At 36.5% G+C, this 72,089-nt stretch overlaps 2 protein-coding genes across 4 annotated transcripts; one reads left to right on the top strand and one right to left on the bottom strand.

Moving 5' to 3' along the window:
• Positions 1 to 35,891: 35,891 nt before the first annotated feature.
• CEP44 (centrosomal protein 44) lies at positions 35,892 to 44,105 on the bottom strand. Of its 2 annotated transcripts, XM_065736579.1 has the most exons (11): positions 44,055 to 44,105; positions 42,700 to 42,833; positions 41,944 to 42,091; positions 41,681 to 41,827; positions 40,713 to 40,820; positions 40,243 to 40,413; positions 39,661 to 39,870; positions 38,034 to 38,103; positions 37,143 to 37,270; positions 36,866 to 36,903; positions 35,892 to 36,055 (listed from the first exon to the last, which is right to left on the bottom strand). In XM_065736579.1, the coding sequence occupies exons 2-11, from the start codon at positions 42,786 to 42,788 to the stop codon at positions 35,998 to 36,000; spliced, it is 1,167 nt and encodes a 388-aa protein (XP_065592651.1). In that variant the 5' UTR covers positions 42,789 to 42,833; positions 44,055 to 44,105; the 3' UTR covers positions 35,892 to 35,997. The 2 variants fall into 2 exon arrangements, with proteins under 2 accessions (XP_065592651.1, XP_065592652.1); XM_065736580.1 differs by lacking the exon at positions 44,055 to 44,105 and having other exon boundaries at positions 41,944 to 42,017; positions 42,700 to 42,829.
• Positions 44,022 to 60,622, top strand: FBXO8 (F-box protein 8). Of its 2 annotated transcripts, none has more exons than XM_065736581.1 (6): positions 44,022 to 44,100; positions 47,551 to 47,887; positions 49,971 to 50,097; positions 56,293 to 56,411; positions 57,582 to 57,778; positions 58,520 to 60,622. In XM_065736581.1, exons 2-6 carry the CDS (start codon positions 47,559 to 47,561, stop codon positions 58,705 to 58,707), a joined length of 960 nt encoding a protein of 319 aa, XP_065592653.1. In that variant the 5' UTR covers positions 44,022 to 44,100; positions 47,551 to 47,558; the 3' UTR covers positions 58,708 to 60,622. The 2 variants fall into 2 exon arrangements, with proteins under 2 accessions (XP_065592653.1, XP_065592654.1); XM_065736582.1 differs by having other exon boundaries at positions 44,024 to 44,100; positions 47,548 to 47,887.
• The last annotated feature ends 11,467 nt before the right edge of the window (positions 60,623 to 72,089 follow it).

Below are 72,089 nucleotides of genomic sequence, written 5' to 3'. Positions count from 1 at the left end.
ACAAACAGTAAGCTCAGTATGATACCAGGAGGTACACAGCAATAGAAAAGTAAAATCAAAAATCTTAAATATATTTGCTGAAGGACTAGCAACTGCGTAAGGTTCTGGGTAGCTGTCAGCAATACACTGCTGCTTAGAAGTGGTTTAGATTGAATAAATAGGTACAGAACCCTACAGGCTTCTACGGCAACAGAGAAAGAGACCATACAGGAAGGGCATCATTGACAGGGAACTTTCTCACTTGTGCTCATCTCAAAAACAGAATTGGGGCAGGGCAGGAAATGCATACTGACCTCCAGAGACCATTTCCATCATTTCTCCAGAATTTTGAAGAATCTACCCATAGATGTGTGCATACCTGGTAATTTTCTACAGAAGGATGTTGCTATGAGCCTATCACTACCACACATGATAGGAACTTGTATCTGGATCCAAAATAAATTGGGCATCCACTGAAAATCTTGTCAATCCCAGAAACACCTTCCTGGAAACAAGGAAAATAAAAGGTGCAGTCTCTTAAACCTATTAGTTAAATATGCAGCTGCTAATAAATTTAGTGTCAGTCAAAGTAAAATGTAGTAGCATAACTTCTTAATAGATTGTTTTGCTTTAAGTTACAAATATCCTGCTGTGACTTCCATCAGTAAGAATTTGATATCCAGGTTAGAGGTAATACAGCCACAATCCCTCATCTTCCAACCAGCTCTATAGCAGATCAATTATGGTCTACTACTTCTAATCTAAATCAGCTTCAAGCCCTGTGGAGCTTGTTTTTTCCTTCAAGTGATATCTCCCTTCCTTGTTCCTCCCAGCTTTTATCTCTAGGAAACTGACTGAATAGAAGAATAAGCCACAGGTCTACCAAAATGCAAGTAGAAGATACTATATATACCTGAGCTTGCTTAGTCTAGAATGCAGCAACTTTGGAAGTATAATTCTAATGAATGTATTAAAAAAAAAAAAGGAAAAAAAATCCCTCATTCTATTTGTATTGAATATGGAGGTGGGAAGTCTAAGAGAAGAGAAAATTCTCATTCTGCAGATGAGTAAAAAGATACTTCTCTGCTTCTCATACATCCCCTTTGTAAATAAAATGTCAAAAATTTGCTGATCAATGTAAAAGAGGGTGATTATTAGGCAGGATGTTTCACCTCCCACATTGAACTCAATAGTCACAAACAATTTTCTTAGATAATACATATAATTACTAGTAATCAACCCTATTACCTCTCAACATCAAAACCAAGCCTTATTTTATTTTAAGAAAGAATCTTCATTGAGTTCAATGTCCTGTCCTACTCAAAGGCCGTATGGATTCCCTCTCATGCTTTGGATCACTCAGTGATCATAGAAAAAGAATCATAGAATAATTAAGGTTTGAAAAGATCTCCAAGATCATCTAGTTCAACCATCCACCTAACACAGTTTCCCCACTAAACCATGTCCTTTAGTACCACAGTTAAACATTTCTTTAACACCTCCAGGGATGGTGACTCAATCACCTCCCTGAGCAGCCAGATCCAGTGCCTGACCAGTAATCATTTATGTTCAGTTTTCTTTATATGTTGCTACAGGCTAAGTCAGATAACTGTTTATTGAGAGTTTCTACATAGAAAAATTAACATAAGAAAGCATATTAGAAAGAATACTGAACATTTTGCTACCTTTTGAATTAGAATCTATACAGAAATTAACTCGGGCATAATCTTTTTCAAAGCAGAGAACATATTCATCCTCAGAAGGAGTAAAATCTCAACATCTTGACTTACTATTATTTTTAAAGCTTTGATGCTTAACATTCATCCACTAATGCATCTGTTTTTTGGGATTTTTTTTAAGTTTTACCTTGCCTCTTATCTTGCCTTTTTAATAATAACTGTGCACAATAACTAAGCACAATAACTGCTTTTTCTCAGAAATAGCTCTCTAAGCCTTCCTTATTTTCCTTTTAGTATGACTCCTATTTTCATTAACTATCCTGTTCACGCCTCCTTCTACTTGCAAGTTTTTTAGGGTTTTTTTTTGGTGTTTTTTGTTGTTGTTGTTGTTGTTGTTTTGTTTTGGGTTTTTTTGGTGTGTGGTTGTTTTTTTTTTGTTTGTTTGTTTTTGGTGCTTTTAAGTTCACATCTTCAAAGCTCCAAATAACACCAGCTTGATGGTGTCCTTAATCCAAAGTTACTTTCTACACGGTTTGGGGACTAAAGATGATTTCTTATCTCCTTACCCAGTGCACAGCTTCCCCTCTCAAACTCTGGTGCTGTTGAATAAAAATCAAAAGGGTTAAATGCAACAGCAAAAAACAGTAAACTCAGTCAAGTATTGCAGTATTGTAGAATGCTACTATTAATGTGAATACTAATTCAGAAAATAATTAGAATAATAAACTCACAATTAATACAAAAAAGTTGTGAGAATTCAAATTAAACGGAGTGAAAAAAGCAAATTAGGACATGACCAATCCATCTACCTTACCCATCTTCAAACTTGAAATTAAAGAAACAGTATCTCATTTTGTTTATCCTTTCCATCTAAATGTTTGAAGCCATGATAAAGCTGTTCAGTAACACAAAGTAAGAATACAGTGACCTTGAGAATGGATCTGTAACAACTGTATTATTTATAACTATGGTGTCACTGACAAGACATCAGATTTCTGTACAGCACTATTCTTATAAGTAATAGAAAATGTCACTATCACATTTAGACGAGATAAGAAAGGACAGCTGATTGAAATTCAGTGGCTTATTTTAGCACATAACTACGCAAATTTGCACTTGAATGCTCTATAATGTACTGTCACTGACGTGATGAAGTAAAATGTTTTGAAATTGAGCAAACTGAGTATGGAACAGGCTGATGTGGGTTGGCCAAGTTATTGACACACTTAGTGATTCAGCTTTGAGACCAGGCTGTCACTGAACCAGTGAACAAACACAGACATCTCTAATTCCCATTTAATTCCTCTTATATTATTACTTCAAACATTGCTTGAATATTTCCGTTTTTCATTGGCTCATTAATACTGGAATGAGAGGTATATGCTATCTGTCACGCCTCATGTGTCATCTTTGGCTTGGATAACCAATTTCAGCCAAGTAAACTCAATGTGAGTTTGTTATCTCTAGGTATCTTTGATTGTAAATGCCTCGGGGCAGTGACTGAGACCTCAACAAGGTACTGAAATCTACTAAACAAACATCAGTAGTTAACCTGTACAGTAAGTTTCCATGACTTCAATGATTGCAAAACACTTTTCATGACAACAATTACCAGCCAGCCACGGAAGTTCTTGAACATGCTACTGAGTTCAAAAGCCAGTTTAAATTTAGGCAGCATACTGAAGCTATTCAAAAGCCAATGCATTATAACAAAAATCCTACTAGCACCAAAATAAGAAGTATACTTGCAGCAGATCTTTTTGACTGGTTATTTTAATTAGCCAAACAGATATCTTTGGTTTGCTACCTTCCATATACTGCAAGTTTTGCATTCCACCATCAGTATACTCACTGAGACACAAAAAACTTCTGTATCACTAATAAGCAACGTACCTGTGTCAAGCACTAAAAGCCTCAACACTTCTCTGAAACACACACAGATTTGGCTGTGCCAACAAGATAAGAAGAGGCCAAAAGGAGGAAGATAAACAAGCTTGTTATGCCTCCAAGATTGTAACATAGTTTTTGTGCACTGCTACAACGCAGTAGGGTAGTAGATACAGCTAAACACAATTAAATTTTATAAGGTGTTGACAGGTGGCTCTTTCTCACTCAAACACTACTCCAATTTTTCAACTTTCCCATGGCTGATGTTAAATCAAATTGTAGGAAGCCAAAGTTTTCACATTCTTGCTTTCCATTACCATAACACTCAGTAAGAAACAATACAGCTTACAGATGACTTAATTACATTTTTAAGAGCGCATTTAAATGTCTGTTAGCAATCCTTAGGCTCCATTGCACAGTAATCACCTGGCTCCCATCCATTCCTTGAAACGAATAAACAAACAAACTCTTCTACTTCATAGATTATTAACTGATAATTCTAGTAACTGAAATTTACAGAAATGGCATATTCTGGATTCAATATACTCTCAGTACCTTTCTTAGGCAAGGAACACTGATGATGGCTTGACCTTCATTCTTCTCCAGCTGTGTCTTCATGTTTTCAGGTACTGGGGAATATTTTTGAGATGGGATAAAGATTTTAATCTTTAAGAGAATGAAGAGCATGATAATCATCAAGAGAATGAATTAGCCAACACCCTGAAAATAAAAAATCTTAGTTGAAAAGTCTCAAGAATTGTATGGAAAAGCCCTCTAGAGTACATATCAATAGAATGGTAATTCAGATTATAGTGAAGTATCACTGGAGGCATTATATAGAAATTGTCAGATACACCATTACTGTGAGATAATGGTTTGTTTTCTCCCACCTTTCCACCTGTAGTTAGTGTAAGTTCTTTCATCATTTTTCTAAAGAGCTATGATCAGGCAGCCACACGCAATTTGCAGCCTTATATTCTCATGAATGGACTGGAAGAATAATTTATCTTTTCTGCTCTAAGACACATAATGTGAATATTCACACCAATTACTCACTGCATTAAAATAATTTATTGGTTTATGATATAGACAGCTAGAAAATGTTGTTTGAATGCTTAAAGATTATATATAATCTAGTTGTCTTGTTTTTTTCACATTTTTCAAAATATTATACATACAATTTTTTTCAAAACCCTTAATTTTCTCTTAAATCTTTACATCAGTTTAGCATGAATGAAAACTCCCAGATCTCAGTAACTAGCAAGTAGATGAATCTACATTATTTTGGTCAAAAAAGAAAAAGCAACACCAAAAAAAAAAAAAGACAAAACGAAAACCAAATCAAACCACACAAACAAAAAAAACCCAATTACTTAAAGGATAAGATATTCATAGGAAAGTTATTACTTAATCTAAAGATGTAGTACTTTATTGAAAAATACATAAAAGCAGTAGCCATTCCATCATATAAAAGGCAGCATCTTACTGGTTTTGATTGCTTTAACAATATGATACACATATAAAACATTAATGAAATAGGTCACTCACAGACTCACCTCCAATAAACAGAGGAAACATGGAAATTAGCAGATCTTATTTGCTCCTCCCCCAACTTCTCATTCTACCTCCCCACGCACATAGGATAAATCCCTTTGTGTTTGGAACAGCTTATATCAAACTTGAAACTTAAAATAGGAGAGCATTTCTCTTAAAATGGAATATTTCCAATTTTTTCTCCTAAGACAGAAACTGAAAAGTCAGCATAGGCTAGACTCAATATTGATAAAGCCAAAACTACTATTTTCCTACATATTTTTCTCCTTTAAATAATAGGTCTGTAGTTTTCTCTGGTATCTGAACTTGCTCGCTTGCTCAGCGTGGTTCCATGTTCCTTGTCTTTTCCTAATAGCTTCAGACAGACTTCTCATTTCATGAATTTGCATGGTTGTATTTTAAATCCACATTCCATTTCAGATAGTTACAGCTCTTCTACAATCAAAGGTACAAACAGTAACTATTTAAATGTTTTTTTGACTCTGAAGAGGAAGAATAATATGCAGTATTACATCAGAAATGAAGGTAGAATTTTACATTGAAACGAACACTCCTAGTATTTCCTAAACAGTCTAACCTTTCTCTGCCACGTGAATTAGAAATAGCCTTAAGACTCTGTATAGACTTAGGTATTTTGAACACAGTTGAGATGTATCTAATCTGCACTGCAAAAGCCCTTACTGGGTACTCCTGGATCACAGAATCTCTTAGATATTCTGCCCAGCCCTTCCTGGGAAGCAGCACTAAGAGTTGTCTTCAGAAAGCCACTCAGATGCACTATCCAATCCTTTAGAGAAAAGAAGCACTTGCTGTTTAGCAAAATGTGGCGTTCTCAAGAGAAATCCACTGGGCAACTTCCAAAATAACACATGAGAAAAAGAAGGAAAAGAGAAAAAGAAGAAGGAAAAGAGAAAAAGAAGAAGGAAAAGAGAAAAAGAAGAAGGAAAAGAGAAAAAGAAGAAGGAAAAGAGAAAAAGAAGAAGGAAAAGAGAAAAAGAAGAAGGAAAAGAGAAAAAGAAGAAGGAAAAGAGAAAAAGAAGAAGGAAAAGAGAAAAAGAAGAAGGAAAAGAGAAAAAGAAGAAGGAAAAGAGAAAAAGAAGAAGGAAAAGAGAAAAAGAAGAAGGAAAAGAGAAAAAGAAGAAGGAAAAGAGAAAAAGAAGAAGGAAAAGAGAAAAAGAAGAAGGAAAAGAGAAAAAGAAGAAGGAAAAGAGAAAAAGAAGAAGGAAAAGAGAAAAAGAAGAAGGAAAAGAGAAAAAGAAGAAGGAAAAGAGAAAAAGAAGAAGGAAAAGAGAAAAAGAAGAAGGAAAAGAGAAAAAGAAGAAGGAAAAGAGAAAAAGAAGAAGGAAAAGAGAAAAAGAAGAAGGAAAAGAGAAAAAGAAGAAGGAAAAGAGAAAAAGAAGAAGGAAAAGAGAAAAAGAAGAAGGAAAAGAGAAAGAAAAAACAAAAAAGAAAAAAATATGAGCTTTTATCAAAATGCGCTTTTATGAATTCAGAGTTCTCCAAGAGATTTTTACATGCAGTACAGTCTTCCTAAAGATTCCTTATAAGATCTGCACTGTGATTCTACGATCAAATAGTTTTAAATATCAGAAATTATATTTGTGACTGCACATTAATTCCAAAGGGTCTAAGAGGCTGATGTGCTGAATGAAGTACACAGCATCAAATTTCATACTGGTACAAACAATTGTAATCAGCATCTTGCCTATTACTGAACAGAAACAGTTAATTTACATTCAAGGACCAAAAATATGGAACAACTATAAAACAATCATACTATGAGTAGGGCTTTTTTCATTTTTTAACATTACAGTCTCTTCTCCAGAAAACCAAAATCTTTGTTTTTTCCTTACTCATAATGAAACTTTGAAAAAGAAACTCAAACTGTGTATGTTTTGATGACAAGCCTTAGCATCAATTTTGCTCTTGGGCTAAAAGGTGTAAAAGTTTCTCATAATCTTTGGTGTTTCTTCATTCTACAGTATATAAACAGCCACCTCATTGCTCAGCGTGCTTACAGCTTCCAACCATTATACAAACAAGGGAAGAAAGTAGTTACATATTTAAATAAATAATGCTAAAACCCAGCTACTAAAGATCTATACTTATAAGTTATAAAAAAAATCTATATCTCCTAATATTTAACTAACTGCAATAATAAAGCACCTACATTCTTATTGTCGTAGTTATAAATGTAGAAGTTACCACACTTTCAGTTTCTGCATTTAGAAGTATAAAATGCAGCTACGCTGCCATCTTGTGGAAGGTATGAATTTGGCATTGATTGGACATAATCAAACAGCTTATCAGAAGAAAATTGCCTTTTGTTTCAGTACAGAGCTGTTTCTTATTGAAAATATGTGAGAGTTGGTGGGATTTTTTCTTTTTTCATTTTGTAGAAGTGGGAGTGATTTTTTGATTGTTTATATGGAAGTTCATTAATTTTCAATATAGCAGCACGTTTTATTTTGAACTAACTTTCCTCTCTGACACAGAGGACAAGATAGATCCTTACTGAATTTGCAGCTTTAAGTGTAGCTTGTCTAAAATCAGTATCTGAGAGATGAAAAAAAGAATAATGCAGCATTCATCTCAGTGATCAACTCATTCCATATTCTCATTTTCCAGAACCTTTTTGAACTACATCTACACCCCTACAACTTAATCTCTAGATGGCTCCAGTTAAAGCCCCAGTAATACCTGATGTTTCTTGTCCTCAGAGGTCTTGTCACTGAATAGAATTCATGGCCAAACTGGAATCAGCTCTTTAGTGCACATGAAGGAAGCATCTGTGTAAGAAGTTTTCCACCACCCTTTACGGGTTAAAAATGTGGAGTTTCACCACTGTGGAATTTGAGAGCTGCAGGGTAATATTTTTCACTAAGAGCTAATATGTAACCATTTAGGATTATATCAGGTACACTCAGTAAAAGCATGAGAACTTGTATAATTTCCTATGTACCTAAATTTCATTCTATTGAGTTTGATAATGCTGAAGAAAGTTTACAAAGTTTACAAAAGTTTAAAAACCAAAATATTGCAACACAAGATACAGACTTTTACAGTGTGAATCAAGACTGCAACCAAGCAAGAGCTGGGTCTGAAGTTACATATATGTTCCCCGATGACCCTTTTGTAATGGCCTGTCCATTTGGTATATTTAACAAATATGTCATTAATCCTTCTGCACAATCAGAACCTATTATATTTTCATTTCAGTCCCCGTAAGTCCTTCTTCCCATTTTAGCACAGGCCACTAAGTATGACTATATCTTACCCATACATATCCAAAAATACCTTAGCAGTCTCTGGGTGCTGAAGATTATATATTTTCTTTAGATGGTATTTATTATTTGTAGTAGGAAGACTACTAAGTTCTACGATCCTGAAAGACAGAAAAGAGGTAATTTTTGAATTCCCCTAAAATACAGACAAACAAACCCAGCATGTTTGTGACAGATTCCTAGGCAAAGATGAGGTGCATTGACACTAACCATAAGCTTCAGCTGAGAAAAATCTGCAATAGATCTGCAACTTCCTCAGTTACGATGAACTACCTAGAATGAATTACAACCATAGATTGTTTCTACTCCAGACAATATATAATGGTTACCACTGGAAGAACAAGGAAAATCCAAATGGTAATTTGAGAATGTGAGAGCATATAGCATAAAAATTGTTATGATGAATTTTTTTAAATATATGTGTAGTGATATTGTCACAACCTAAAAGACTCTGAAATCTTAAAAAAAAAAAAAGAGAGAAAAAGAAATTTTGCTTCAAGGTGGCAGATTTCAGCATTATACAAAAAATTCTGATAAAGTTGAGGCGCAAGCTGTTAAGGCACTAAGTTGAATATAAAGTTACACTCATCTTTATGACATATCAGACAATATACCTGGAGAGGGAGGTTAAATTCCAGTCACAAAAAGGATTATTATTATTATTTACTACAGACGTACATTTAATATAAAAATTAAAATAATAATTATAAAACAGGTAAAAATACAGTCACAGGTAATATCTTCCATCTGCTACCTGGATAGAACTGTGCTGGATATTGCACTAGCAAGAAGCACAGTTCTATCAAAAATACACCCTATACTGTGTTTTTATCCTGGAAATTTATCATCTTTTAAGTAGCTTATAAATCTGTACAGCCTTGCATGTCTGTTAAGATGGGAACGTCAAGGTGATTTAAAACAGAATAATTCCAGAGAGACATGCTATATCAATGTTTTTAAAAACACTAAGTACAAAGATGCTTACTTAGTAAGGATTAGAGAAGAAAATTCTAATGTTCTACTTATCTAAGGACCAGTCCTGGTCTTCTCCCTTCCTGCTTCCACCATGACTCAAAGCATTCTGAGAAGATGCAGCTCCTCTTCAAGGAAGGCACTCTGCACTGCCACATTCCTGGTGCAGTTCAGAAACCTCTACCTCATCCACTGCAGTTCCAGCTATGGGAGACTAGAACAAAATTCATAAGGTTACACATGTCAAGTTTACATTTTATAAATAAATATAATGAATATGTCTGATAGTTTTTGGCATCTAAATAGCATGAAGTTGTTTTCTCAGAGACCTATCTGGAGAATGTATTGTTCTCTGGGATAGTTTCATACTCTGAAGTACAGGGCTTTTTGGAACAAGACAGAAAGGAAAACTAATACTTGGTGAGTTTCAAACAAGGATAGAATAAAGCCAGGCAAAAGTGTGCAAGACTATGTTAACATCTGTTTATTAAATTTCATTAAATGATAACAAATACTGAAACAATTGTTTTCAAACATGTATACACAAGAATGTACATTAACTGTAGCAAGTCTAATATCAAATATACAATTTGCACCAAAATATGCCAGCTATCACTGTATTACCTCTGAATCTTTCCTGACTAACATACTAAGTGTTCTAGAAGTGCACATAAATAAATACTCAGTAAATCATTTCCATTTCAGTAATGAAAACTTGGCAAAACATTGGTAAGTTTGGCAAAGAGCTAGACTGCTGTTTCCTAGACATGATATATTGATTAGTCTGTCAAATAAGTCTAGTGAGCACATCGTGGAAAGACTGGAATACCTCAGGCATCTGCAGAACTCTGTGTTAAGCTAATTTTATTTCTATAGTATTGATTAAAAAGATATGAATCATCAGAATTTAAAGTTTAAATCTGTAAAGTTTTGTAGCCTATGACCAACATCAAGCTAACTACCCTTATTCATGTTGTCAGATGTGATATTTTCTCATTGGGTTATCACAGAATAAATGACACTACAATGATGAAATAATGGAACAGATGTGCTCAGTCAGTTTGTCACTTTCAGTGTCTTGGTTTTTTTTTTCAGATATATATATGCAATTGGAAGACGGATTGAATTAGAGTGCTTAGAAAAAAAGAAACAAAACAACAACAATCTTCAGAGCAAAATCTAAGGAGAAATAATCAAATAAATCCGGAGTAGAATCAATACATTACTCAAAATTAAACCAGTAACAAAGACATCTACATTTATCTATTTCTACCTGGTAGCTTATTCTCTGAATTATTTCCATAAAACATTATTATTTCAGCAGAGCCACTGATATATACATATGTCAGTGCACACACAGACATATATATAACTGTAGGGATATATCATGCATCTGTTCTACACATGGTAATCAATATTCTCATCAAAATATATATTACATATTAAGATGAGTATCTATCTCAACTGTTAAATTACTCAGCCCATCTAACTACAGGTAAAAATTTCTATTTTGTACAATCCAGCATTTTCCTCACTTAACTGAGAGTAGATTTTTTATTCCAGATACTTTGTTTTGGAGATCCTGGTACTACAAGATACTCTGCACCCTGGAAAACTAGAACAGGACAAATTCACCAATACTGACTTCACTAACAATTCTTGACATTCTCTAGTGTTCAAAGTATTACTGCTAACTTAATATTTGTAAAGCAAAACTATGTTTTTCTGCTTCAACTTAAAATGGTTGACCCTATGTCTGTCTGTAGAGAATTAGAATTAGTCAAAGGAATATTTTGGGATGATACTTGAGAACTTTTTTGTTACAGTACTTCTTGATCTCTAATGTAACATGGTTACTAGAATAAACAAATAAACTGGAATGCACAGACTGTCACTCGGGCCACAAATTATGAGTCTTCTATAGTACATCTGTCAGGGCTCTGTTCTCTGCAAGACTCCCTCAACTTTATCAAATAGACTGCTTAGCTTCAGAGAACAGCAAATATTTTCTTTCCAGGGTTTGCATTTCCCTGTAGCTGTCTGCAAAAATGGTTATTTAATTTTAAAAAAATGGCAAGAGTCTTCATGTTCCTATTGTCATTTTCTAATATCTTTATCAGAGTATAACCTAGAATGATGATATTTTGCAACGAACACAAGCTGAAGACTAAATACCTTTCAAAATCTTGTTGCTTGCCTAGTTCAGGAAGAACCAATCAACCAATTGAAAAAACACTGTATAAAAAATAGGAGAACCACTCAAGATTTTTACAAAAACACTTTCAATTCAAATAAAGCTTTTCTACTGTCATGCTATTATTTTGCTATTCTCCATTCTTTTAGTCACAGACAAGAAGACGAATTTGTTATGGAAAAAAATCTGCTCTTAGAAACATATAAGAAAATAGACTGTCTCTATTTAGATTACTTCCACAACGCCCTTATTACAAATACAAATATCCTAGTGGAAATGAGATTATCTGCTGTTAGAGGTCTTTCTTTTTTCCTAATTTGAAAACTCCCTTAAATTTTTAATGCTTTCCTTCTCTAATTCAGAACAGAACACAATTTACTTGCTGTACCATGAAGAGCAAAGAGTGACAGCAGATTGCAAAGCCATCCTGCAAGTCGAGTCCTGCCTGCCCTGCTTACTCTTGGTACTGAGGCAGGCTGCTCAGAGGTTGGATGAGTAAGAGCTTTGGGTACGCAGTCTCATTGGCCTCAAAGTTACAGACATAGACATATGGGCCACACATCAGCACTGAAAACAGAAGGTTTGTGAATGTGCAGCACCCTCCTGATGGAAATTATGATTCCAAAACCGCAGTTTTCATACATAAAAGTCTGAAGATTTATTTTTATTGCCTTAGAGCTGGACATCAGAATTCACTTAAATATTTCAGGGCTATCAGCTTTGAATGGCTGTAGAGACCATGGCTCTAAGTTGTGTTCAATAAAGTACTGATATTAATTCCCAATTTCTATGCTTCATTTAAACATCCATCTTCAGAAGAATTTGTGCTCCTTTTCCCCAGAGCATACTTGCACAATTTCTCACAGATTCTGAAGCACTAACAAGTTATATATATGTATTAGTATTATTAGTTTTATATTTATACTGTGCATCGAGATGTCAATGACCACCTTAAGGTAAGTAAAAATGGAGTCTATTCTGAAAAGCTGTAGGCATCAAGAGAGCTAAATATTTCTGGGCTTCTTTATGGCCTCGACTTTGCATTTATTCACGTCTTAGCAAAGTTCCTAATTTCAAAGTGCTGCACAATAGTACAATTACACTTTCATTTTATCTATGTTACTTCCAAGTCCAAGTAATTTTACTTGCTGTTTTCTCAGGAATTGCTCATCTTTGCACATTAAAGAAAGTTTATAACGCTCAAAGCATTCATTATTGTAAAAAGTATATTCTATGATAATCTTCCTTGAAGTAAAGATATTAATTAATTGAGACAGTGTTTAAGACAGATCAGGAGACAACAGATCTTCATGTTCAGGACATTCTTAAACTATCCAGTCAGTTCAAAAAATTAAAGTGACTATTATTTTAGCACATACATATTTATCTATTTACCCATTTCCTTTGTAGTGTAACTCTAAACAGCACAAAGACCTAGGAATTACAAGACACATAGACTAAACAGCAGCTGTAGTTGTGAGCCATGATCACTACCTACCTCCAAAATTAGTTCTATGTTATTAGTTCTACTCCTCCTTGCTGTTGAAAATGGGTAATAATTTCTGATGATGGCCAGAAAGATGTGTTGCACTGAATATCTATACATTTGTATACCTGAAGGATATTGCAAATATGTCTGCTGCTTTTGTGATGCTCTTGCTTTGAGCAATGCATGTAAGGTATCAAAAAGGTACCAAAAAGAATTATGTTGAATGAAAAACTTTACATACAAGAGCCTCAAGACTCTAAAGAAAATCCAACAAGATATTTCCTCAAGTAGCATAACTTTTAATTAATATACTCTTAGATACTGCCACAGATACCATTACACATCCAATGAAAAGTTAAACTGGTGTATACTGGTACTTAAACAACCTTATATATTTGTGCAAGACTAACGTGATCATTCATTCATCTCTAATAAATCACTCAGTTTATTTTAATGGTACTAGTATAAATCCAGAGGATAACATTTACTGCCAAGATTTACAATGATGTAACTGAGGTCATCACTTGGTTCCATAATTTTTAACGCATAGATATTTCTATGTAAATTTAAAGCTTTGCATTCATATAGAAATGTTGACTGCAAACAAAGTAGAGAAAAAGCTCTGTTTTTAATTTGCCTGTATACTAGATACTGCTTCGTCTGTGCAGAAAGAAACACATCTATACAGCAGAGCTAGCTTAAACTTCAAAGACACGTACTCAGCACAAGAAAAGCAAGCATACAGTGTAGGAAGAACAAGTTTCAGAAGTCACCACCATATTGACTTTCACTACTGTTCTGCACTACCTCTATACAGAGAGGTGACTGCTAGACTGCTAGATTTTGGGACCCTAAGATTTATAGGCAACTTTTTCTTTTTTGGAATCACAAACTGCACAAGGCTTCTGCATTAACTGTAATCTGAGAACACTCCTGGAAAGAAGGGAGCACACCACAAAATTAAGATTTCTGGAGTTCCACATCAAAATCTCATCAAAAGTTTTTCACGTTCTAATTAAAGTCACCTTGCCCAGAAGTTTCTAGAAAACCTCTGCATACACAACTCTCTCTTGCAGCATGTGTCAGAGAGCAGCGAATGTCAACTGCTTGCACGTTCATTCCAAAGGAAGATAAATGCTGTTTTCTGGCCCTCAAATTTACACACAGAATCATGGTATGTTCAATAGGTTCTGTGTATGATAGAGTATCACACCTCAAATTTGAAACAGTGCATAAAATGCTTGCCCTGATGGCATTTCTCCCTTTCTTAAGAAAATATGCTTGGATTATATAGTAAAGCATTCCACTAAACTCCAATTTAGGCCTTCAACGTTCTCCTCATGGTTCTCATGTGTACAGTTATGTATCAGATTCTCACAGTCTAGACCAATTCCAAAGAGTCTCCAAGGGAAAAACTTTAGAAGGAGGCACTTGTTAAAGTACTGACAATACATAAACTTGCCTTTTTTAATGGCAACCACTCTACATTGTTTAGCACATTTAGCAGGATTTAAAGGTCACTCTAATATCGTCATGAACTTCCAAAAATGCCTGTGAGGTGGAGGGGAAAAAAAATTGTGAGATGAAATACATAGTCAAAGCCAACAGGTCATGGGCAAGCACTGCATGAGCAGGTGAAAAAAAAATCTAGTGACTGTGAAGATCTTGATGACAGCTTTGGGTCTGCTTCCCTTATTGAACTGTTTCCACTCATATTCACTTCTGCATCTGTTACATATTTAGACATGTTTTTATTAGTAGGTTTGGATACACTGAAGCAGGAGTATGTGTTTAAAATTTAGACAACTGAAAAAATGAAGTTATGAAGATATGAAATGGCCCAGAGAAAGTAAGGCACACTCTCTGCAAATAAAGGCATGCACATTTTAATTGCATGTAGACCATATGAATGGAAAGTGAATATAAATTTCATTTCAAAGTAAACCACACGAACGTAACCCAAGGTAATCTCTCTTGGTAACTATTGCCCAAGTTGAATAATAGAAAATTCACAAACACTGTGCATACATCTTGCATACAATAAGCTTTTCTTAAGTCAGCTTTCCCTCCCTCCTCCTTACTTTTTTTGTTATTTAAAACCCTTTTTATAATCCTACCTGTTTTCACGGTGTATGTGTTGACAGATGTCCCATTTCAGGAAAGTACCTGGTATGCATTTGAGATCCATAGTTGCAGCAAGAACATTGATTCCAAACAAAACTCTCTTCCTGAACTTTGGCCAGTGATGCTGCATTTATGCTTTGGTTTTCAAGATATTCAGTCATTACTTTTTACATATAATCTTATTTTAATATCTTAACTGGTAGTCAGGGCAGTACCTACTCCTGTATTTGGAAATATACATAAAAGTAATAAAATAAGCCATAACAAAGATGAATTTCCTTTGTGCTGCTGGGAGTACTTAACTCTGACAAGAATTTTGAAGAACTGCATAATACAATAAATTATATTTCCACTTCTAAAAAGTTAAGAGGTGCTGCAGAACTTCTTAAACACTAGATCAGCTCCTCTCTCAAAGGAATCTAAATGAATCCAAACATCTGTATTAAAGTGTAGTTACATGATATATTGTCTTGTCTCCAGACAGCAGTCAGTTTAAGATGTTCCCATGTCTTTTCTCCCTGATTCCAACAACTTCCTTTCTTACAGCTGCTTCCTGAAATGAGCCAATTATAGAAAGCACTTATTAAAAAATAAGAACAACAACAACTAATTTAGGATGTAGGTGTTTTACCTACAGTAAAATATCTCTGCATAGGTTCACAAATCAGAACACTCTCCAGGTAAGCACCTAGATATTATTGGAAGAGATCAATTTTTCTCTTTAAAAACACACAAAGCAATGTTCTCAATAGCATAATCTAGAGAAAATTGGCTGGGGCACAAAAAAAGATACAAATGAGAAAGTCTGGTCTAGCAGTCAGGAAGCCCACAGAGAGACAGTGATGTTCTGGCTGCTCTTCCCAAGACTTCTTACTTAATTACTCTGCAATGAGATAAGAAGTGAAAAGTTTGTGAAACAGGAAAGAAATTGCTCTCAATGTGAACTATTCCACAAATTGGTAGTTAGGAAAATCCCAGAAATTGGAGGCAAGTACTTGACTCCCTCATCTGAGGTGACTACATGGGATAAGCTACAGTACCAAAGGCAAATTCTGCCACTGCTGTTTTAAGTACATCAGTGTTATAAGGGTGCTCTCAGAACAATCTCCTAAGAAGGATGATCTTGAGGGCTTTTCATTTTAATGCTTATTTAGAATTCTAATGGCCTGTGAGACAGCTTTCTTCTTAGGCATCAAATTTTATTAGAATCATGGAATTGTAGAATTGCCTGGGTTGAAAAGGACAAAGATCATCTAGTCACCATGGGTAGGGTTGCCAACCACTAGAGCAGGCTGCCCAGAGTTACATCCAGCCTTGCTTTGAATGCCTCCAGGAATGAGGCATCCACAACCTCTCTGGGTAACCTGTTGATATTGACTTTTTTCAAATTTAATAGCTTCTTTGAATCTTTTAGTTTTTCAGTCACTATTGTGTTCATTCCCTCCCAACCTCCAACCCCCCCTCCAATGAATAAATAAATAAATAAGAGATAAGATGGACAGAAAAGCTACTCAGAAAAAAAAAATCCCTCTACTTTTTTTTTTTTTAAATAATCATCACATGGAAGGTATCATATCAGGATTTAACCTAATCAGTGAAAATACCATTGCTTGTGAAATATAATAAATATATTGCAAGAATAGTAGCACATCTGTGAACATAAACTTGCTTTCTGAGAAGAAGCAGAAAATATTTTTCTCCAAAATGTTTTTTAACAGGTTTTTTTGTTCATTTTTTGCAATTCCACAACTGGGCAGATGCTCAATATGTTACTCAAGCTATAGTCATAGTGTGAAACTAAATATAAACCATGGTAAGGTGATAAATTATACGTATGAAACTCACCTGCCAGTAACTGCTAGCCACAAGAACTGGGTTTGTTTTCATTTTTGGCCAAATTGAGATACCTCTGGAACATTAGATCATGAGGGCCTAAATAGACTTATTTTGTTGAAACAAGAAAATGATCCAGAAATCCAGCCCAGTCACAGAGGCTCAGTGACTTAAAACAACTCAAGCAAACAATCACAGATAGGCTTAGATAGGCTTTTTTCTCCCCCACCGATAATACTGCATTATGTTTTTCAATCTGTTTAAATTATTTCTAACGTCACACTAGCTGCACCATCTAAACATCTGTGCACATTATATATATTGTGGATAAGTAAAAGCATTTCAATGTAATAGAAGTGTGACAGAGAAACAGTATTTGAGCTTTCCTACAGTAAAATAGCATTATTACTTGTGGCTGACAGCAGACTCAAATATGCAATTACGAATTACAGATATCTTATGAGCCCCCTAACTGGTCAGTCCAAAACTGGCACAGTCCCAAGTTTTGATTCTTGAAGTCCTGAGTTTCTCCATTAACAAGATGTTTATCATAAAGTCAGAAAATAAGTACTCACACAAAAGTCATTACTAGCATGTAACTTCTCAGAAGCCTGTGTTTAGGAAAGAAATTTTAGGTGTAATAAGTTCAGAATTGCATACCCATGATTTTTCTCAAAGGGTTTGCAAGTGTATTTCATTATTCCTTTCCTTACTTCATTAATCATAAAAGCCTCAACTTCTTTTAAAGAAAGCCTTTTAGCTTTAATCACACAGGGCTCTTTGGAAAATCAGACTTTGCTAAATCTTACAAATATATACATTTTTCAATGTTAAGACTATTTTATTTACTGGAGAAATATGTGAGTTCAGCAATAGTTCTAAGTTTTACACATTTTTCCTGAGTCTGCAGCACTTCAGATCAAGACTAGAATTACCCTTCTAGTATTCTTTAAGGCTTGTGAAATTCCCCACGCATTTTGGAAAGAATCAAGCAATTAACTTCTCTTCAGAACCTGTCATGTTCCAGAATCACAAAATTGTAGGGGTTGGAAGGGACCTCTAAAGATCATCTAGTCCAACCCCCAGGTCAAGAACATATTCATAAAACCACACAGAAAACAATCCTGTCTTAAGGAGTGGCACCTAAAACATTCAAACTACACTCCACATGGCTAGATCAGAATATGCAAAATATACACTGTGTGGGACACAAAGTCCACATTACCAACAGTCTGTCAGTGCTGCAATTCTTATCAGACATGCAATTCTGAGCAGACATGACCTCACCAAATACACCTCTCCCTTAGAATCATGAAATAGTTTGGGTTGGAAGGGACCTTTATGATCGTGTAGTTCCAACCCTTATGCTATAGGCAACCAACTGCTCAAAGTCCCATCCAGCCTGTGCTTGAGCATCTCCAGGATGGGGGCATTAGCTACAAGATTTCTTTTTTGCTTTAACAAACTTTCTGAAATTTATTCATTTCTAACTTCTTGCTAGTTTGCCTGAAAAGTGCACCCACAGTCAACCTGCATCTTCCAACTCTAAGCTAGCTTACTAAGCAAAAGTCAATATTAGTCTTGCACTGGGCAGAAAATGAATTAAATATTTATACAAAACAAGTGCAGCACTACCCTTAAGCATCACAACACACTTTAAATTCCTCTGTACTACTCTGACAGTTGCACAACCATACAAAAAAAAAAAAAGGGGTTGTGAGAAAAAAAAAAAAGCCCTCACACTTCCTTAGATATTATCCAAATGAAGCTTTTCAGTACTCTTAGAATCAATACACTGATGGGAGGTTAAAATGAGCAAGGAGAGTTTTTTTTATAAAGAACAGTACCTGAAGAATTACATACTGCATTAGGCATTTAAAAATATTTTTTTCAGTAAACAAAATAAGGCTTAACATACATACCAGTTCTTTTAAGTGAGAACAGAGCTAATGTTTAGCTAACAGAGCTAATCTTTTGCTGGCCGCAAAGAACAAGATGCATATTTACTACACTGGACAAAATGAGGAAAAATGTACAGGGAAGGGAGAAAACAGCATGCATAAATCAGTGCTAGGGATTTAAGAAATAGAAAAGATGACTGTCAATTTAGAGATGGATTTATCAACTTTCTTTGGTTTCCTCCAATACTTGGAAAATTTGGTTTCCTTCAGAATGTATTTAGGGAGGCAGACAGGGATAACACACTGCAGAGTCATCATGAAAATTAAATAAATTCAAATGTAAAATTTTCATTACATTTTAGTGATTTTTTTAACTGAAAAATAAAATATCTCTTTCAGCAAAAATCAAAAAAACAGCTTTTGCTGACAGTCTTAAAACTTCATTACCCATTCTGTGAAACGATAATTGATTGCCTTCATTTTTGCATGCATTTCACACAGCTGTTGAAATACTTGGAAATACTTGTTGGCTTTCAAGATCCTGAAAGTGCTTTAAATCACCATTTATTTCACATAGAAAAAATCTTGGATAGAAAAGATTATCCCAAGACATTTTTGTTTCTCATCCAGGAAGCAAGTCATCTTTCTTAGATAAAATATCCAAATACATTAATGGGCACACCTGTAAATGGTGTTATGATTAAATCCTCACTGCTGCTGTGAAAGACTAGCCTTATATTCTTTGCAGATGTAATGTTGGGTTTGTTTCATACTCTTCAGAGAAATTGCGTTGTGTGATTTATCACCCTAATGCAAGTGAAACAATGCAGAATGGAGTGCTGTCAGTGAGGAATGACAATTCCAGTTTGTTGTTCTGAAGTAAATTTCAATCAAGTTGGCAATGTTGTACAATCTTAAAGATCACGCAGCGTATCAGAGAACTGAAACTTGCCAGCTCTTCCTATAACTTGTGGCCATCAACTACCTACTTTAAGCAAGGGAATTCTATAAAGAAGATTACAAAGCCTAAGGCCACACACAGTCTAATTTTCATCTCTGGAGAAGGATTTGAACATCATAGGTTTATGCAGATACGAAGTTTCCAGTTGAGATGACTTTACAAAAACCCTCAAAGAAATAGAAAATAAAAAAGGGCAAACATCTTTGATTAAACCAAATCATCAGAAGTTGAAAACCAGCTTTAAAAACTGGGCCTGAATCAATCTAGGAAAGGAGAAAGGGGAAAGGAGAAAGGAGAAAAAGAAAAAAAAAATTATTTCTCAAAGAATCGATATGACAAGTGTTCCAAAGCTCTGAGCAGTGTACATATACTGTAAGAATCATAAGGTTTCACATTCTTATTCCACTGAAATAGTTTTCAGGGAACTTGAGGTCTCTATTTTGGAAAGCCAAATCTACAGAGAATAAAGAATAAATCTTGTTCACGTTGCTGATTTTTTTTTCCAAAAGAATAAAACAAATACAAAGTAATTTAATTCATTACAGAGATCAAATATTAAAGCCTCTTTGAAAACATTTTGACCCTAATATCTGTGTTTTTTAAGTTCTAGCCAACATTGCATTAACTGTTGCACTAACAAGTGTTAATGCAGTTCCTGCCTTTCCTCTGAAGAGCCATAAAAGCACAATGCTTTCAGAATTTAGGTAAAGATATAAATCTTGGCTCCAGGTGTTCCTGAATCACTTTCCATAATCTGCAGTGAAACCACTCTTCCCCAACTCTGACTGAATTTTGAGTGCAATATACATTTGTACTATGTTAAACTATCTTAAGATGGCCCGGGTTCGATTCCCAGACGGGAATACCCAGAATGCAGCTGGAGCATTAACTCTTTAATTCCCAATACACCACATGATGTTATGATGTGGAATATCAATAATACAACAAAAATCACAAAACCATAACAGTATTCAATTAAAAATCACAACCTCGACTAACAATTCAGTTTAAATTAGATTTTGCAGGGTTATTTTTTTTTTCCAGTTGAAGTCGGTAGCTATAGTGTGTTTTGCTGTACATCAGAAAAGCATGCTTACTGAATGCAAAACATCTCAAGACAACAAGTATTAGCAGTGGTCATTTCAAACATAATTCCAGGGCACAGAGTGCAAGCCTTCTTCAGGGTTGACTCTGAAATGAATCATGTTTCTAATTTCAGCGAGACTGAAACTCACCTCTACCCTTCCCCTCCTACTCACAAGAAAGTCCTCCCTCGTTATCTTGACTGAATGCTTCAATTACAAGAAACACAGACACTCACACCTCATTCCCAGGAATGCAAAGGTTCAGAGATATGCTTCTAGTTTACTTGATTAGAAAGAAAGTTAACTTTAAACGCTCTATGAACACAATGCTGAGGTAGGTTGAGTGAATAATTCTCATATAAAGTTAGCACCTTCCAAGAACATCCATGACTTCATTGCCTACGTATTCATGAACTAATGGGTTTCTCTAGATGCAACAGCTGCTCCAAAAATATTGACTCCCATTTTATAATGTTGGCCCACAACATCAAAAGCAAGTATAGAGCCTTGTACCTAGGCAGGAATAACTGCATGCGCCAGTACAGGTTGGAGGATGACCTGCAGGAGAGGAGCTCTGCAGAGAGGGACCTGGGTGTCCTTGTGAACAACAGGTTGGCCAGGAGCCAGCAATGTGCCCTGATGGCCAAGAAGGCAAATGGCATTCTGGGGTGCATTAAAGAGTGTGGTCAGCAGGTCGAGGGAGGTGATTTTCCCCCTCTACTCTGCCCTGGTGAGGCCTCACCTGGAGTATTGTGTCCAGTACTGGGCTCCCCAGTACAAAAAAAGACACGGATCTCCTGGAAAGAGTCCAGCAGAGGGCTACAAAGATAATAAAGGGCCTGGAACACCTTCCTTACGAGGAAAGACTGAGAGATCTGGGTCTGTTCAGAGAAAACACATTGTAGCATGTTTTCTCAATAAAGTTATAAAGCATAATCTACAGAACAGAAACAACCATTCCAGTATAGATGCGTACCAGACAGTCTACAGTTATGTGTATTTTCTGAATACAAGAGAAGTATGTCAGTAAATGCTAGCAAACATTGAATAACAGCCAAGCACAAGAGAAGATCATTGTTAAAGCAAAGGTTGGAATAGGTTAAGCTACTTCTTCAAGAAGAGACAAGAACACTGCAACACTGCTCAACACACAGAAACACACACCATATCTCATTTAAACCTCATGTAACTTTCAAGCACCAAAACAATACAGAGAGCCCTATTAAAACTACACTTACCCCAAAAGCCTGCATAGAATCCACACAGGCAACTGAAGAAGTTAAAAAAGAACCTCCAATGCATCTTATAGCATATCTCAGGTTTTCAGCAGAAATCCAATACACACAAGCTAATTGTCCGGGTAATCTAAATCGAGAGGATGAGCAAAAATAAAAGTTTGGTTGGAAGTACAGGTATAAAATTAAAAAAAAAATTAATAATCCTCTGTTAAAATGAACAGCAGTGTAAAAATAACTTCAAAGTCAGCAACAGCTTTAATTATGAGGTACTTATTTTTAAGCTTTTTAATGGTAACGCCATTTAAAAGTAGAAAAATAAAAAGGCACCAAAGATCCTAGTTTTGTGTGTGAGATTGGGAGTTTTTCCCCAAAGCAACAATCTAATTACTAGCAGAATAGTAGTAATTATTGGATACTACAAAGCAGTATACATGACTTAATGACCTTTCTCGTACCTTTTCCAAGTAAAGGAAGAGTGCCATCTTTAATCAATGGCAACAGTATCTTCAACTGCCATCCACTGTCTTACTAAAAAAAGCCCTTCACATTTACATTTTATTTCCAAGTGAGGTAAAAGGAGAAAAATCTTTATTTCTCAACTTTTAGATACATTAAGCTTTGAAAAAATTCTGGAAGCAACAGAAAAGGTTATTCTAATTAAAAAAAAAAAAAACAAAAAACATCCCTGATAAGCAATTGGAAGAGAAGGTATTTGCATTAGAGTAAAGCAGAGGAAGGACCCATAGGGAATATTATGGATTTATGGATAAGTATTAGAATATTCTCCATCTTAGAAAAACAAACAAGTCACTTGCTGCAAAACAGGGAAATATAAGCAGAAGTCTTCTGATCTGCATTATTTAAAAAGTTACAAAAGACATAATTGCTTTAGATTTAAAATAGTAGGGTGAGCTTAAACAGTTATAAGGAAACACACATCTATGCATCTGTACGCAGAACATTTTAAGAACCTGAAAATAAATAATGAAGTAGCCTAAAGAAGAAGAGTTAGACTGCATAAATTATGTTGAACAGATTATTTCTAGAAAGTTATTTTGCCTCAAATATCTATACATCAAAGAAGTGCTGAAGCTTCATGTAAGCAGAAGCAGTTTGGACCAGCTGTGCTTCATTAGGAGTTCCTAGCTTAGCTGAGGGTTAGACCCTCAAGTCGCTGCTGACAGATGCTTGAGTAATTCTTTATTTGGTTGATTTTGTAAGAAAGGGCTGAAATGATTGCCTTTGCTGACAGGAACCTTAATGGTAGCTTGAATTTGCAATGCTACCTGTTTCTCACAGGTCATCTGACACAATTTCAGATATGTAAGTTAAGTAGCTTTGAATCTTCCTTGATTTCAAAGAGACTTCTGGGTAGCCTTAAGGTCTCAGGCAGACAAGTTGCTGAAACTACGTTAGGGAAAGAGGGCCTCAAAAACTCAAAAGTGGAAGTAAAAATACCGAAAGTCTTTAGTATTAAGCAGACCCCATGGTTAAGTTAACTTTAAAACAAGGAAGTGATCCCTTGGTTATCTTTTTAATAGAAATTTAAAAGTATAATCACTTCCTCAAAGTTGTTTTTAAGTGCCAAACAATAAGTTATGTTACACCACTGAAGATGTGAAACCATGTTCCTTTTGAAGGGTGCTGCACTCGCTCTAAAGTGGCAGTTTCTGCAATTAGCCATGAAATAGGCACATTCTTAAAAATCCACCAAGTTTATTTCTTCTATTTTACCTTTTTGCATTTTTTGTGACAAATGTTTAATATCGTCACCCTCCATAAACATTAGATATGCAATACTCTCAAAGAACTTAGAAAAGAAGCAGAAACATCCTTAAGCATCTTAATTCCAAAAGGATATTGGTGAGAATTTATGTTTGCTTCCAATATTCTATATACTGTTTTGCCAGTATTCTCCACTAATTGATCACAGTTCATCTACAGCTAAGATGTCAAGAAGAACTCAACCTCTGACAAAAGAATGAAGTAAAATGTACAAGGCTGGTGCATATTTGGACAAAGACTTAATGTGTACTATCCTTGTTACTGATACACTTCAGCATTCAAAGCTAGATCATAGAAACATCAACTCCAAAAGTATTCATAAATGCTCTTGAAGAGAAGATCTGGTGAGATATTTTGTGTGTTAACATCAAGGTTGGTCAGATAACAAAATGTGGGAATAAAATGATAATTTGTTTTGAAAATGCTTCCCAAATGAAAAAGAGTTACTGACAAAGTTCACTGCTGACAAATATAAAAGAGGATACATGATAATTCTAATTTCACAGTGATAGGTCCTGAGCTGATTCTGCCTATTCAAAAATGAGATCCAGAAAATACAGATGGGTTTGGGAGTTAAAATACCCCATTTTGAAATCTCAGAGATAATAAATTTTGCTTATGAAGAGTTCTAGGACCCAAACATAAAATAGAAAATCCAAGGAAAAAAAAACAATTTATACAGAATCCCAGACTAATATCTCTACAAATATTGAAAATACTGAAACGTCATCTGGAAACTAGTACATGTCCTACAAAAGTTGTTTTCATATTCGGAAGATTGTCTATGTATTTACTCTCTTCTGTCTCACTCGATTCATGCAATTTATTCAAATATTGTTACTATTTTACTAGTATGCTCAAGTACATCTTTCCTGATATTACCAGGTATTTATTTTTCCAGTCCATCACACCTCTCACGGCTCCTGTTCTTGTATTCTGCAGAAAGTCCAGTTGCTTCCCTTTTCTAAAAAAATATCTTGATGCAGAATCTCCACCAGTAAAATAGGATGAGGGAAGAACAGCAACATTGGGGCCATAGTAATTGACTAATCCTGTTTATTTATTCAATTTCTTGTAGATTCACAGAAACATAGATACCATTGCATTGTATTTCAAAAAAAGTATTTAAGATAATCAATCAGGTGAAAACTTAAGAAATTATTTGTGATTTTTATTTCTTACTAAAGAAAAAGAACTGTTTCAGCTTAAGTGTAATGTTATTCCAAGATGATGCAAAGGCCAAAAGTAACAGATGTGCTCATAACTATAATGGAATAATGGCTGCAAACAAGCTTTAAGAAATGTCAGAGATACCTCGTCTAGGTTACTTTCCCATTCCCAACCTGCTCCCCTCAAATACACAGAATAAATTTAGTTGAACTTAAAATATAGTCAGTGTTGATCTTCATTGTTCTTTACTTTTTATTTTTTAATTTTCAACAAAAAAACCATGGGAAGATGCAACCAAAACAGAAAACTGTTGTTAGTACTTGTAGTAGAATGAACAAACTTTCTTCTCTTTCCTCCCAGATATATATTTCTGACACTAAACCCAAAGCAGCTCCTAAAACAAAAAATAGCAGCTTCAACTCAGAAGAGGGAAGGAGAAAGGAAAATAATCCTCACTTTCAGACACAAAAACAGTTCTAACTGATCTTTATGAGGACTATGTAGTTGACCTGATAACACTGATAAAAACAGAATTAGATGTAACCGTGCCCATCCACCACCACATGCAATTGAATTCCTCACTGATATCAGAAAAATATTTCTCATCAAGAGATAAAATACACATTTACAGAAGAAAAAAATGCAGAACAGCAATTTCTATAGAGTTTTTAAGAAAATGCTCTTGGGCATCAAGACTTAAAGCTAGAAAATAATTATTCCTAATTATAAGGATTTTACCTGTAACGCTGGCTCAAGTGTTACAAGTGCTCAAAGAATAAAAAGTGAATATAAAATTCAATTTTTATTAAAAAGTAAATCCTGTAATTCTGAAATACTCTCTATACTGCAGAGCACTTAAGTTTTAGAACTTTATTTTATTAAGAGTATTATATAATGTAAGATGTTACTTTAATGTTTGCACAAAGCTATTGATAATTTTTATGGGGGAAAAAATTGCTGATCTTGTCAGCCTACTGAGAAGTTCTACAGCCTTAAGCCTTTTCCTCAAACACAAAGGTCCTGCTACCAACTCATACCATCTCTCCATTATTCAAAGCTGTTATCTTCTTCATGTCCTTACAGAACCGTAGCTGACCTTTTCCTGGGAAGATAATATTAACTGCTGTTATCTTGAAAAAAAGCAGCAAATATCAGTCTTATATGGAAAAAAAGTGTAGCTTAAAGACTAAACTGTTTAGTCTTTCTTATAGTAGACATTTTTGTCTATGATTGCCAAGAAAGCAATCTGAAATAGAAAAAAACTCATATCATTATCTATGTGCTATATTTAGATGAACGTGCTATATTTCCAAGGTTCTGTTTGCAGTAAATGTCCACTCGTTCTTTTGTATAAATGACAAACTGGGGCAGTGATAAAAGAATGACCCTTGAGTAAATTATCCGACTCACAGTTCAGATTTAAAAGCATTATTCCTGCACTAATAGCAGGCTTCCTTTTCATGGGAAAGGATATTATTCTTTAAATCATTCCAAATAATATTCCATTAAATTTTTAACAGAAGATTACTGAGCCTATTTTAAAATAGAAATCTCAAGTTCAAATAAGTTCAAGGTTTGCAAAAATTTATTCATTTTAAGGTGTTACTAAGCAAGAATTATATCATAGTTGATATTACTATTTCTGTTAGAGGCTATTAATAAACTAAATTATACTTTGGACATTTCTGTTTAAAGATTGTTTCCCTCTAGTTCCCAAAGGAAAATTAAAAAAAATGCTCAGATTTTGAAATACAGAAATACAGGAAGAGAAAATGATTACTTGCCTCATTGTTTCCAGAATATGCAGATGCTTACTGGAGAAATTTAGCTCTCGTTTCACAGATCAGACTAATTAAATTGCTGTCCTCAAACAGAGAGGTTACTGTAAAGGGCTCCTCCTTCATAACATTCAGTACGAGATATTACAGCTGTGTCACGTGAGCTACTGGGAATATGTTTAATTTTAGAACATTTATTCAGTTAATGATGCATATAATGCTGACCATGTTGCTAAAACTTGACTTATCAGATTAGCAAAGTTATCAGTGACAGCACAGTTCCAGGTCTTCTGTGCTGTGACCAACATACTTCCTGGGCGTTGCAGCACATGCTGACCTCAATACTTCAGCCCCAGTAATGAGTCAGACTTGGGCTACTTCATAGGTATGCATGCATAGGCTACAAATACAATTTAATTTAAAGGGGCAGTGTGAAAAGACATTACCTGAGCTAGTTTACTCAGTTGAGAATGCCTGGGCTTTAAGTACCAACAGTAAAGCTTACACAGGTAGACTATAAAAAGACTCCAATTGTTCATTCCCACCTTCAATAAAGCTACATACAGAAGCATAACTGAAATAAGTACTGTCAGCATATCTGATATGACTTACATGTACTGCGATAAAATTGCAAAAGACATTGCAAACAAATGAAGAAAGAGCTAAATGAGTAAGGACAACTTAGCAGAGGTGAATTTCCTTAAAGTTAATTATTGATGTGCTGCTGCAGTCAGCAACAAAAGGTCTATCACCTAAAGCCCAAGAACTCTCTCTGACATCTAGACTATTTTAATTAACAAATCACAGAATAATGGAACGTCTTAGGTTAGAGGGGACCTTAAAGATCATTTAGTTCCAGCTCCCTGACACGAGCAGAGATGCCACTTATTAGTCAGGTTGCTCAGGATCCCACCCAACCTGGCTTTGAGCACCTCCAGAGATGCAGCATTCACAGCTTCTCTAGGCAACCTGCTCCACAGCCTCACCACTCTATAAGTGAAAAAAAAAAAAAAGTCTTCCTAACATCTCCCTTCTTAATTTAAAACCATTCCCCTTTGTCCTATCACTACCAGACTATCTACTGTTGCATTCTGACCTCCAAATGACTAAAAGCCTACAGAATCATCTGTCATGGTTATATTAAGGTCCTGGTACTGGAACAGGACAGGTTAAGGAACTTGTAGAACAACTTACCTTACAAGGAAATACAGAAACAGGCTTATTTTCTGTTCCTTTGAGAACAGAAAGTGTATGGGAGAGCAAGAAAAAGCTTCCTGTCAACTATGAGGAAAGAAGTAGGGTCTTTAAGCAATACCTATTTAAGTGTAATCGTGGCCACAAGCATGTAAATAAGAAAGGAGTGGAACTTTTGAATTTTTTTTCCTGTGTCTTGGAAATAACTCATTTTGTATACTAATCACAATTTTAGAAGTGAGCATCTTAATGGGCCACTGTTTGATTTACCTTAATCTGTTTATTTCCCTTTTCTCACCCCATTTCAAAATCAAGTAATTTAGAAAGCATTGGAGAACATTAGAAGTATTAATGGAAGTAACGCTAACAGGCCACTAATTAAAGATGCGTGCCTTGTACTACTAGGAACAATGATAGCATCAATTCTGCTCCTATTACATTATTTTTACTATTACACAACCATGTAGCCATAAATGACTTTTCAAGACCAGAAAAAAATATAATAAAAAAATTTGTCTCAGAACACCTAAATCTAGCTGGCCAGCAACATCTCACAACAACACTTTAGTCTTCCTTGTATTCAAGGTGATTGTGACATCCACGATCCTAGGCTTGACCTCATCTGTATCCTAAAATATAATGGCACTCAGAAAGCACACAGCAGACCTAACAGAGGTCAAGAAGAGCCTGTTTGAGGAGGTACTATAACAGGAGACTAAGTACCAACATCTTCACTCACCTCGTAAATCATAGAAGAGGCAAACCGACCCATGCAGGCAAGCTATTAACACGGAAACCCTTAGCAGGGAAGGGAGTTTTAGTCCCAAGAAACCAAGTGTGATATGTAATAAATACTGCAAATAGAGGCTACCTTCACCCATCTTGCTTTGGGGTACCCCAGCTGCATACTCTTGTCCTCTCTCTCTGGTACTGGATTAGCTTTGTGCCTAGCTAGTGCAGTTTGGTTGAATTCTGCCTCCCCTCAGGTAAAATGGCACAACTCACATTGTTTTGTGTACACAGCTTCCTAATGGATAAACTATTTCATTAAGATCATCACAGGGTCACAGCCTATCAAAAATGATACTTCTTCAACAAGCTTCTGCTTTTTACTCACACAGCAGAAAAAATAAAATACTAGAGATCTTCTAAACTCTACCTTCAGTGTAAGAGGGAGAAATCTGATGCTGAATAGTTGGCAGTATAGCTGTCTTCAAAAAAGGAAAGCATATCAACAAACAATTTCTATTAAATTTAGAATTAAATTTGAAGTGAAATATTACCATAAATTAACATCAGCAATAAATATCAGATTATTATATTCTTCCCTTTTTCTCTCAGAGAAACAGAAATCCCATTCCATTACCCACAAGACATTGATATATCTCACCAATCATGTATTCACTGGAGATAGCCTCCTTTTTGACCTTGCTGGCTGTGTTCTCAAGCATGACATCTCAATAACTTTGTTTTAACAGAAAGCTAAACGCATTCTGATAAAAATATGAAAAATGCAGAGGAGAATAATTAAATCCAAAGAGAATAACAAGAGTTTTTGTGTTTGTTTGTTTTTTTTGGAAGAGAAATAAAGATTCCAAATCCAAGGTCAACCATCTCTCTCCAAAGAGACAACACTCATTTTCTTCACATAAGCACAGGAGAGAAATATGTCAAACATTTTTCACCTTTTACGTATGTCACTGCTTACCACCTCCACATTTTCAGAGAAGTTCTTGAGTAGAATGTTTGCTGCTCCTCTGAGGAGCATCAGAGCCTGAACCATCTCCTCAGCTTCTTTATCTCCCCTTTACAAAAAAGACAGGGATCTCCTGGAAAAGAGTCCAGCAGAGAGCTACAAAGATCATAAAGAGCCTGGAACACCTCCCTTATGAGGAAAGGCTGAGAGACCTGGGTCTGTTCAGCCTTGAAAAAAAGAAGACCCAGAGGGGATCTGATCCATGTCTATACAGATTTAAGGTGTAGGAGGCACATGGACAAGGCCAGACTCTTTCCAGCAGTGTGCGGCAATAGGATGAAGGGAAATGGTCACAAACTGAAGCATAGGAAGTTCCTTGCAAATGTGCATGGGAACTTCTTCACAGCAAGAAAAAGGCTGCCCAAAATGGTTGTGGTGTCTCCTCCTCTGGAGATATGCAAGACCTACCTGGACACTTACCTGTGCAATCTGGTCTAGGGAGCCGGACTTCATGCTCTCTAGAGGCCCCTTCCAGTCCCTACAATTCTGTGATTCTGGTATCACCTGCAATTGGACTTCACTTTCACAAGGGCTGACCTTCATATTCCAAATACATTTTATAAGACCATAAACATACTATTATCTCACCTTGCTCTTTACTCAAGACAGCTTCCATTCTTAAATGAGAAGGAATTTGTGGGTCACAAAGATTAGCTTACCTTCACTAAATTTCCTTAGGCACCAGTAAAACCGTACACTTACTGCGAAGTTCATAACCTATTCAAGAACACCTAAAGATAGATTGCAGCTTCCTGGGATTACAGATGAGTGTTAGTACATACATATGTCAATCTTTTAAACTGGATGGTTACTAAATAAAAATCCAAACAGTGGAACACAACCATGACCATAACACAAGTTTCATAGAAAGACAAGTTCCTGAAATCAACTATGAAATAACTGAATACAATCAGTGTCTTCAATACCTTTCAAATAACTACAATTTATTATTATTTTAATACTAAAAAATAAGTTCACATGCCTTTCTACTGTGCAGGTATGGGAATTAATTGTACTAAGAATAAAGCAGCAATCCAACAGTGATGTACAAACAAAAGCTTGAGTCACGAGACTCAAACTCTTCCATCACAACTTACAAAGAGATTTGATAAAGTATTCTGTCTAGCAATTCCCCACCATATCAGCACCTATTTTTCTGAAGCTCACACAAAAGCACAACTACTTTATCTGAAATTATCGCAGCTGTCAGCTACTTTTATAACTACAAGAAGCTGGAGCTTAAGTTACTACTAACACATAAGCTCAAGTAAGTTCATGAACTCACCCTTTAGTTCCTTCCACAGTTTCCAATGGAATGGTTTCAATTAACAGAACTCCTAAAACCAGGCTACATTTTTTTTTCCATTAACTTCTTTCCTAAGTCATTCCTGAAGTCAGCATAAACAATGAACCAAACCTCATAACAGTCAGAGGAGGAAAACAACAGGAATAACTTCATTTTACAGTTGGGGAAAACAGACGAAGTAACTATATATAACTCATGCAACAATATTGGGATTACACAGAGTCTTTATCCCAGGTCATAACTGAATATGATAGGAAAGATACAGTCAGCTTTGTCACTTGTGAAGCAAACAAGCATGCTAAAAATAAAATTCACTTACATTGACAGCAATGAAATATTTCAAACTGTATTAATAGAGTCAAACTCAGCTTGAGATGGAGATGCTTCATATTTTTGTAATACTGTATGGACACCTATAAAAATATTATCTTAAAAGCTTTACATGTGCACGCATGTTAACAACATAATACAAAAGGTTTCCAAACCTGTCTCCTGTGAATTTGTTTCTATTTGACAGAATGTTTTATGCCCACTTTACACAGCAAGATGCTAAAGCTAAAAAACTGGCTAGGAAAAAAAAATATATATCAGAAGCACATGTAACACACAGGGCTAATTTAACACCTTAAAATTGATAATTCCAAAACAGATTCCCTTTACTGTTAATTTACATGTTCTTTCAGACTTATGTCTGAATTATCAAATGAAAGGGCGGATATAAGTTAAACAAATGCACAATAGGGTTCGTGAATGTATACACAGACACTGCGTAGGAACCTCTATTTTTAGCTCGCTGTGTAGAGAACAAACCTTTAACTGTAAAGCACTAACCTGACACATCTTCCTTCTCTCACCCTGTTGTTGACACTACAGCATCCTGCTTCAGCAGGAAGTCTGGACACTCGTTTTCACACGAAGTAGTAAAGCGGATCACAGAATGTGGATGGAAAAGAAAAATACAAGACCCTGCTTGCCACACATTTAGTATAGTACACAAATCAGTTCAGTTACTAAATGCAGTTCACAGCATAGGCAGATGGAAATGAGAAATGGTGGGAGGAAATCCCTTAAACTGGTACTGCCAAAAAGTTCAGCTTTGTGAAACTGCTTTCACCATTCACAGAAACTTCAAGGCTCTTTAACTGCAACCCTCCTAATCCCATGTCATATTTCAACATACACTCAACGAAGTGCAGCAACACTAGGTAAAATGAGAATAGCAAGTATGAAAATTTAAGATCTCACAGTATCCTTATGGAAACATAGCTGTATCGTTCTTTAAAATACCCTGAGGTGTAATACTTTGATACTACTTATACTATAAATGAATCTCTGCCCAAGACAGCTCCCAGCTTCCACACCTCCCACCAGCTTTTCTGTGTTTGTGAATGGCGGGTCTAGCAGGGCTTAGACTTTCTTACCAGCTGTGTCAGAAGCTGTCTTCCATTCATTGCAGAAACCTCCTTCACTGCAGAAATTTCCTTCACTGCTTCCTCTGTGCTGTGTTGTATTTCCAGTGTGTATCAGGGAAGTCAAGTCCCCCACGAGGACAAGGGCTGGCAATCACATAACTTCTGTGAGCTGCTCACAGAATGCTTTATCCATCTCTTTATCTTGGTTAGGCAGTACATAACAGACCCCCACCAGGATGTCAGCCCTGTTGGCCCTCCCCCTGATCCTTAACCATAGCGACTCAACCTTATCATCACCAGTCCAAGCTCAACAACATCAAAACTCTCTAGAACAGGTAGTCATATCACCACCCCTCCTTCCTTGTTCATCCCTTCTGAAGAGCTTATAGCCATCATTGTAGCATTTCAGTCCTAGAAGCAATCCCACCACATTTCAGCAACGGCAACTAAGTCACATTTTGCCTGCTGCTCCCAGCTCCTCCTGTTTGTTGTCCACACTGTGCGTATTAGCATGGATACGATGCAGCTGAGCCACTTGCCACACTCCTCACCCTGGTATTGCTCCCACAGACTCACCTCTAGCAAGCCTTATTGTATCCCCTTTCCCCTTCATATCTAGTTTAAAGACCTCTCAGCAAGTCCTGCCAATTCCTATTCTAGGATCAATTTCAGCAGCACTGTGGAATACGGTAACATTTGACCAAAAGTCAGTATTGGGCAAAAAACTAAATCTGTTGGATTTAAATTTCTATTCTTATGCATACTAAATAAGAAATGCATCCTAGGTTTAAAACACTCTGAAAAGTATAGCTAAAAATAAAACAAACAAACAAACAAAACACCAAAATACAAATGCTGGGGGCTGGACTAAAAGATCTCTTAGCCGTTCCTTCCAACTCCCACAATTCTGTAATTCTTAACAGAATAAATAAGAATTTCTCAGATTTGTCCTTAGCTGTAATGAAGACATACTCCCTTTTATAACGATTAGAAATAATTTCAAACTAAATTTGTTCACTAAAAGATTGTTTTCTCTTTCTAGTGAATGGAATGCTGAACAGTGAAAAATCTAGGTGGTAGTGTTTAAGAAATTAAAAGGAATAGCTCATTTAAATAAACCATCCCCTGCTCTTTGGTCTTCCACTGCAAGAAAACTGCCACATTCATCAAGCACAGCTTACCTAACATCATTACATACTACAAGCAGAAAAAGCTTAAAAATAATAATTTAAAAATATAGTACCTTTCATAGTTGAATATTTACTCTAAACTCTGAACAAACACACCACATTACTAGACTAAAAACAGCGACAAAAGTATTTTTCTTGTATTATAATTCAAAGATGGGGGCTCTACTAATCACAGTCAAGAGCAAAGGAAAAACAACTAACCTCCTTCCCCACAGTCTCATTCTGCAAGTTCCAAGATTTTCAACATAATGGAATTGACGTCAAGAGGACACAGTCTGTACTATGCTAACAAAAGAAAAATTAACAACAAAAAAAAAAGAAAAAGAAAATTCTCATTACAGTTTTCTTCCCCCAACTGTGTTTGATTTTGAACCAGAAATTGCATTGAGCTGGACACTGGATACATGACTACACCAGGACAGAAACTCCAAGAACAATAATAAGAAAACTCAATACAATTATAAGGAAGTAGGGCACACTTAGTAATTACATCCTTCAGATCTACTAAACTTCTCATAATGCAAAATAATTTCAAGTTATGCTTAAATACTGGTATTTAAGTGAACTCAGCCTGTCTTACTCTGACATACAACCAAGCCTAATTTTAACTAAAACACTAAAACTCACTATTATTCATTAGCTCACATATAACTGAACGTACATATGCATTACAAGGTGGAAGTATTCTACCAAAGTTTATGACATTCTCTAAACAATTCTTAGACCTAAAATTAATAATCTACATTTTTAAATAATTCTATAACTCTACACACTACTAGTGCTTCAAGTGATGAGCTGTAACCATAGAACATTTATTGGTATTTCAAAATATTTGATCATTGCTAGATTAAAGCAAAAGTTTTAACTGTATATAAAACATTGCATTTTTTCCTATTTCAGTTATTGTTCTGTACAAAGATTTCCACAAGATGGTGCTGCAGTCCTATTTTAGAAGGTATCTAGGAAAAAAAGGTATATATTATAGTAAAACTAATGAAGTAATTTCCAAAATATTTTTAAGCAAAGAGAAGAACAAGTTCATATCTTCTTACTCTCCAACTTCTATTTTCTGCAAGCAACTGTAGTGAGAGTGGAAATTTCTAATGCAAAATGCCAAAAATTCTTAAGTTTAAAAAGCACACCTGATCAAGTTATGTACTTAGGTACATAAAATAAATTTAAATCAATTGAAATAAATAATTGAAAAATTATTTAAATTCTGTATGATTATCTGTATGATTACAGGAAAAGAATCATTACTGTTAAAATATAAATTTTCACAGCATAATATAGTAGTGTGGAAACAGCTGTTTCTTTTTCCTTCATCTGCAAACTCTGCTAAAAAAAACACTGATTTTATGAATCAAACTCCCAATTTTTTATGTAAAGAGGGCATTATAACACAAAGAAATACTGATATGATAGTCCACTAATTTACAAAGGGAAATAAATCTTACCATATTCTACACATTTTTAGCTTGATTACATTCATGTGAAAGTTTTGCATCCACTTACATCTCTAAGGAAAAATTTTGATACAGCTTCAAACCAGAAAACTGTTGTGCATCTTTGTGTACCGGATGGTCTCCATGTGTGCTGCTAGTCTTCAAACATGTTAGGTAAGAATACTAAAACACTCAACACATCTCTTATAGTCTGTGGACTTGCACATTTTACTGTTCAGGATAAAACTGACTCTCACTTTGTTTGTGAGAAAGGAAGCCATAACGTGTTGGTGCTCTCTAGCTGGGTACAAAAGTTTTTACTTGAAAAAATGATATGTATTTAAAATTGTGTATTTAAGTTTTCATGAAAACTTATTCAACAGTACAGATGGTAAGATAGAATGTAATAAAGCCTCTTGGGTGCAATATGCAAGTACCAGCTGGAATGTTTCCAACAGGATGTAAACCATGGTCCTCACACTTTAAAAAACATACTACTTAGCACACTGCTAACAAATGTCAACACAAAAACACACCGCTGTAATGACTTTGCTCTGCAAAAGGAGACAGGGGAGAAACTATTTCAACAGTTTTACAAAGTAAATGTCAGTGAGGAAAATTAAAAAAAAAATCATAAATACACAGATGCATTAAAAGATATTTACTCAAATATAAAAACAGTGAACATTACAAAATTGAGACATTAAAAATTAATGTTGTACATACATATTAAATTTTATATTCATACATCTATAGAGAGCAGACCTGAAGAACTGCCCTTTCAGGTCTTTCCAGAGAAGTTGCTTGAGTTTTTCAACAATTCTGAGGTTTCTTCAATCCTGAAAATAAATATTGTTTATATAGTCACATATGCTTATTAAAATACACTAAAAAACAAATCAATTATTTACTTTCTAATGGAGCCACAATACTAATACTCAGTGTTAAACTAAGCATCCCCTCATGCCCCTCTTCCTCCTCAACTGGTTTGCACACTGAATGTCTACCAAATTTAAAAATCTTAAAGTAGGCATACAGAAAGAAGTAACCTAACACAAAATTAGGGTAGGTTAAATCACAAAAGAAGGCAGTAATTTATTCAGAACAGGGATTCACAGAATATGAATTTACTGCTAAGGAAACAGCAATGCATCAGTTGTAAAAGAAGTATTTCTTATGAAAAAATTATGTACAATTCTCAGTAATAGCATTAAATACACCTTAGAGTTAATGTAATGCTTAGCCTGAAATTGTTTTTTCCTCTTCTTAAATAATAATAAAAAAAAAGAGAGTAGCAGAGTTGAAACATATTAGTTTTGTTTCAGGAAGAAAAGTTGCTCTTTCTAGGAGCTCCAATCAGAAGATAAATAATACTGCTATTCCTTGTCAACTAAATTATAAACCCTCTTTAATCTTTAGTTAATACTATTAAGAATGCTTCTACTGCTTTTTATAAATCAAAACAATGACTCATCCCACAAATACAGAACTGTAAGAGGATTTATTATCCAGTGGAGTCGTAAGGAAATACCACACCTGATGCAGAGACCTTTGAGGCTTGGAACACATATGTACACTCTCAGTAAGTCTTAGTCCAGTACAACTCACTCCTGGGAAATGAATTCCTGCTGCCCTTTCCTATTACTTACATTTTACTTATCCTTTCCATTCTTTGTCTTGTTGTCTCCTGCAATTTAAAAGCAACAAGTTTAGTGAACTCTTCAAAGCTAACATTCTTCAGATGGACTTTCAATCTGAAAAAAATCATAGAGTGCAACTTTAAGCACTGCCTACATATCAAAAGGATTTTTAAGAGACAGACCTAGACACAAGTTTGCATGGTTTCGTTGTTTTTCCACAAGTAGCATATACCACTAATACTAACGTTTGCTTGTTCTCTTGACCTCAGAAAGGAGTTTTACTTACCTTTGACATATCTGCCACATCACAAGAATTAACAGTCACGACTTTGGGCAATGGCTCTGTGGATAATAGTGCACTGTATCCAGATGACTGAGGAAGACACTCTAGCATCTCCTCCTTCTTTTCTGTATCTATGGAGAAAGGATCATTCTATGTCACCTTTGCCTTTTTCCTCTCTTATTGCAAGGTCAGCTATGTAATAGTTTGATTTACAGTATGCAAAAACAGAAGAGAATGCATTGTTTAGAAAGGAAAAGAAACCTACTTGTAAGGACTCAAAATAGTTTTCTCATTCATTATTTCCTATCTAATTCCTACGCAACATCCCAACTCTGGGCCAAAAGGCCTAATAAATGAGAACAAATAAATGAGAACACCCTCCTTACAAACAGTGGTAGGAATAATAGCTACCATCAGGGACACAGGCTATATTAATACATAAAGTGATGAAACATAAGAGTTCAAGAGCTAATGTTGAGGTCCCATTATAAAAGCAAACAACAAATATGCCACTATTTTAAATAGAATAAAGTGTGCCAGCAAATTCCTTTTGTGCACAAGAATAAATTAGAATTCTAAGTGTTCCAAAGTACAGCTAACTTCTATTCTTCACACCTTTAGCTATATCACTTCAATTAAGTTAGGATCTGGTCAAGCGTTATTTGTAAATTAAATAGTATGCTATGTATTTGCTTTAAAGCTTAAAAAGTTCTAGTAAATACAGCCACTAAATAAACTACATACATGACATCACTATTAGGTTCATTTCTTAGATAAAATACATATTTAAATTAAAACTGCAATTGACTGTCCACTTAAAAAGACTGTTCTAGACAAAGTCAGCAAGAAGCACTTAGTATAAGATTTTTAATAAAAAAAGTCATTAACACTCACCAGGAGAGACTGGAATTATACCAGTAGTACCATCTTGACTTGCACTGCTGAACTCTGCAGATAAGTCTCTCTGAAATACAAGTTTACTGCATTTTAGCCATATATCAAAAACATCTTTTGACTAGGTACTAAACATGAATACTTTTTGTAAAACAATCCAATTATGTCAGCATTGCAAAGTGCTGTCACAGGCTTTATTAACATGGCTGCTAGTACACAGGTCAAAAGCAGGTCCAAATACACCTTCTGTAATTTACACATTAGTAGAATGAATAGTCAACATTCTTGTTCTGTGCTAACAATTACCTCTTGATTTTGGCTGCTATTAACTTTAACAAGGTGTACCTTTCAGTCTCAGTTAATATTCAGACATGCAGCATTTTAGTCCTAAAAATTAGCTTACTGACAAACTGAAATTAATTCCACTTAAATGCTTAGATCTCAGGTCTAATTTTTTAGACTCCTAAATGAGAGGGCTACTTCCAGAAAAGTTCTCAGTTCTCACTCTATCTAGCTTAGAAAAGGCTGCTCATAAACAAAGAAACAAAACTGACATTCTACTAAGCCGCATATACCATTACCTTATTTCAAATTAATTAAGAAAAAGCCTCAAACAATATCTAGACTTCATTAATCAAGGAATTATTACATTTGTAATCTCATACTTTATTGAAGTACATTACTTCATATACTGGAATATATAACTTTATCAGTTAACAAGGGATTATATCCAAGTAAGTAGATAAGGGAGAAATAGTAGGTGATGTAAGTAAAAAAAGCAAAGGAAGAGTGCAATTACAAGTGCTTCTCTAAGTGAAAAGAAAGAAAAAAAAAAAAGATTTGCACTGAGTGCTACTACCCAACTCCTTTCATTGAAATGGATTTGGTAGTCTTTCAGATCTTCCTGGAGCTAAATGCACAGCTGCTGCAGCAACTCTGTGGCAGCACTGCAGTACAGACCTTAGAGTGTTTCCTATTAGCTAGATGCCAGCAGTTCCTCGAAAAATATCCAAGTGTAAGAAGAAAGGAGCAACTCTGAATTGCTTCCATATCTATGAAGCACAACTTGACTGGAATTCCAAAAAAACAAAGCCCAAAGAATTATTTCTAGGCAGTTTTCAGAAGTCTATTGCAAAAGAAAAGTTAGAGTTGTAAAGACTTTTTCTAAAACCTAATTTATTTTGCTTTGAAGAAAGTACTAGCAATCCCACACACAAAGGAAATTCAAACTTGCTACTGTTAGAAGTTATCTGCAGAAACAGGCATTGCAGAAATAAACTCATTTACTGGAAACTTTTGAATATTAGTGTTAAATATTTTCACAGTGAATATTCCATACCATTCCAGACCTCTGAACTACTTTAATAAATATGTTATTAAAGTAATAATAAACCAAATGTTTACAGAAATTAAAAAAAATGAAGTCTAGTTTGAATCAAAAGCCTTTCCACACCACAAATGCAGCCACCAGCTCTTGAAGAAAATACACTTGAAAGACTCAAATGTGTCTGGCAGTGCAGCTGAAGGGCCCTTGAAACTGACCAGAGAAGAAAAAAAACCATAACACTGTTAATATGCTGATTCTCATACCTGCTTTTTTATAGCAATAAAATGGAAGTTGATATACCTTTTTGGACTGCAGCAACAGTTCTGTTTCAAGAAGCAAAACTCTGCTCAACAAATTATTCCAGTCCTTCTCATCTATAATCACCTTCCCTTTCAGCCTCTCTTCTAAAACTTGTAGTTTATCTTCCATCCAGTCTAGCTTATGAAGCCTCTCCTGGCAATCAGCAAGCTGACTCTTTAGGAACTCCATTTGAGAATTGTCTTCTATGACCTGAAAATACAGATAAAAATACACTTTCTAATTTCAGTATAGATTCAATTTAATCAGTCAAAGGATGTATTAAGTGCAATTTCCCTCAATTTAAGTAAGCACATTATGCTACACTAGAAAATTATCTTTCAGAATTGCTGTAAACTAACTATTCATTCAACTAAGCTTTTACAGAAACTGTTAACAGATCTGGCACTTCAAAGGTCAGTACAATTTGACTTCTTTTAACCACTGTATACACACACACACACACACACCCCTACTAGTTACATTTAAGGAGAACCCAGCTATTCCTTTAAAACCTTGTCCCTTTAGACAGATCCTGTAAAAAAAAAAGTTATGAAAGAATGTGGACAACTTAAATATTCTTACTTGTTCACATTTAACTTCCACAACATCATCATCCAAGTACAATTCTTCATTACCTCCCTCTGCTGGAAGGGATGGTGGATTAAGAGGTGTTGGATTAAGAGATGCAAGAGGAAGGTCATCACTAACTTCAAAGCCTGAGTGTCGTTCTACAAGAGGCACCTTTTGAACATGCTTAAAAAAATAAAATAAAAGCTCACTGATGTTTCTCAATACAAGAATGCTCACGTGCACCAGACATAACTGATGCAAAATATCTATCATTCTAGCATTTAATGGTTAAATTAAAATAAAAAGAAGTTTTATCACAACTTGTTGCAAAAGGCAAGAAGCCACAACAGGAAGTTAAAATAAATAAATAAATGAAGTTGCATAGATATGAAAGAACTGCAAAACAAATATGGACACAAATTACTGTATTTGCTACAAGAGAGACTGACTTTTAGACATGCAACATAAAAACTATTTCATACCTGTTTGGAATTGAGAGCACTGCTGCTGATATCAGCAAGAATATTACCACAGTTTGACCACATTTCACGTTTTGAAGGTCTGAATTTCTTCCTTGTTTGGGATTTAACCTTCAAAATAAAGAGGAGGAAAAAAAAAATCATTCCAATACAGGAACGTATTTCTAGGAGAGAAAGGAAGAAACAACTTCTAAGCACTGTTTGCAGGCAAGAATATTGCATCTTAAACACAAAGTTGTTTAAATCTCTGAAATGCAACACTGCCTAAAAAAGAAAAAAAATATCCCAAATTAACTGAGAACAGATCCCAAAGTGAATACCATATACCTATTCTTAACGCATATGCAATGCTGCATGAAAGTTGATTATATAAAAGTACTGAGCTTGCAAGGAAGAAAGTCAAATAGGAAAAAAGTATGTCACTTTCAGTAGCATAATTAGAAATAGGAAAGAGAAGTTCTGAAGACATTATAAACTCAATAAGATTTTTTAAAATTAAAATGCCTTTAAACACAGCATAAATGATAAAAAATACCTTTACATATATTAATAAAAATAATCAGACTTAAGATGTGCATTAACAAAACAAATTACAAGCTCATATTTTAATTGTTACCAGAACTTGAATAACGTAGAGGATTTTGCTTTAAATCTACCTGTAATGCCTAAGTGCCACAAACATTCCCTGTTGTGAAACACAGAACTCCTCTTACCCATAAAGATACGAAGTATTTACAATGACTGAAACAAAGATCAGTTATTTTGCTTATATAACAACACACTTCTACAAAAAAGAAAAATACACATGTATTTTTTATATTCTCAACAGCACTCAAGAATCTCAGCATGCCACTTTATACCAATTTTCCCCATTTTGACAAGAATAAACTTACCTTCACTTTCTACCTAGGGAACCAAAAAATGCATCAAAAATAACATTCCTCACAACAAAGTTAACATTTGATCAGTACCTTATTGATGTTACTTAATTCCTTATGCTTTCTCACCACACAGTTGATAATGTCACAAACAATCTGCATTTTTCTTTCTGCAAAACCAAACTGAAGAAACTGCTCTTTTGTTAGAATTGGTTTATAATGAAATTGATCTCGAAGAAGCTAGAAACAAAGCAAAAAAAAAAGTTTGCTTTGAAAATCACCATAAAGTTCACTGCAGAAATAGCATGCTCAAGTTCTTATTTTTCTACAGTTTTAAAGAATGTGAAGACAGATACCTTATAAATAGCTTCAATAAAGCGCAAGTCGCTCTTTGCTGTAAGTTCTACATCACACTTCACCAGAAGTTCTGCTATGTAAGTTGAGAAGGATGTAAAGGAATAGCTAATTATGGGTAAAAATGCAGCTGGATCACCTTTCACTAACCTATTGAGAAACAAAAGTACTTTACGAAGTAGAAGAGAACAAAGCCTTTAATTACACAACTGCAAAAACATTTAACTTGAAAGGTAGCCAACATGTTATACTCAAATTATATCTCCTCAGTATAGCAAGCACATTACACCTATGTTATATTGTTTCTCCTTCATTTTCAAGTTTCTCTGTGGTTATCTTGATTGCAAGCAACTTTCCATGCATAACCTCATTCAGCAGTCTTTACCTTTACCTGTAGAATAGGCAATGCTTTTAATGTCCCCCCTCCCCCATATCATCTCAACATAGTCAGGTCTAAAGCCCAAAACTTCAGTGTTAAACACCTTGTCATTTCATCTTTACAGAACCAAAATTCCTGAAGAAAGTGTTGCCAGCACTTAAGAAAGACACAAGGATAGATTAATAAAGGAAAAAAAAATTGCTCAGACTAGAAAAATTACATTACTTCATCTTTTATTCCATGTGTATCAAATCCCAATTTCACAGAGATACCCTCTCTGCTTACTCAGTACTGGATGAAAAGCCAGTATCTATTCACATCTTGCCTACAAATCTTGCTGTCATCACGCATTAGCACAAAGTTATTTACAGTTTCTTACACTCTATAATCCACATCTCTTGGATAATTTAACATGCGAAGTCCTTGTTCTATTTTCCTTAAACTTCCTTTTAGGTCTCCTGTTGTCATTATTCCAAACTCTGCTCTTTCAGATTACAAAGTAATGGTAATAGTCTGTACAAAAAAAAAATATATACATATGTTAAAATTACAACAAGTATCATTGTCACTGAAATTCCTCTTAACTAGAGGCTACTATTTTCAGTGTGTTACAAAGAGAGTAAAGCTAGGGCTCAATACTAATTAATACCAGTTATTTCCTTCATTCCACCCATATCAGGACTATCAAAGATCTTTAAAGATGGAGATCTGAACGCATATTAAGATTTCAGGGCTGCTAAATCAAACAAAAAGGATTGAATAAGCTTATTTGCTATCTCAAAGAAGACAACACTTCTCCATTAAAGGATCCACTAAAACTGCTTAAAATTGCTCAGCCAGAAGTGATGTAACAGACTACACAGCCTGGGTACTTCAAGGTAGGCAGAAGTTTATTGAAACTATAGCCAAAATGTATAGTTTCAACCTCTACATCATATCACACAAGTCAAAAACCTACTTTTAATTTATCGTCCACAGAAGACTCATTTAATCACATAGCCTAAACTACAAAATAGTGATTCTCTCCCTGCAGAGCTATCCTGCAGGTAAGAAAAAAATGACAATAAATGAATAATGCATGAGTCAATCACACAAATCAGCTTCATCAAAGGGATAAAGAGGTACAGGAAACTTGTACTTTAGGTTATCCTTTTTGACCAAACAGAACTGATTAATAAATTCTCGCGTGGAGGAAAAGACTAAGTTAAAAAACAAAAGTAAAAAAAAAAAATGAAATGTTTGAGAAGAAGGGCGGGGAAAGAAAAAAAACCCCACCAAAAATAGGTTAGATACAAGGTACAATATTACAATACTCAGAGTTCCGGAAATAACGCTTCTTCAGAGCATTCCTCACCCCCTTCGGATCAGCTTCTGAGTAACTGTAGACCGTACTCCTCGCTGGGTAAGGAGCTGGGCGGAGGTTTGGGCCCAGAGAATGGTGGTGAACGAAGCCCAGGCTCCGTGAGGCACCCACTGCCGACGCTTCCCGCAGCCACAGCCGCACTCCCGCCCGCCACCGACGCCCGAATCCGCCGCCGCGCGGCACAACGGCCACTTCCGCTTTTGCGCGTCCCTCCGCGGTGACGCCACTTCCAGCAACAACAGCAAACGTCAAACCTGCCTAGCAGGAGGCGCGGCGGCCGCGGCTTCCTGCGCGCCGGAGGGGCCTCGTTGGCTTCCCCCACCCCTGGGGCCGCCCAGCCCCTCTCCGCCCGGCGAGGCTCACGCACCGACCCGCAACGAGCTCGTCGCGGCGGCGGTCGGACCCGAGCTCGCACAGGTACGCTACGGCTCCCGCATATGAGCTCCGTCGGCCGCGGGCTGATGGACGGGCTGCGCGGTCAATCAGAGCCCGGGGCTGGTTGGCTTCGGCCAATGGGGCTGCGGGGGCGGTACCAGCCGGGGAGGTTGCGGGGAGCCGGGGTCGCCGGCTCTCGGCGCGGTTTGGCTGGGGTCGGCGCGATTGTTGTCTGCGGGCGGCTGTACAGCTCACAGGCAACCGCGGGGAAGGAAGTTTAAGGAGAGGAGATGGACCCAGACGAGGCCGCAGGGCTCGGTGCAAAGCGAAGGCCTCGCATGGAGCGTCCGTGCTTGCTTTGTTGGTGGTGGGGCTGTCAGGACCGCTGCGTCTTTGTCCGAACAGAGGTGGCGTTTAGCTTATGGGCTCTGCTGCGTAAAGAATTTACTGCGGAACAAAGTAACACGAAGCGGGCTGTGTTCTGTGATTCTCTGACAGCTGTGGGGCAGGCAGACCTAGGGAAGGTCCGCAGTCCGTAAATAAGCTTGGTGTCACTTTTTCCCATAAGAAGAGTTGTGACAGCCAAGCCATCAGAAGGCTGCAGGTACTAGCTAAGGTTACATCAATCACAAGTTTGGAAACGTATATTTGAGCAGCTTCCTCAATCACACCAGAAAATGGATGTTCACAGTATTGCAGAATGGGACACCATTACTCTAAGGGCTGTACAGTAGTGATGCATTGACTCATCCTGTTCTACAAGTGCGATCTCAATGTGCTTATCCTGGATTACTGCAAAGCTGACAACGTTTGTTTGACAGGGGAAAAGAAGATTGGCTCTACAAACAGCACATACGCTACTGAGCAGCCTCACACCATGTGTTCCCAGCAGTTGGTTTGAACCGAGTCTTGCTTTTTGTCATCCCCAAAATTCATTCAGTTGGTGCTTAAAATAAAAATTTGCATTCTTAATCACATTTTTACTGTAAGAAATCTTTCTAAAATATTTCTACAATGATAATTTCTGCATAAGTATGTGAGTAGTGTATAGGAAGTCCAGTTTCTTGGATACTATAGCACTGTTTTTCTGTCTGAGAATCGTGATGTTAAGTAATTTAGAAGCAATTGGGCTGTAAATGATTTATCACAATTAGCGTTCTGCGGGGAGATGAACCCTGTGAGCACCAGCAACAAACACTGGTGTTCTTGTTAGCTCGGTATTGCTCAACGGAATGCAGTTTGTAAACAGGAACTACTAGCTGGGTATTGCAATAAAAACGTTAAGCTAGCAAATAAAAGTTGGATCCTATGCGTCTACGACACATTTACAAGTATGGTCTGGGGAACAGAAAGATAATCTAACTGAAGAAGTTTGAAAGCTATTGTAAAATTGCCAGATCCTTACCTAGTGGAATAAGGTTCACTTGGTAATTCTCTGGGTGCAGCTTGTCTATGGTCTGCATCTGGAAATGCTGCCATCCTTTCTGTGTTGTCATTCTGGTGTGTTACAAAATTCATTGCAGTGTGACCCCTAATGTTCTTCAGAGTCTTCAAAATTTGTTACGTTGTGTTGTTCATTTTTCTTTTTGCCTTAAAGTATGTTCAAGCAGTATTTTTTAAGACTCATTTTTTAATCAGTTAAAAAAACATGTATGGAAATACAGCTTTGTTAGAACTATATAAATTAACGTCAGAACAGATAGCAAAAATATTAGCAAAATATGTTCCTTAGTCTGACTAATAAAAAGTTACCTCAATTAACAGAACTTCCCTTTCTCATTACTTTATATACACAACTCATATTGAAGTTTACTCATTATTTATTTTGTAAAATTTCGCGTTTGATATTTCAGCTTTATCATACTTTGTCCTTCTGATTTCCATTACTCAGTTACATTTCTGTGTCTGAGGAGTTAAAATAATGGTGAGGAACGACAAGCACCTGGTTCTTTCTGTCACGTGCATTATTTTTCATGCTATGTATTTAGGCATTTTTTTGTTTGTTTGTTTATACTTGAGTCAGTGCAATCCCAGATATGTGAACAAACTAGAGTAAGAACACAACAAGACCAGCCCTGGGGAGAAGGACCTGGGGGTCCTGGTGGATAAAAAGCTGGGGAGACCTCATTGCAGACATCCAGACGTTGTAGGGAAGCTCATAAACAGAGTGGAGACTGACTTTTTACAGGATCTGATAGCAATAGGGTGAGGGGAAATGGCTTTAACTAGAATAGGGGAGATGTAGATTAAATATTAGCAGGAATTCAGGTCTCTTCCAACCTAAGCCATTCTATGATATGATTCCATAAATGTGCAGATTATACTTGATTCAGATCCACAAGCATGTGTATAGAATTACCTATTCTCAAAAACCTAACATTTCTGACAGTTGAATTGGAAGACCTTCGTTACTGAGTCATTCAGATCACCTCATAACTTCTGGGAGTGAACAGGACCTTTCAAGCTGTTATCTGCATGTTTGAAAGCATAATGACTTGTTGACAGTGTCCAAATCACTGACAAGGCAAAAGGCTTGGTTGGAGCCTCTCAAGACATTTGGAGATATCTGTTTACTAAGTACTGTGCTTAAGTAACTATCAAGCTTATATACAATTCCTAGCAAAATGGGAATGCCATCTTAATTAAATCCTCTATTCTTTTTATTACTACCTTCAGCAGTTTGGCAGAAATAATCACAATGTACAAGTTGTGACAAGTAAGATACAGAAAACAAGTTTTGCGTTTTTCAGTGAACTGACTTTTAATCACGCCTCTTACATTCAGCCTAAAAACTTCCAGGTGCTCTCGTAAAGCTTTAGGATACAAGATTGTACCAGTTTCAAAAAGGCATTAGAAAGGGACCGCAGAGAGGAAGGAACAAACACCACTTTATGTTCCAAACAAGACTTCCTCCAAGTCTTCATTTCTGTGGATGCACACTTCAGAGAACTGTCCAGCACTGTAATTGATGATCACTAGAGGTCCCTTCCAATCTCTATAATTCAGTGAATTTACTGTCACAACGTTTTAAGCATTCATGTGTTGCTTTGCTTCTTTACTCTTTGTCATAAGGTGGCTGCGTTGTTTATAGTTTTCAGAAGCTAGAAAGCTACTAACTTTTTTGCTCACTACACATTTCTTGCTATCTACCAACCACCTGATGGATTGTTATTGATCTTTTGTAAACCAAAGTGCCTGTAATGCAGAAAGCAATCTTCACGCATCCAGAGCAGTACTACATAAGAAGTTATATTACTGCTTCCTCTCTCTGGGCCACAGCATTTCTTTGCGTACAGAACAAGATTCCCAAGTTCTTAAGCATCATAGGTTGAGACTGATATCAAGACTTTTGTGTGCTCCCCACTACACTGGATGATTTTGGTCGTCCTTACATTTTGTAGCACTTCACTGTTTCCAAATAAAGTATTTTAATTAAATGTTAAAGGAAATGTGACTCTGCCAACATTTACTTTGTCTTTTTATGTCCAGCAGGTTCACAGATGGGTCAGGGACTCTGGAGGGTTGCTAGAAACCAGCAACTGCAACACCAAGGATTCAGTGGACAAGGCTATCTTACCAGAGAGCATGGTAGGAGAATAGCTACTAACAATGTCTCCAATACAAGCCACCGGAAACAAGCCCAAGGAGGCATTGACATCTACCACCTGCTGAAGACAAGAAAATCTAAAGAACAAGAAGGATTCATTAACTTGGAAATGCTGCCACCAGAGCTTAGTTTTACCATTTTGTCATACCTGAATGCAACTGATCTCTGTCTAGCTTCGTGCGTTTGGCAGGATCTTGCTAACGATGAGCTCCTCTGGCAAGGGTAAGCAAAAACAAATGCATCACCTGGGAGTGATAAAAATAATTATGTCTCAAATTATGTTGTATTATTCCAATAGTAGCAAAGGTTTACTGAGTTAAATGAGAGTTGGCATAGGGGAAAAATGACCACGGTTTAAAAATGTGTTATTATGGATTTGTAATTACTGCTAAGGTAGTGGTAGAGGTTATTATATACACAAGCATGCTTGGTGTAAGCATGTGTGTGTATTCCTATAAACCTATTGTTTGGGGAAAAGAAACAAGGAGTTGTATTCACTTTTGTTTAAAATCAAAGCACAGCTGAAATGTTTGTTATTACTTCTCTGAACTTCAAACAAATATCTTGAGCAAGTAAATCTGTTCAGCTGAAGCTCCAGGTAAAAAGGAATAAGAACTCATCTTTTTAGCTGTCTTAGAGCAACTAAGCAGTTTAAGTTGTCTTAAAGCAACTTATGCCTTTGTTTTTTGGAATTGAGCAACATAAGGAAGGGGAAAAGAACAGGTCAGTTCTGCAAACATTTCACAGAATTTCTGCTGTCTAACAGCTGAATCACATTTATACATGCAGAGGTAATTCCGCCTGTTTATATGTCCAGGAAATAAATCAGTGAATATTCTATCAAATAAAATAGCATAACATTTTAATTAAAAACCAGCACCTTTGACTGTGGTGTTTCAGAGCACTGAGAGAGAGTCCTGTGAAGGCATACCTATCTTTAGAGTAGATGGTCAGCAGAATTTGTCTTCTTTCACGTCGTAGCCTTACCTTTTAATTTAACTTACTTTGAATAATATTAATATAATAGATGGCTTGCTGTTCCAGGTCCTGTTTATTTTCCTTTCATTGTGCTCCAAATTATTTCTTTCTCTCAATCTAATTGTTTGCCACTCTGTATTTGAAGCGTTTTCTCCTCAGTTCACTATATGAACTTAATCAAGAGGATAATGCAATTATAGCTTCTTCATCACAATTGTTCTTTTGTTCATGACTGTTCTCTTGGCAAGAAATAGCAGTTCCAGTGAATGCTCTTTTAAGCTTATAAGATGATGTGCATAGAAGTTCTACAGTTTGTTATCATATTGTTCTTGATCTTTGGTATCAAAACTATGCAAAATACAAATAAATTTCTAGTTCTAAAGCACAGTTATAATATAGCTTCTTAATTAAACAGTTGTATGCAGTATACATTCTTAAGATACAGGTAAGAAAGTATATTTCCCTCAATTCATTTTGGAAAACAACTATCATTTTTAGTGATTTCTTCCTAAATATTCAGTTCAAGCATATATTTGTTTGTGAAAATTTGTCCTAATTTAGCACATTTCTATAAAGTCTCACTTCACATGCCATCTGCTAACATTTTTTTTTTAAATAATCCACCTATATTGGTTGTATTTGAGTTCAGAATTTAGTGAGTCCTACAGTTGTGTTTTAGAACTTAGTATAACCCAAGTTGCTGAGAGGAAAACCAAGTTTTCTTTCATGTTCTACTTCAGCCACCTGAAGAATTTTAACCACTGTGGCCAGTTTTTTTTTTTAAACATATGTTAAAGCAGAAAAGGAACTGAAAAGAAGAACCTAGATAAGAAACAGGGTGCCTAGGAAGTGAAAGTTCAAGGGAAGTTTAGATTGTGTCATCAAGGAAACTGAGATGAGGAACAGAAACTGATGAAACATATGAAGTCAGTGCAGGATAGGAGGAAAAGAAACTGGGAACTAATGGAAAATACAGATAAAATATTTGTGGAGGCATGGGATTTGATCAAGTAATCCAGACTGGTCAAGAGTGAGAAAAGGATAGATTCCAGCTGTGTGGATGTCATTACAGTGCCACCTACTGGAATATATTTTGAGGTTGTGCTCATCTATACCAAAACCTGCAGAAGAAAAAAAAAAAAAAAAAAGATCATAGTTGAAGAATTCAGAAACAAGCATACTGAAGGGTTAAGAATTAAGTGTGAAAATTAATCTATTTTTAACTTCTCTTATTGAGTACTTGGTTTTTCAGTGTTGATTACATTTTGCTTCTGTAAATACATGAAACACAGAAAAGATTTTTGATAGACTATTTCTATTTCCATAGGTTGTGCAAATCCACTTGGGGTCACTGTTCAATATACAATAAGAACCCACCTCTAGGATTTTCTTTCAGAAAACTCTATATGCAACTAGATGAGGGCAGTCTCACCTTTAATGCCAACCCAGATGAGGTAAGTGAACCATTGCCAATGGTAATAAACAGTTTAAAATATTTATGATCATTATTTTATAGTCACAGACATTAAAAGCTGAGTTTTAGTATTTGTTCTACTATAGGAATGGTTAATAGTAAGTTACAGCCCTATCCGGATCTTTTTTGCATATGGTACCTGCACACATCATTTACACAGCTTGCCTCTTAAATGCTTGGTACTGCAGTCTGACCTATGGCTGCCAGACATTCCTTACCATGTATTGACTTGAGAACAAGAGGTGATCCTAACTGAAGAGGCAGTGAGGTATTACAAAAAAAAAAAAAAGTCATAATATAAAATGAATCTCTGCTTCAGAATACGGGCTTGATCCTGCTTTACTGACTTCAGTTATAGAGGAATGAGGTGTAAAGCATCAGCAATTACTTCTGTGACAATTGTGGTTTCTAGTAAGGCATTTTTTGAGTACTTTTATCATCAAGGAGCACATTTATTACTGAACTACCTGAAATTTGAGTTTCTGTGGATTTTTGTTCTATATAAACCTAATCTTTCTTCATAGTATATAGCTAACTGGGAAAGACAGTTTGTGCCTCTCTCTCAGTTTTCAAAGAGAAAGCTTTTGAGAATAGATAGCTAATTCTGAAGTGACCAAGACAGTATTTTCTACACAAAACCAGACCCCTTATGCTGCATGTTTAGTAAGAAAAAGCAGTAGACAATATTGAACAAAAAAATACTAACTTCCTACGTGTGTATATGTACACAAGGAAGTGGTAATTGAACAAATTCAACATAGGAAAAGTTACGGAGAGGGATGATTTCAGGAAACAAATAGTTCACTCTGCTGATAAGATGCAAAAAACAGGAACTTGTGGCTGCAGGGTGAAATAAATAGTCACACTGATCAATGCAATATTGGGATTTCATTTAAGTTCTTTCTTTATCTCATATTCTGCTTGATAAAGGAACTCATCACTTCTATTAGTCATAAGTACTGTGTAATTTCACTCACAGAACTCTTCCTTGAACTTTGATACATAATGCTAAGATGTCTTCTCAGCACTTTGCCACTTGAATGATTAGCATTGACTTTCAGCAGGATTTTAATGTTTAGTAATAACTGTAAAGCTCTCCAAATAATAATCTTTTCCAAAAGTGCATCAAGTTACAATTGGCAGGGCTGTTGCCCAATTTAAAGTAATTATGGTAGGTATAAAGAATTTGGATCCTTCACAAAAGACACTGAATGCAAGCATCCATAATTTTCAAGAAAGCAAAGATAAGTAAACTAGAACTACTTTATAGTATACCTAACGTAAGGTATTAAATTTGTTATGCTGAAGTGGTTCTTCAGCCTTCATCATGGTTATGTTGTACACTGGCAGTACAAACAGTCTGCATCAGGCCTAGTGAGAGATGAGAGCCTCAGGGTGTCTCCTCTGCCTTCTGTTCCTCTCGCCCTGTGAAGCACCATAGCCTGGTAGGAATTGTTCATGGCCTGAGTTTCAGGAGAATTCATAGATACCAGTGCTTTACCAATGTTACAGTTGTAAACAAGAAAATTATTATTATAAGGACACTGTGACTGGAATATATGACATTCCGCTGGTACAAATTGTGTCTTGGAATTTCCTGCCAAACTCTGCTTTACATTTGATAACAGACCTGATCAAATACTATAAAAATAGGAATACTTACAGCCACAGGAGCAAGATTCTCCAAAGGACAGCGCCCATGTCATGAAAATGGGTAACCAGGCTCCACAGCAACAGCTCCAGAGCTAGCGGTGGCTCACGGGGTAGGGAAGAGCATCAACACGCTTTGTGGTAGGATTCTCTGGTTAGCCATTGTTGTGTGCATGGTGTTGTGATACCTGCTGTAACTTAACATATTGACTGTGTGCATGAGCTTGCATAATTCATACCAGGTGCTCTCATTCTACTGAAAGAAATGTTCATAATCACATTACACATAAGTTGAAAGCTTTCCAGTGCATGTTTGGTTTCCAATTTTGTTTGTTGTTGTTTTGTTTTATCATAATAGCAGAACCACTGTAACCAAGATTTTGGAGTTTGGTTTTTGTTTCTTTGGAAGAGGGTATGGTTTAGAGTTAGTATTAAGACTTGAATATGGATATTATTCTGTTTAACCTGCCAACATTATCTTTGCTGTATTTTTTTCAGAAGAGCGTATAATGTATGTAAAATGTTTCTCATGAAGTGCTTGTTCCATATCATGTATGCTTATGACTTAGAGTTTGTAAGCAACCAGAAGTTATTTTCCACTGTTCTGTATACAGTTTCCAGTTCCCTACAAAATACACTGTCAAGATTATTACAGGCATCTAAGATATGGAGTTACATTTGGAATGGAAAGTGGAAAAGAATACTTCAGTCAGAAAAGTTCTAATTTTTGTTTCATTCTTAACGATAGTATTTCTTACAGATTCTGTTTAATATCATTTATTTGTATGGGTCTAGTAGAATCTGAACCATACAAGAGCACTTAGACTTCACTGAAGTCTGGATTTCCTGTACGTAGCACAACTGCAAAAAACAGTAAGCAGAGGCAGTGTTTATACTATGACTAGTGTAACAAAATGGAAGGTGCAACAGTGGCAACAGAACAGCAAGATCCCAGGCTGCAACAAGTGAAGATTTGCTCAAACACAACAGCAACAAGCATGGAAATAAGGAAAAGAAACCCCTTACCTTCTAAAAACCTCAGATATGCAGGGATCTCCCAAGCAATACCCTTGCCTCCACTGCCAGCCCTTTAATGAGGTCTAGAAGGGGGTGTATCCTGGCTCCACCCCTTCTGGTCACTCAGGTACATTGCGTACACCTGAGCTTCCCTGGGTCGGCCCTGCCTTCCCACGAGGAGCTCAGTTATTGGTTCAAGATGTGACTTAGCATTTCCACTACACCTGGCTTTCCAGTTTTATGGAAATTGTCTCATTCATTAGCAACTTAGGTTTTGCTAGGGAGGTGAATTTTCAGGCCTTGGTTATTAATTAACATGTAGTGACTTGAATAAAGCACCCTTACTTGTTTTTTAATTATAGGTGGTCTGTACATGATGGAATATTTAATGTTCTGTGTATTGTTAGCCAAATTTTTGGAACACTTAGCCTCTTTCATAGTGATCTACTGAGCAAGCTAAGGCTGATGTGTGCTGTGTTATTTGTTCTAAGAACATTAAAAGAACGTGGAAGTGACAGGGGCAGGAAGTTCTTTATGTGATTCCGACTTCCATTCTAAGTGTGTGAAAAGGTAGAATGGACCCAACAACTGAAACCTTTCGGAAACTGTACTTTTAAGTCAAAGGATTTAAGTCCTCCAAATTACCAATAATGGAAGCTGCATAATGTGAAAAATATTTCTGGAAATAAAAGATTGCATCACAAGTGTGTATCACTGAGTCTGCATTTAAAAGGCATGAAAGGCAATGAAAACAGTGGTGTTCAAAATGCATGTTCTTCATTTGTCCACACTTGTCAACAAATAACTTGGTCACTGTATGACTACATAGCTTAGGAAAACAGTCTTATAAATGCCTATTAGAAAATATCAAATCAATACTCTGTATTTTGCTCTGGAATAAGCGCCATGAAACGTATTGATCCTGTACTTCTCTAAAAAAATGTGATGATTAATACTGCATATATCTGATTATAATTAATTATTTACTAATCGTGTTAGTGTTATCAATTACAAATTGATTCCCTACATACAAGATAGAAAAACAATCACTGACCTGAAGAAATCATCTCTATATTTGATCTAGTATTTAAACTTGAATTCCTGTATTTCCTAGGCTTTAAGAATGTTTTACCTTTAAAAACTACTTCAGTCGACCAAATAGATCAATTATAGCAATGTTTGTCAAACTTCAAACATTAAGTGAAATTTGTCTTTATTGACTAATTTATTTGGCACATATTTTGCTGTAGTATTTTTAAACATGCATTTGATAAAAAGCTTCATGGTGTCCTAATTCTGATTTGGCAGCCAATTCCATGTAAATACAAAAAAGATGGAACATGTGTGGGAAAGGAAAAAATGTGATTTCAGAAAGCTCTGTCTCCAGCTTAGAATATGGTTAGTTTTGTGTGTGTATCTAAATAGAAAGGACAAAGGAAAGTATAAATGTCTGAAGTTGAGCAGTTGCGCTTTTGGTCTTGGAAGGCAAGGCATCTTTAAGGCATCTTTCCTAAATCTCTATTGCTAAGAGCATTATAATACCAACTAGATTCCACACAGAGCTACTGGAAGTCTCCACCCTTGTGCTCTTCACCTAATTACTCTTCAACTAAGCCAGCTCATCTTGCTGTACTTCATAAGTGTTTAAAACACCTCTTCAGATCTGATAGGTAGTGACATGGGTCTGCCTATCTGAATTCGGGCACGTGCTGCCTAAGCAAATCACCAGATGACTGAAAAATAATCTTAGCATAGGATTTCAGCTAGTGTACCTGCTACAAGCAACCATTTTAGCTGCCAGATGTGATTTATTTGAAACGTGGGTTCTGAGAGGAGTCCAAGGCTGTGTTTACAGTGATACAGAAAACAGATTAGATGACATGCCTTAAATCTTGAAAATAAAGTTAATTTGCTTTGAGCTAAAATTTAAGAACTGTGAAGAGAAATCAGGTAGATACTGTTTCAAAGTATTTGTTATTGCTTAGGAAGAAGTAAAAAGCAACTTTAAAATGTTGTATGTTGAAATATACCCTGTTTATTTGTGAAAGTGATAAAGAAAGTGAAAAAAGAGACTGCATTCTTAGGAGGATATATGGTCAACCGTTGTGCAGTGGAGAGAGATTGTAATTAGAAGCAGTGTTTTGCAGACACTCAGTAGCATATCAGATGAAGATGCTCTATTAAGTTGTAATGTACAAAAGAAATAACTTATGGCATATACTGGCACAGAGAGACCAACCTACTCTCTATCTTAAAGCAGATGTTATTTTTATGTTGCTTCAGCTATGAAAGGTCAGGTACTTTCCAGATACAGTGCAGAAGCGTTTATTAAATAATTGCAGCAGAAATATGCCTGAAGCAAATACTAAAGTCTCATTGAGGCAGGATATCCTTAAAGGAGTCATAGATAAACTGAAAGTATAAAGAGCCAGTGAAACCCAGGCATCCTGCTGGTTGTCATGTACAAACTACCACCAAAATGCTTAAGGAATTAATAAGCAGTTGATACTCATTTTGATTTAATTTCATGTTTAGCTCTAATTCAAGAAAGTACTCAACCATATGTTGACCACCTAACTACAGACAGACGTAAATATCATCTAAATTGGACTTAAATGCAAGCTTATAATGCAGTACATTTCACAACTGTCTCAGATTGGGTTTCTTCTTAAAATCAGAGGCTAATATTGCTAGTTTGTTTTGGTTTTTTTTTCCCTAACTGTATGAAACCTTCATATTTGTATTTGTTTTAGAAAACAAAAAGATCTTTTAACAATCAAGTATGCTTCTTCATTGCTGTTTTCTATGACATTTTGAATGTATATTCTATAAGACATGTATGCCTGGCAAACTGGAAAATTCTACAAATTGTAAAATGAATACAAAATATACACACTAGTTCTATCTTTCTTAAAGCATTTTTATATTATGAAGTGTTCTTATTTATGTCTATGCATATTTTTACATGTCTATTTATGTTTATATTTACCTATGCTTTGAAATCAGTGTGCTTGTGTTTATTTGCATTATTACACATTTAAACAAATGCATTTAATGCATCTATTTGAATGTGACGCATCATATACATGTGTGAACGTTAATGTTTCAGTCAAAGGTATTAAAGACAAAACATATTATGGCTAAGATTTTCTTCTCTTTTTAAGTTCTGAAATTAAGATGTATGGTTTAAATGTATGGTTAAATACAATTATACAGTATTAGAACGTTGTAATTGAAATACTGCTGAACAACCATGCTCATACAAGATTCATAATTTTAAATGTAAAATCTCAACCATAACAACAAATTAGATTCCTTTGCATTTGACTTGTAATTTTAGATTGCATTGTGCATGCTGAAATGTGATTGAGAGGAAGAGAAATTATTCTGCTAGGAGAAAATGCCAGTAATTAATTGGATATTTTTCCTGTGTTGCTAAGTACAGTGCTTGTTCCTCACCATAATATGAAGATGAAACGTATTTATGTGTAAATGTCTTTTATCTCAGGGAGTCAACTACTTTATGTCCAAGGGCATACTAGATGATTCGCCAAAGGAAATAGCTAAGTTTATCTTTTGCACAAGAACACTAAATTGGAAGAAGCTGAGAATCTATCTTGATGAAAGGTAATTTGAATTTCTTGTGAGGAGAAAGCCACTATTCATTTTCAGTGTACAGCAATCCTGACAATAGTTATTTTGCTTGTATTAATTTAATTTTATTGGTGTAGATCCCCACAGTGCTTTCTTTTGCCTACCAGGATATCTTCAAGTTTGGGTGGTGCAGTATCAGGAAAGAGGAGCACAGACTACAAATTCAAACCAATTTGATAGGGCAGGAAAGTAATTATACTTAAATAGGAAAAGCAGATGAAAGCACTTATAGTAGGAATCCTTTCCTGCATCTCATCCTCCTCAACCTTCACTGTTAAATAAATAAAAGCGATCATTCTTCAGTGTCACCATCAGTGACAGATCTATGCTGTAAAACTTCAGATTACCATGTTTTAGGGCAGTAGAAAAACCATGAATGAAAAATGAATGAAAAACCATTTGCCAGATGAGACTGCAAGTTAATGGTTAATTTTAGCAACCTCTACTGCTATTATTCTTTCCTTCATATAGTGAAATCAGGCAGGAGAAGTAAAAGCTATGTTTCTAGACTTTAAAGCTCTCCTCTTAGTATTGAAATATTTAATAGAAAGGATTAATGTAGCAAAATATTCTGTTTCCAAGTTTACTTCAGATGTCTTCTGCCCATCTGTTTATATAGAATCACATCATCGTTCCTGTGTTCAGTGGAGAGCACTTGGTAGCACTGTACCCTGATGGACTTAACCTTTCAAGAGGTTTTGTGAGCTAATTTTGTCAACTTAAGCCTGTTTTAACAGAATGCTGCTTTAACAGCTTCTACTTAGGCACCAAAATGTGTACAGTACACAGAAATGTATTCCCTTTAGTGCATTTTTAATGACATTGCCACATAATTAAACTCTATAAAGCCTTTATGTGCACTATAAATTAATATGCATATAAAGAAATTCAGAATTCTGATTAATATCTGTTCTTAGAATATTTGGCTATTATTGCAAGGGTCTGAAGAGCATGTATTTGTTGCTTGTATTGTTTGTGCTAATTTTGCCTTTCAACAAAAAGAAAACAGTAGAATAATGCATTCACAAAGCTCAGAAACTACTCTAAGCCTTCTATTTTGATTTTTAAACCTACATTTTCATGTTTAAACAGGTTTAAAAAAGAAAAATAACTTCTCTAATTGTGTGAGATTTTCTTTACTAGGCGAGATGTTTTGGATGACCTTGTGACACTGCACAACTTCAGAAATCAGTTCTTGCCAAATGCACTGAGAGAGTTCTTCAGACATATTCATGCCCCTGAGGAGCGCGGGGAGTACCTTGAGACTCTCATAACAAAGTTCTCTCACAGATTCTGTGCTTGTAACCCTGATTTGATGAGAGATCTTGGCCTTAGCCCTGGTAAGCAAAAAGAGCTTTGATTCAATGAATCACTCTCTGTATTTCTGTGTATTTTTGAATGATGTTACAACTCGCAGTACATTTACAATCAGCAGCTAAACAAATACTTCTCAGAGTACAAACATGGTTTGGTAGCATCCTTCACCTTCATTGAGTATTCAGTCATTATCTCATTTGGGTTGAAAATGGGTAAATAAATTACTTATAGATTATTTTCTTAGACCCAGTTGGTAAGGGTGGGGGAATACTTTCACGTTAGTTTTCCTTCACTTCTTTTCTTAAGCTCTCTAGTATCAATAAGATCTCTTTTGCAAAGACCTGCACATTTAACATTTTACCCTGTGGATAGTCCCACAGAAAGGAGAGGGAATTTTGAGCCTCACTGAAGTTAACAAGCATTTCTGGTTGGTAGCTGGGAGCCAATTATTAGCAATGGGACTTCTTGCATATTGAAGACTTCAGGATTCTGTTTAAACGAATGTGTATAGTGGCATCAGTGATTTTTGGATACTAGAGAAATAATAAAAGAGATTTGTAGAAGTTCATTTGTCAGTGTGCTGATGTTATTACTTTGAAAATGGTTATATTAAAATTTATGTCAGTGGGATATTCCTTTGAGTTCTAATATAGTCAGATATATGCAATTTTAGGCCCAAATGCTGAAGCTTGTGTAAGATTTTTGGTCAGGGAACAATATTTTTAATGATCATAATTTATTTTATTTTATTCTCTGTTATCTAGATGCAGTTTATGTACTGTGTTACTCTTTGATTCTGCTTTCCATTGATCTAACCAGCCCTCATGTGAAGAACAAAATGTCAAAGAGAGAATTCATCCGAAATACACGACGAGCTGCACAGAACATTAGTGAAGATTTTGTAGGGCACCTTTATGACAACATCTACCTTATTGGCCACGTGGCTGCCTAAACGCACAATTTGCTAGCACAATTTGTTATTTTCAAAAACTACATACTTTCAAGAAATAGATTATTTTGTAGAGATGGGGTTATTTTAGTGCTGGTCATTCTAACCTCTGTATGCAATCAAAGTCTGTGTGTAAGTGTGTGTATGTGTAAATTACCTTTTCTATCTATTTACTGTTGGAATGGAAGGATTTGAAGATTTGTTTTTCATACTTTTTTTAATTTTGCACAAAATAGTGCTGTTAGTCTGACACAACTAATTACAAATGTTGAAACTGACATTACAATCTAAGCTGACAAAGTGGTGGATTTGTGCATTAGATCTGTTTGAAACTTATTAATAAGTTCATTCTTTTTAAGATACTGTGTAATGTGTATATATTTAACTAAAGAGATTTATAATCATAATTATTTTATTGTAAAATATTTTAACTAAAATTTCTCCTCTCTCTTAAAAGTGTACTTCCTTCTTTTGCATTAAACTTTTTTTTTACAGTGCTAATTACCTCAGACACATAAATAAGAAAAACATAGATCTCAATACTGTGATAATTTTTTTTTCCTGAGAGATCACAGAACACTTGTTAAGCATCTGAGTTAATATTTAATACTGTATGACTAACATGAATAACCATATTGGTCACATAGGCATGGCCTAGGGAAAATGTGCATGTTGCACAGAGATAGGGAACCTATTTTGCTGACAATAGGTAGTTAATGGCGATGTAGAACAACTACAACCAGCTATTCACTGTAAGCAAGAAAAACTTAAGCAGGGAAAGTGGTGTAGTGAAGCTGATGTTGCCGCTTTCTACTATCTCCCTCAGTCTGAAGTGCCAGTGGTGGAAACAGCCAGGCAGATTTACAGCAGTGACTCGTTGTTAAAGCTGTTACAACTGTGACCAAGCGAGCTTAGAGTGGTGACTGTCCAGACTGTTTTGGCCAACTCAGACTCTTTCTAAATCTCTTCTGTAGCTAGATTTTATATAGTTCAAGACTTATGAAAATACTTGAAAAATGGTTTCTATCAGGTTGTGTCTTATATTCTCTGAAACGTGGAATATTAGCCATGCATTTGCAGTGCAAGTGCAGGAAGTTATTAAGCGTTTGCCTTGTTTTAGTTCATAGTACAGTGCTTCTCTTAAACTGACATCATACGTAGTTGAAATTAGAGCAGTTCCTTAATCTCTTCCTGGTTATATTTGTTTATATAATGCTCAGCTATCTCTAACATCTGTTTTTATCAAGACAACTAATAGATTTATCATTTTTACATACCACACCATGAGATGAGGTAGGAAGATATTCTTAGTTGTATTTTACTAATCTTTATTGTTGTTTGCTTTTAATGTAAGAAGTTTATGGAAGAGCCAGGAACTGAATGCAGCTCATACTCATAGACATGTACTTTGCCCACATTGCTGCTTTATTTTTGGCACTGAGTGGATATTACATTTGTCTTAAATGTGAGAAGAATGATGACTGACAGTATTCTAATTTCAGTCTACATAAGGGCTACAAAAATAATGGAGGAAAGAAATGAAGCTACTGATGGTTCCTCAAGTATTTAGTAAAAGCAGTTGTGTTCATAGCTCTGGTCCACAAGCTAAAATGTACCCAGATTAATTACATTATATTTAATCAAATTTAAACCTAATTTGTATTTGTGTGGCATAGACTGCCAAAGTCGAGAGCCAACAGTATTGCAGCAGTCTTCCTGTGAAGTTTTGCAGTATCGCTTCCCTCTCTCAGGGTAAGCTCTCATCACTTAATTCTGGGTCCTTTCATATGTTTCAGAAGGCTGAAGGATGCATTCCGTAATCATTAGTCATCAATTAATGTCAAACACAAAATGTTAGAAGCATTATATTAAACATTGCCTTAGGCAAAGGTCTCTAGTTCTGTTAAAAAATAAAAATTTAAATTAAAAAAAAAATGATAACTTCTAAAAGTATTCTGTAAAACCAAGAAGAATAAGCATGTGCTTCTTAAAGCACTTTTACATGAAGAAATACTACTTCCTAAAATACACTCTATAAAATAAACTCTTTAAGAAGTTACAGGCATACAAATAGGAATTCCATGAATTTTGGAGTTTCAACAAGTTACAATCTTATCAGGAGAAGTTTTCTTCTGGGAACACAAATGCAGCTCTGAGTCTAATTCACTTTTCCCTGGCACCCACACTGACATCAGAGATAGTAGTTTTGATTTTACACTGATATGAGAGTACAATTCATTAATCTACATTTCTCTTAATTTCTAGTAACTCTCAGTTGCTATCCTCAAACAGATAGAGAACAAAGCCTCCAGGCAGGCAGAATGTGTTCTTTCTGGAGTAGTTGAAAACATCTATTAAACAAGGTTTAGAAAGCTTCAAAGCCCATGCAACAGCCAAGAAGACAAACTCGAAACAGGAGAATATACTTAACATGTCTGTAAATCTAGGAGGAAAGAAAGAAATTACTCCTATAAATAACAGCTTATGGTCTTCACAAGGAAATTTTGAATAGTGTTCATTGATTAGCACCCAACTCTTGTTACACATTATATTAGCAACTCAGTCTGGAATAGAAAACATCTAACTCAACGTGCCATGTGTGAATTCTTTTAGAAATATCCAATAAACAAAAAATGACAATAAATATTTCATCGGTTTTGTTTTGTTTTTTTTTCCTTTTGAGGTTTCAGTCTTTCTGTGGAGTGGTAGATAAGTATTTTTTCCATTTTTAAGAATCACAACTTTTCATAAATTTTCTGCCTTGTATTAAAAGAGTGGGAAGCAATATGCAAAAATTAAGCATATTTACCAAGGGCAAAGATAAAGCGATCCTGGTCATCCTCCAGAACTCCTCTATAATGAAAGTTTGGGGAAGTTTCTTCTTCAGTGCACTGCTACTGTCTCCATGTACATTTTAAAAGAGAATAGTGATAGGTAGTTCACTGATCCAGATGTTACTAAGTACATTGATAGGTGTGCTGCGAAATAAGCTACTTGATCAAGCATTTTGGAAAATTTAGATAGAGGATCCCAAACCTAACTTCATGAGCATGATCATACTTTATCATACAGCCGAGGTATTGTGTGATTCTACCACTGCACGTCCTTTAAGTTTTGGCCCTGCGTCTTACCAGCTTGTACCAGGTGAAGTATGTTGTGGCTGTTCCCAAGGAAGCTGTGGTATAACTTCTTTCTGAAGGAGGAGGCTGCAGTCCATCCCCCTACAAATGCTAGCTATTCTGCTCCTAGAAGACCAAAGCTGAGTTCTGAATGACCATTTCTGAAGTTTTGCTGACTTAGTATACACTTTTATAGTTTGAATGTGACAAAAGGACAACTGTTCTTTGTTCATGTAGAGTAAACTAGCATACCTTAGTCCATGTCAAATGTCACATTATGTAGCTCATTTTTGGCTGTCTTGAATTCTGAGACTGCATTTGTTTAAAGAATATGATGTATATTATGTGTTCATGTGGCTCAGGTATAATCAATTTCTGACATTCTATGTTTTCTCTTGTTTCTAAAACTTGAATAGTTTTCATTCACCCTCCAAACTGATTTATACAGATTTGGCTTCTCAAAATAAAATTAAAAAAAGCTTCAACAAATGAGAGCCCAAATGAGAGCCCAAATCGTTGTAAGCTAGAGACAATTTTGTCAGTTCTGAAGCAGGCAAGAAATTCTCATTCAGGAAAAATAAATTAAATTTATTCTTTAACCTCTCCCTTCTATTACCACCAGTGAAAGGAACATTCACTGGAAAATAGTATATTTAAAACAGCTTCAAAATAAAGATTTAGGAAGTTAAACTGTCTACCTGGGCAAATAAATGTGACTATTTCTTCTGCAGTATACCAAAATTTAGTAATGTTTATTGCATAAACAAGCTTATCAGCAGGAATTGTTCTTTTATGAAGCGGCAATACTTTTGTTCTCTGTGCAATCTGATATTTTTTCTAATTCTATTTTGTAAAAAACAAGTATTAAATTATTTTTAGTATTTAAGCAAAGATTGATGTGCAGTAACTTTCTGATGTTAAAATAACAATAAGTATTTGGAAAAGTCACATTTACTTGCCTTGTATTGGATCGGTTGCAAATAAAAATTTAAGAGAAGGATTTCTCTTTCACATTTCTCATGTAAATATCAAAAGTAATAAACATTAGGGTTGATGACTCCTTCTCTGCCATTGTGAAGTCTATCACTAATCTCAAAAGCGCTATTAAAATGGACAAAGGACAGACTTAGAGGATTTCCTGTGTCTCCCATAGGTGCATTATGGTTTCATTTTGGCTTAAAGAGAAATAATATACAATCTGTTATAACCTACATGTAATAGTGATCTCAGTAAGATCAAATTCTATTTGATTTCTCATATTATTTATCAGATGTTAAAATTTTAGACAACATACAATGTATGTAATTACATTGTAATCAGATAGGTAGCATTACTTATAGAAATGAATGTATATGTGAAAGGCTGCAGAGACCACATTGCTCCTTCATCACTTCAGTGCTTTTCTTGACAGAGGTCTTCATGAATTTAGTTTTTCTTTCTTATTCATCTAAGCAAGCTTTGAGAAGAAATTGATTATAAAATATTTAACAGAACATTTCCATTCCCTCTGTGCAATTTTATTCCATTAAAAAGCAACTTTTTTTTCTGCATTTGTTATTGAAAAGAAAAAAAGCTACAATTAATTGAAAAACAAAGAAGCCAGTCTAATTATCAGAGATGTTCACACATAGCATCTGTTACAGAAAATGAGCAAAAGGCACTTCTGTTTTCCAGCCAGCCAACAAACACATTATCTTAAACCTTAAAAATAGTACCTATTATGCTCGTGCACATGACAGAAATCAGGAATATTTGTCTGAAAGCAATACAGTCAGGATATCAGTTCTTTTCATAGAGAGTATTCATTTGTAAAAGTTAGCTTTCTTCTTGGCAGTGTAGGAGAGGAATGTTGGATTTAATTTAAAATGATTAATGAGATTTTGTCAGACTCCCTGCCTTTACCACCACTGCAGTTTGTCAGCACAACAACTTGGGAAACCCGGACGCCACTCTGTCGCCCAAAACAGCTTTCCAGGAAAAAATAAACCTGAGTAACTAGTGCCAGGTACATGTCAATGGGACTGTCTTTCAGCTGTTGACAGCTTAACTCTGAGTCAGGACATTTACACATTCTGAGGAAGTGAACCTCATTCGTTATTTCAATGGCTGCATTTGACAGTGGATACCAGCATAAACTTCAGCTTTCCAAGGAGGCATAGGCTTTGTTATTAACCTTCTGGAAAATCCCATAATCCATGCAGCTGAGAAATTATTTTAAAAGGAAAAAAAAAATCAATGCTTGTTCAGTTAAGTTTTAAGTTAAGTTTCTGGAGAAAGACAATCCATGCAACCTGCCCCATTTTCAGCTGAGTTAAAGCCTGAGGCTCTCATTCTCCAAGCCCTGCTCATGCCAAGATGCTGCTGAGCTGCAAGGAATGCACTGCTGGGCTCAAGGTACCTAGATCTGTGTACACATGTATGCTAATAGCCAAAAGCTAATCTGCTCACAATACCTGTGATACGTAACCATCACATCAGAAGAAGGGCAAGTCCTTTGAAATATAAAGTAGAGATTGAAAAGGATTTATGATTTGCCTTCTTTGCTTTCCCTGTGAAAATGTGTTCAGCTGGACTACAGCTAGAGCACTATGTTCCTAAAGATTAAATATACAAAACCTGAACATTTCAAAAGCAGATCTTCCTTCTGAGGAAACACCTATTTGCACAAGCCTTTCTGCAGTCACATAATTTACTTCCAACAAAGTTCAGCCCTTTTCATTCAGTCCTGTGAACCTCTGTAAGAGCTGTTCTATCCACTAATTCAGCAGACTTCATAGAGATTTAAGTGGTGAAAGAGACTTGGTGCTACTCTGCCATACCAGGGAGAAGATATTCCTTCTTGGCACAGTACCACAGTCGTCCTTTACGTGACTTTCACCTGAGCTATTTAATTCATGTTAGAAAAAGTATTTTCATAGCTACTGTTTCCCCATCTTCACATCAAGAACACAGAATAATTACTGCAGTTACAGGTAACACAATCAAATGGAAACATATCTTTATTTCTGGAGAATATTTAAATAGGCTCACTTGCTTGCCTCCTGCAGCATTAATCACCCTCATGACAAAGTAAGCGAGGATATCACTGAACTGCTAAAACCTGACGAGGAGAAACGCATCTCTCCTTGCATACTTCTCAGTGTCAGTCAAGGCCATGCATTTTTTCCCCATAAATTTAACTTCTTTTTATCTATTCCAGTTAGGAAAAAATTTTTGGATTTAAAAATAATTAATAAATTCAGTACATTTATTTGCTAATGTTGCATGGTGGCTAATCTCTGACAGTACCATTTCTGATTTGTTCTAGCAAACTATGTTCTATACATTCTTGAATTTTTGTTGTTTGTTTGTTTTTTGCTTTCCTGACATAGCGGTAAGATCTACAGTAAACACAAAGATTTCTCTACCTAAAAATATGATAACAAACATTTGAATCTTTTTCCTATGTATAATATTTAGATATATTATAAAGTATGTAAGTCACATGATTAGTAATCAGCTTTTGTTAAAACTTCCTTTTCAGCTTTTCTTAGTATAATTTTTAACATATTATTTCCTTTTCTTAAGTGTTACCAAAGAACATAGCACTGCATAACATATACTGAAAATCACAGCACTTACAGGCCTAATTTAGAGATTTAAGTAGTAAGCAGATGAACGTATATAGAAAGTAGATTTCATTTAAAACAGTGAAGACTCTAAAATGCGTTGAGAATTCTTTAAATGAATATTGCTTAGTAATATTAAGTTCATCTATATCAAAACGTATGGCCTGGCCCTAAAGACACATTTAGAGAAGCAGAATGCCTAAAGCAAGAAATCATTTTAAATGATAAATCTAGATTTTCTTTGCTTTTATCCAGACTGAGAAAGAAGTTTCAAGAGTAGTTTCTAGAAAATACCTGATCTCAGTCCTGCTCACAGCTCATCCTCTCTCTTGCCAGAGCTAGCAGCCTTCTAACAAGTCTATCCTCTCCACAGCTGCCCAGAATTAGGCTTTCTCTGCATCTCAGTCTTCCCTTCCCCAGAGCAACATGTGTAATCTTATTATTTTCACACTCAAAAGAGTTTTCAGGAATTTCATAGCACTAGCTAAATAATAGCAGTTAAAATGTATTCTCAGTGAGTGTTGATATTTTCTAAGTATAAACAGTTGTTCCTATTATAAATAGGAAAGGAAGCCTTTGTTGCCAAACACACAGCCTTATGTCAATAAATTCAGTCTCATCCCTATTCTAAATTCATCCCCAAATCAATTCTGCTAACGCTGCTTTACAATCTCTAGACTGCTCTGGAAGCTGTTCCCTTGATCTAAGAAGAATTTTATTTATAATTTAGATCAACATACTTGATCTAAGCAGAATTTGATATAGAATACGGGGTACTTTAGTGACTAAACAGATCACTGAAATGTAGCACTTGAGGAGGCTTATCTACATTATCCTTACAGTGAGTTTAACAAGATATACCCTAGCAAAATTCTGACACCACCACTGTTAAAAGCAATTGAGAATTAGAGCTAGACTGTCAGTAGAGTTCAGAAGAAGCAAGAACTTAGGAGTGTCTCTTAATGCCTCACCTCCGGATGGACCCTCCTCTCAGCTTAGCACACTGTCTAAGCTGATAAATGTCCCTATGTTATCAACTGCTCCATAGCAGCATCCTCAAATCCTTTTGGATAGCCTACTCTCTGTAAAGAGAAACGAAACTGAAAGGTTTATCCTTCTAGAAGTAGGCTGTTATTTAGTACAAGTAAGTTTAGTAACAAATCATTTAACCTCAGAGAAAAGACATATAATAAAGTATCAAATATATATAGAATGGTGATATAGTACAGTCTGATGCCCATGATGCATAGGAAGCCTGTAAAATTAAGAGAAGAGCCCTCTCTGTACTGGCAATAGCAGAACACTGGAATGAATGAAAAGGCATCTCACTGTTAGTAAACCACCACCTAATTTTCTTAAGTAGTCATTGAAGTGCCATTTTGATTTCTTCACCAGTTCTCAGGGTACAGGTGTATCACGTGATCTCACTGAGTTTTTTGTAGACTGATAAAAAAAAAAATCTATACAGGAGAACGTGGCTGAAAAAGCCACATTTGTGGCCTGTGTAAAGTTGCTCTGGCTGGCACTTAAAGATTTTGGAGGGCAATTAGCCTTGTCCTTAGAAGATCTCCCAGGAAGAGATTTGTCAGTAACCATATTACAAAGTTCAGAGGCTCAAAGGTTGGAGAAAGCCAGCTTGGTTGGTTGGTTGAGGTTTTCACGCTGTTTCCTCATTTCCAGAAAAAAAAAAAAAAAAAGTATGTGAAAAATTGTGCTAGCAGAAAGCACACAGAAATAGGCCAAACTTGGCCATAGCATTTTTTTTCAGTTGTCCTAGCTTTCTGAAGGGAGCTGAGGGATCTTCCTTAAGGAAGAGTGTTGTACTGGGTCACCGGACAAACTCTTCACTTTTTTTTGCCTTGCTGGCATCTAGCAACTGTTGCTTTTCTCACCTATGAACCTATACGTCTAAGATCTTGCTTTGTTTGTATCGTCCTTAACAACCATTTATCACTGGAGTGAATGATGGCGACTCTTCAGAATGGAAAAGTATGTGAGCTTTCACAATGTTCTCGTAACATTAAAATACCATTCCTACAGTTGCCAATAGTTTTTGTGAAAAAAGACTGTGAACTTAACATGAACCTGAATTAATCCACTGATGGGAGCAGTTGGAAGTCTCCTTACAATTACCACCCCAGAAGATTAAAGCATGGAACTTGTGTTGCGGTGACTATGGTGTTTACAAAAAAAAACCACTTACGTCAAAGTTATCAAATATTTCTAGATGCTTCACCAACTATTTTAATCATTTTTATTTATTTTATATACTATTTTAGTGGCAAATTGACAGTTAAGGCTTCTATCCCTTTTTGTGTCAGTGTTATCCACCACAGATCAAGACATGTTTCTGTCAAAGGACTCCATAATCCATTCCTACAGAAAACCATACATCAAGTTCACAGCATAAAGTTTTGATAGATGAAGCACTCATTTACATGGTGACAAGTAGAAATGGTTATATGAAATGAAATATCATTTAAGCAAATGAGTAGTCCAATCCATTTTAAACACAGTCCTTAATGGGGAGGATAGGGAGCACCTAAATATAAGCAGATGAATAATCCAATTGTTGTTGTGCTGGCAATACGTGTATTGAAATATATCATTTTTTAGTTTCTAAGAGGACAAGAAAACCAGATTTTCATACTATTTATGTCTATCAGACCCAAATAGCTTGCAGGGCAGCCTCAAACACTGCTCTGCTGATATCAGTAGTGTTTGGTTCTGACCCTTTATACAATTTAACACCAGCAATTTTAGAGCAAAATCAAGTTTAGCGTCAGATTTATTCTTTATTGGAAAACATGCACAACAAATGCAGTAATTGCAACACAAGAAAAAATATGCTTGAGATTGACTCCATACGGGGGATATGGTTACAAGAGCTCTCTTGAGCAAGAACACTGTGGTCCCTAGTTTTATAAGCTGTTTTGGCAGGTGCCCTTGATACCTCATGCTGAAACACAGCTCCTGCCATCTGAGAACATTCACCTCTGCCAGGACCAAAGCACAGGGCCTAACTGCTGCCTGCTATCCAGAGAAGGGGGCATAATTTAGGATCCTGAAACACAGGAACAAACCTGCTATATTGCAGCACCAACCATTTCTTCATTTCAGTGAAACTCCTAAATTACCACAACCTAATATATGCCTTTCTCTTTTAAGACCTGAAACTTGATTTTCCCCTGCTTTGATATGTCACTCTTCTCTCCACGTTACTGGGATGCTCTGGATTCACTGCACACCTCATTGTACATTCCACCCATGTTCACACATGTCCTTCTGCGAGCAAAAGCCTCAGTGTCACAGTGAGGGGAACAGATTCCCTACTGCACAGAGCTCTTGTTATCAAAATATTGTTAAAAAACACAGCACAGTTGCAAGGACTTATCCATGGATGTAAACATGTTTCAAATTAAAGTAAGACTAGAAATGACTGCAGCATAAAGAATGCTCTGCTGACTGGAAAATCTGGTAAACTCATGTCTTTTCCAGATATATCTATTGCATCGTATTTTTAAGTGACCAGTTTTCATGTTTTTCAGCCACATAGTCTCCAATTTGTGTTTCTGGCTGTAAGTGTAATGGGATTTTTTTTTTTTTAAGTCTTCAGGCTTTTGGGGTTTTTTTACTCTTTTTCTTCTTTCACTAGTATTAGAATGACTAAACTTCCTTCGCACTATCTGCTACTTTTTAATCTTGATTTCATAACTTCCAACATCCTGGATATGGTTTCTTTTAGAGAGAACCCTAGAGAAATTATGTGTAAATACTACAACGCTGACGCGGGGTTTCACGTCTCTGTATTTATGCCTTGTATATACTCTTGGCTCCCGATCTGCTTGCTTGCCAGCGTGATTGATTGGCTGTGTACTGAGGGATGTTTATAACAGCGGGCAGGTACTGTATGCGAACACGGACGCCAACACCCGAGGGCACTGAGTGGAGTGCCGCTGCTGCATTCCTGCAGCTCCGAGGCCACATCGCCAGCACCGATCCCAGGCTTCGTCGATGGGGAGGCAAACGGACCCAGCCGTCGGAAGTAAGAGGGGAAGAAGATCGATAACAACAACAACCGACAACGTATGGGAATGTTTTATTTACTGTAAAACCTCCGAAAGAGTTGAGCCCCGCCCCGCTGGCTCCACCTGCCCGGGCACGGAGCCGGGAAGAGCCGCACCGCCACCCCGGGGCTCCTCCACGTGGGTCCCATTAGCGTCATTTGCTCCCGGCAGAGGTGGGGGGGGGATTAAAGCGATTAGAATGAAAATCATTAAATGAGCTTCCAATTGGCCCAGCCGGGCTTCTTCGAGTAGGGGCTAGCGGACACTGTGGGAGTCTGGAGTTTATTAATAACAATAATTTTGTTTTTCGAGAGGTTTATTTTTAAAGGAAAAGAAAAAAATAAATAAAAAGGAGTAAGGGGAGAGAACAAAAAGCTTTGCAACTATTATGCAAGCGTCAAATTAACGCTTTGTCACATAACGTGACCCCACTGTTTCCGACGGGTTTTCCGACCGTTTGTAACGTATCAGCGTTGAATCGCGAAAGCAAAATAAAAAGCAAAAACTCTCTGATGCTTTGGGTTATTTTTAAATGTTACTTTAGAGCGGGGAAAATGGAGGTTTTTATTTTCTTGAGGCAGTAAGAAGAAAAATAGCTGCGTTTTACCATTTGGAATAAAGCCATAATCTCGACGAAGGGATTTAAAGATAATAGATGGCTTTAGACCGACGGAGCGCTGCCCGCCCCTCCACGCTCCTCTCTTTTTCGATGTTAACGCTGAGCGAGCGGCAGCACCGCTCGTACGCATCGCACTCTGCGCTGCGATACGGATACGGAGCTAAGCGAATCCTTACCTCAATCTTCAGCGTTTTCTTTGGCATCGATAAAATCGAACCGCTCAGTACAGTGACCGCGGCAGCAATGCACGGGCTGAACTAGCGGCGTGCTCTCAGTCGCCTTCTTCTTGAAGGGAAAGCTCGCATTAAGCAAGGGGCACGCTTCGGGAAATTCACGGGCTCGGTTCTCAGCAGCACACCGAAGGGGGGAATGAAAAAAGAAAGGAAAGAAGAACGGAGGACGGAAGGAAGGGAGCTGCCGGTTGGGGCAGCCCCGACCCCTCATCACCCATTGGCACAATGACCCCAGTCCACCTCCCGCAGCCGAATAGCGCCCGACAAAGCTGCAGCTTCCACCCGTCATGCCTCCGCTACCCGAAGGCACAGCTCCAGAGCTGGGAATTCCACTTCCTAATTAAAATCTGGTCGGAAGAATTCGGGGATCTGCGCTTCTGTACTCCCCGGGCGTGCGGACACCGCCGCAAAGTCAGTAGGGCTGCGCTGCACGGCTTTGGGAGTACGCCCTGTGCTTTCTTTGGCTCAAAGGGTCCTTCTGAAGCTGAAAATTTGTCCTGGGGAGCTGCTATTTCTCAAGTCACTCCGGGTGAAATTCACGTACAGACGTTTCTTTGATAGGGCGGGGAAGGGAAAAATCTCGCATGTTGTCAGAAGTTAAATTTCAGCTACTAGAGGAGTTCTTGGCTTGAAATATTTTTCTTTCCTCTGTAAAAGTTAACTGGCTCGCTTTCAGAGCTCACCCGGCGGGCCGAAGCCCCCGTGCCCTCGGCCCCGTCCAGCGGCAAGCGGTGGGACCCTGCTCCTCGCCGAACTCTCGCCTTCCTCATTACCCATAAAATGTTTACAGCCGCTCGGCCGAAGGCGTCTGTCGGGAGTGCGCCTTTACGCGTGGTGCAGCCGTAGCGTTCCGCCTAACGCCTTCCCTTCCTGATCCTATTACCGGCCCTGCTTCGCTGCCTACGGGCAGTAAAAGTTCTGCTCGGGAAGCGGGCAAGGAGCCGAGCAGGTGCCCGCTGCATGCATTATTAATAAAATTGTTCTGATCTGTTCTTCGAGGAATATTGCAAATCCTCCGGCTTCCCCAACTCCCCCCCCCCCCCAACCCCGCTCTGCGAGCCCCTCCGTTCCCCCCGCTCCTCTGGATGGAGGGGAAGGGGAGCAGCGTCTGCTGGAAGCAGCACTTCGCGGCCCCTCCGGTGTGGGATTCTCACGCAGCTCTGCGCCCTTCAGCAGACGCCAAGGGGAAGGGGGAAAAAATATGCTACTGACCGAATCGAGTGTACCTTTGATGGCCGGGAGCGATGCTGCTGCTCTCCCTTATTTCGGGGCTGGTGCACCTCGGGGATCCCTGGCTGCTCCAGTAGCGCTCTTCCGTCACCTACAACGGTTGGGTGCAAGGCAGAGCAGCCTCCCCACACGCACACTCACGCGTTTTTGACTGCTGGGAAGCCCCGCCACCCACTGATGCCAAGCAGCGTCCCCCCGCCCCTGGGCACCCTCACGACATCTCAGCCCCCGGGGAAAGCGGGGAAACCCTCACTCTCCAACAATTCCCGTCCTTCTTTTCTTTCTTTCTTTCTTTCTTTCTTCTTTTTTTTTTCCCTGCCTTTCCTGAGGGCTGTCCTGCGGCCGGACTTGTCCTGCCCCCGACGTGCTGCCAAGCAGCCGCCCACCCCCGCCCGGGGCTCCCCGGCCGTCCGTCGGTGCGGTGTCGCGGCGGGATCGGGCGGGGAGAGACCTAACGGGGGGACCCTGAGTGCCGCGGCCCAGTCGAGCAGGGGGGTCTCGCTCGGCTG

Source organism: Cyrtonyx montezumae, unplaced genomic scaffold (assembly GCF_038088225.1).
Source record: "Cyrtonyx montezumae isolate F1298 unplaced genomic scaffold, pur_monq_1.0 scaffold_2, whole genome shotgun sequence".
Taxonomy (NCBI): Eukaryota; Metazoa; Chordata; class Aves; order Galliformes; family Odontophoridae; genus Cyrtonyx; species Cyrtonyx montezumae.
This window is presented reverse-complemented; position numbering and strand designations above follow the sequence as displayed.

Bases quoted from the DNA above. Each gene is read 5' to 3' on its own strand.
- CEP44 (XM_065736579.1), bottom strand. From the start codon at position 42,788: ATGACAACAGGAGACCTAAAAGGAAGTTTAAGGAAAATAGAACAAGGA. The intron at 41,828-41,943 runs GTATCTGTCTTC...CTTTGTTTCTAG, and splicing joins TTATTGAAGCTATTTATAAG to CTTCTTCGAGATCAATTTCA. The intron at 40,821-41,680 runs GTACTGATCAAA...TTTATTTTGAAG, and splicing joins AATTAAGTAACATCAATAAG to GTTAAATCCCAAACAAGGAA.
- FBXO8 (XM_065736581.1), top strand. From the start codon at position 47,559: ATGGGTCAGGGACTCTGGAGGGTTGCTAGAAACCAGCAACTGCAACAC. The intron at 47,888-49,970 runs GTAAGCAAAAAC...CTATTTCCATAG, and splicing joins GATGAGCTCCTCTGGCAAGG to GTTGTGCAAATCCACTTGGG. The intron at 56,412-57,581 runs GTAATTTGAATT...TTTCTTTACTAG, and splicing joins AGAATCTATCTTGATGAAAG to GCGAGATGTTTTGGATGACC.